The sequence below is a fragment of the Gossypium arboreum genome, chromosome 10 (genome assembly GCF_025698485.1).
Source record: "Gossypium arboreum isolate Shixiya-1 chromosome 10, ASM2569848v2, whole genome shotgun sequence".
Lineage (NCBI taxonomy): Eukaryota > Viridiplantae > Streptophyta > Magnoliopsida > Malvales > Malvaceae > Gossypium > Gossypium arboreum.
In genome coordinates this window covers 11,700,191-11,772,279 of record NC_069079.1, presented here as the reverse complement: position 1 = coordinate 11,772,279, position 72,089 = coordinate 11,700,191, and the positions used below count along the sequence as shown (strand labels likewise).

The 72,089-nt window shown below is 32.7% G+C and overlaps 5 protein-coding genes and 1 long non-coding RNA gene across 12 annotated transcripts; 4 read left to right on the top strand and 2 right to left on the bottom strand.

The window, feature by feature from the left end:
• Window positions 1–13,124: 13,124 nt before the first annotated feature.
• Window positions 13,125–19,630, bottom strand: LOC108489507 (uncharacterized). Of its 5 annotated transcripts, XM_053019999.1 has the most exons (11): window positions 19,366–19,615; window positions 19,117–19,213; window positions 18,029–18,434; window positions 17,800–17,936; window positions 17,407–17,520; window positions 17,217–17,300; window positions 16,755–16,931; window positions 15,779–15,935; window positions 15,141–15,301; window positions 14,935–15,061; window positions 13,125–14,769 (listed from the first exon to the last, which is right to left on the bottom strand). In XM_053019999.1, the coding sequence occupies exons 3-11, from the start codon at window positions 18,344–18,346 to the stop codon at window positions 13,402–13,404; spliced, it is 2,643 nt and encodes an 880-aa protein (XP_052875959.1). In that variant the 5' UTR covers window positions 18,347–18,434; window positions 19,117–19,213; window positions 19,366–19,615; the 3' UTR covers window positions 13,125–13,401. The 5 variants fall into 5 exon arrangements, with proteins under 5 accessions (XP_052875959.1, XP_017649593.1, XP_017649595.1 ...); XM_017794104.2 differs by lacking the exon at window positions 19,117–19,213 and having other exon boundaries at window positions 19,366–19,630; XM_017794106.2 differs by lacking the exons at window positions 19,117–19,213; window positions 19,366–19,615 and adding an exon at window positions 18,843–19,078.
• A 17,628-nt stretch (window positions 19,631–37,258) lies between these two features.
• On the top strand, window positions 37,259–42,507 carry LOC108489373 (uncharacterized). 3 transcript variants are annotated; one of them, XM_017793890.2, is made up of 9 exons: window positions 37,279–37,780; window positions 37,944–37,990; window positions 38,221–39,498; window positions 40,270–40,358; window positions 40,671–40,773; window positions 40,857–40,961; window positions 41,277–41,397; window positions 41,669–41,845; window positions 42,022–42,507. In XM_017793890.2, exons 1-9 carry the CDS (start codon window positions 37,618–37,620, stop codon window positions 42,174–42,176), a joined length of 2,238 nt encoding a protein of 745 aa, XP_017649379.1. In that variant the 5' UTR covers window positions 37,279–37,617; the 3' UTR covers window positions 42,177–42,507. The 3 variants fall into 3 exon arrangements, with proteins under 3 accessions (XP_052875968.1, XP_017649379.1, XP_017649378.1); XM_017793889.2 differs by having other exon boundaries at window positions 37,282–37,780; window positions 38,215–39,498; XM_053020008.1 differs by lacking the exon at window positions 41,669–41,845 and having other exon boundaries at window positions 37,259–37,780; window positions 38,215–39,498.
• A 3,834-nt stretch (window positions 42,508–46,341) lies between these two features.
• LOC108488570 (uncharacterized) lies at window positions 46,342–48,381 on the top strand. The gene is made up of 2 exons (XM_017792859.2): window positions 46,342–46,971; window positions 47,366–48,381. The coding sequence occupies exons 1-2, from the start codon at window positions 46,447–46,449 to the stop codon at window positions 48,032–48,034; spliced, it is 1,194 nt and encodes a 397-aa protein (XP_017648348.1). The 5' UTR covers window positions 46,342–46,446; the 3' UTR covers window positions 48,035–48,381.
• Window positions 48,382–52,049: 3,668 nt separating this feature from the next.
• On the top strand, window positions 52,050–54,066 carry LOC108487637 (omega-hydroxypalmitate O-feruloyl transferase-like). Its single transcript, XM_053019803.1, has 2 exons — window positions 52,050–52,806; window positions 52,894–54,066. Exons 1-2 carry the CDS (start codon window positions 52,366–52,368, stop codon window positions 53,749–53,751), a joined length of 1,299 nt encoding a protein of 432 aa, XP_052875763.1. The 5' UTR covers window positions 52,050–52,365; the 3' UTR covers window positions 53,752–54,066.
• A 3,523-nt stretch (window positions 54,067–57,589) lies between these two features.
• LOC108488375 (uncharacterized) lies at window positions 57,590–58,746 on the top strand. The gene is made up of 2 exons (XR_001871741.2): window positions 57,590–57,979; window positions 58,434–58,746. It is a non-coding gene; the product is annotated as an uncharacterized LOC108488375 (long non-coding RNA).
• A 2,680-nt stretch (window positions 58,747–61,426) lies between these two features.
• Window positions 61,427–64,065, bottom strand: LOC108487968 (exocyst complex component EXO70B1-like). Its single transcript, XM_053019861.1, has one exon. It carries the CDS (start codon window positions 63,879–63,881, stop codon window positions 61,647–61,649), a length of 2,235 nt encoding a protein of 744 aa, XP_052875821.1. The 5' UTR covers window positions 63,882–64,065; the 3' UTR covers window positions 61,427–61,646.
• Between the last annotated feature and the right edge of the window lie 8,024 nt (window positions 64,066–72,089).

Below are 72,089 nucleotides of genomic sequence, written 5' to 3'. Positions count from 1 at the left end.
AAATAGCTCAGCACATGAGCTAAAGCTCAACTCATTTCTCGCAATGTGAGTTGATCTTTTTGAAACTTAATTTGAAAAGTAGATTTTGAAAATACCTCGACATATGACCCGAGGCTCAACTCACCTCTCGCAATATGAGTTGATTTTTGAAAAACAGAAATTAAAAAGCTCAACTCACCTCTCGTAATATGAGTTGATTTTTGAAAAACAGGAATTAAAAGGTTCAACTCACCTCTCGCAATATGAGTTGATTTTTGAAAAATAGAAATTAAAAGGTTCAACTCACCTCTCGCAATATGAGTTGATTTTTGAAAAATAGAAATTGAAAGGTTCAACCCACCTCTCGCAATATGAGTTGATTTTTGAAAAGCGAAATTAAAAGGTTCAACTCACCTCTCGCAATATGAGTTGATTTTTTTAAACTTAATTTGAAAAGTTGATTTTGAAAATACCTCAACGTGTCTTGAGGCTCAACTCATTTCTCTAATATGAGTTGAATTTTGAAAAAGAAATTGAAATTACCTCAACGTATCTTGAGGCTCAACTCATTTCTCGCAATATGAGTTGAATTTTGAAAACAGAAATTGAAATTACCTCAACGTGTCATGAGGCTCATCTCACCTCTCGCAATATGAGTTGATTTTTTTGACAAACATAAATTGAAATTACCTCAGCGTGTCCTGAGGCTCAACTCACCTCTCGCAATATGAGTTGATTTTGAAAAAGTAGAAATTAAAAGGTTCAACCCACCTCTCGCAATATGAGTTGATTTTGACAAACAGAAATTGAAATTACCTCAGCGTGTCACGAGGCTCAACTCATCTCTCTAATATGAGTTGATTTTGATAAAGTAGAAATTAAAAGGTTCAACCCACCTCTCTAATCTGAGTTGATTCTTGACAAACAGAAATTGAAATTACCTCAGCGTGTCCTGAGGCTCAACTCACCTTTCGCAATATGAGTTGATTTTGAAACATAAACTAAAAAATACCTCAGCGTGCCCCGAGGCTCAACTCACTTCTCGCAATATGAGTTGATTTTAGGAAAGTAAAAATTAAAAATAGAATTTGAATAACAGAATTTGAAAATACCTCGACATGTGACCCGAGGCTCAACTCACCTCTCGCAATATGAGTTGATTCTTCCAAAAATAGAAATTGAAAATACCTCGGCGTGATCTGAGGCTCAACTCACCTCTCGCAATATGAGCTAATTTTGAAAAAGTAGAAATTAAAAGGTTCAACCCACCTCTCGCAATATGAGTTGATTCTTGACAAACAGAAATTGAAATTACCTCAGCGTGTCCTGGGGCTCAACTCACCTCTCGCAATATGAGTTGATTTTGACAAACAGAAATTGAAATTAAATCAGCGTGTCCTGAGGCTCAACTCACCTCTCGCAATATGAGTTGATTTTTGAAAAACAAAAATTAAAAGGCTTAACTCACCTCTCGCAATATGAGTCAATTTAAAACATAAACTAAAAATACCTCAGCGTGCCCCGAGGTTCAACTCACCTCTCGCAATATGAGTTGATTTTTTTTGACAAACATAAATTGAAATTACCTCAGCGTGTCCTGAGGCTCAACTCACCTCTCGCAATATGAGTTGATTTTTTTGAAAAGCAGAAGCAAAAATTGAAAATACCTCAGCGTGCCCTGAGGCTCAACTCACCTCTCGCAATATGAGCTGATTTTCGAAAAACATAAATTGAAGAAAACAGAAATTGAAATTACCTCAGCATGTCCTGAGGCTCAACTCACCTCTCGCAATATGAGTTGATTTTTGAAAAGCATAAATTGAAAAACGGAAATTGAAAATACCTCAGCGTGCCCTGAGGCTCAACTCACCTCTCGCAATATGAGTTGATTTTTTTGAAAAGCATAAACTGAAAATACCTCAACGTGTCTTGAGGCTCGACTCATTTCTCGCAATATAAGTTGAGTTTTGACAAACAAAAATTGAAATTACCTCAGCATGCCCTGAGGCTCAACTCACCTCTCGCAATATGAGTTGATTTTTGAAAAACAGAAATAAAACATCAACATACCAAAACACGTCAAATGCGGTGGAACTAGGTGTCTTTTCCTTCAATTCAATACAACTATCATCACATCTTCTTGTTCTCTTGGAGTACCTATATATGTCACGCATGATGTTATCATGATATGCACATGTTTGTCTTAAATGCCTTTATGCCTACATGATTATGCTATGCGCCTTAGGCATGTTTGTCATATGTCCTTTTCCGTCATGATTTTTGATGATCCGTGTTCATTGCTTCGACTCTTGACTTTCTATTCAAGACCGCACCCATCCTCAAGCTTCACGAGTAATCAGATTTCAGATATCACTCTTTTGCCCCTGGTTGAGCTTTGTCCTTGCTTTGAGGCTCTTGTACTTATCAAATTCTCATCCGGTAATACTCAACATTTGTTTTGTTTGGAGCATGAACTCTTCCACGTTTCTTAATCAAGAATCCTTTTGAGTATGTCTTCTTGCATAGAAATTTTTGAGCTGCTGAAAATGCTTCAAATGCTGTAGTCTTGCTGTTTGACTTGCTTCTTGAATCTTTTTACTCCTTGGGCCCAAACCTGCTTCATTAGGATGCCCTTTCAGGTTTTCATCCTAATTTTTGTTTATCAAGACGCCCTTTTCAAGTTTTCATCTCGATCTTCTTCTCTCTTTTTTTTTTAAGGCGTCATTACTCATTGCCCATCAGGGCTCTATTACTGACGTAGTACGCTGCCCTAATGCTCGGTTAGTATTTTGGCCCAAAATCCGAAGAAATAATCATGTTTTGCTCAACCAGTTTGCCCCACCGTAACTTTAGAGTCCATTCCACTGTAATTTGGGGATACAAGGTTGGCACTATCCTTAAACCATTCCACTGCAATTTCTGGCTATAGGATCTATATCCTACTGTAACTCAAGGGTATATGATCTGTAATTTGTTCCATCAACTGATATTTTTGACAGAAAATCTGAGGAGATAAACTCAATTTGAGCTCAAATATTTCCAACCCTTACACTTGGTAAGCTCTTGAACAACTGACTGGTTTCAGGTTCCTGTACTATTTAGAAGCTTTTAGAGTAATATGAAAAATTCCTTTTATAAAAGTATGATTAGTCCATTAATCATTATTTCAATGCGAAATGCTTGAAAAGGATCGAACTGATGGACAAGAAGAAAATCGGTTAAGAGCATAGCTCGAAACAAACAAGTTGAACAATGAGAGTAAATGCAAGTTTATTGGAAGTCCATTTTGAAAAGAATAAGATAATCAAAGATAAATTCAGAAATGGGTAAAATGGAAAGCTAAGTGCCCCAAATATCGCAGCCTGAGCTTCTCTGTACAAACTCCTTTGAGACCATGTTAAGTTCAACATGTGTTTAGGGGATTCAGAGTACTTTGTCGATGCCCCAAGACGTAGCATACTTCTTCACTGTCAGTTCAAGTATAGCAAGACTACCATATGCCCCACCTTTGAACAAGATTTGAGCTGCCTTTTTCAGGTTTTCAACTCAAAACCCCTTTGGTCTCAAGGTGCCCTTTGCGGGTTTTCACCTTGACCTCTCCATTTTTTTTTTTTTTTTTTTTTTGCTTTTGAATGAATGAAGGTCACAAGGTGCCCTTTGCGGGTTTTCACCTTGGCCGCTCCTTTTCAAGTATTTCTGGACTGAATCCGAATTTAGGATTGGATTAGTATTCTTTCGGGGAAAGCCTCCTTTACCTCATAAAGTTCTTAAGCATCCATTTCCCTTTGAAATCCTTTCGTATAGAAAGGATCTTCTGCAATACCAAGTTCCTACTATGAAATTCCTTTGGGTGAACCATTTTCGCCATAACTCAGCATCATACACGTTTGACCTTCAAACCCTTTTCTGCAGTCAAGTTTAATGAAGACATTTTACTTCATCCAATTCTTGATTCAATCAAAGCTTGGAGAAAAAGAATCTTAATTTCCATGGACAGAAACACCTCTAATGCCCCAGTGAAGGTCCTGGTCAACTTTAATAAGCACAAAGAGTAAAAGGTAGCTTCTTATGCCAATATTTACAAGTCTCGGTCACCTTCTATAACTTTTCTTGACTTTTCTTGATTTTTGTATTTTTCTTTTGGCAGCCTTTGTTGCATTGTGATATGACATTGTACAGTTACGCATTAAAACATGATTCTTTCTGGCATTTGATTTCTTTTTTGTTTTTTTCTTGTCTTTTTTTCTTTTTGTTTTTTTGTTTCTTTTTCTTTTTCTTTTCATGACTGTCGACTTTATAATATTGGCATATGAAGCTACATTCATCTTCTTAGTGAAGCAATTGACGGCCACGACGATGATGTCGATTGGAAGCTTTTGACGAGATCATCCTTAGAACATCTATGCCCCACGTATTGAAAAGTTTGTGAAGAGATGAAAGAAGCACGTGAGTCTTGACGTCATAACTGATGCTATTCCCTTCCCATGGTGGACCAACAATATCCGATCCTCATTGATTAGCTTGGCTATTGCAGAACCATTGTCATGTGTTCTCTAGACACCCTTATGGACCTCTTTCAAGATGTTCCTAAGTGCGTCTTAATATGATCGTGCGAAAACATCCTTGAATTCTTGAAAATAACTCAATAGTCTTGCCTTATTTCTGCGGTGGGCTAGGTTTCGATCTTCATCCCTTTCCTAAGCTCACAATGTCGGTGACCCTTTGTAAATTAGGGTCATCTTTTGTCTCATTCATCATCTTCACGAGTCGTAAGATAGACACAATCTCTGTCATCTTCGAAGTCCAGAGATCCTTCTAGACACATATCTTACTCCAAAGGGAGTTAGTAACAGCGTCGCTCGTGACATTGATATTTGGGGACCTGCTGTGGGTGCGAAGGCAAATTCTAGAGAATAAATGATTCTAAGGATGATTATTTGTATGAAAGAATAAATAATAAAAGAATCTATAAATAGAATAAAATTTACTCAAAAGGATGCATTTCATTGAAATAAAAACCTTGGACCGAAACCTATTTCTCAAAAGAAATCTTATCACCTCTAGGTCTTAAGGCAATAAGTATGTTTTGAATATTACTCTAGATTAGCTTTAAAAGTACACAGATCTCTTCCACTGTCCCATTATTCAAAACACTCCCAAGTACGTGAAATTTGGGTACGAATTAGAAGTATAGTGGCTTCCTATTCCCACCACATGGGTTTCGCTCTTTTTTCTTCATGGTGCTGCCTTTTGAGCTCTCAGGGCATTCCATCCTTCCATTTTTGATGGCATTCTCTATAAGTTCCCCGGATATCACAATGTTCCAAAGTCTTTCGTAGCACTTCCTACCAACTTGTCATAGAATGGTGCTCTCAGAGTATTGATGAAAAGGATCATTATCTCGGTCTTAGTCAATGGTGGTTCTACTTGAGCCGAGATATCTCTCCACCTTTGAGCATATTGCCTAAAGGTTTCGCTTGTTTCTTTTCCATCCTTTGTAGAGTCATTCGATTAGGGCACCATGTCGACACATACTTGTCTTGTTCACAAAATATCGATGCTAAGTCCTTCCAGGATCGAATCTTTCTCTACTAAGTTGATTGTACCACCGAAGAGCTGACCCTGTTAGACTATCTTGAAAGCAATGTATGAGTAGTTTATCCTCGTTCACATAACCAGTCATTTTTCGACAAAACATGACCAGATGCGCCTTTGAACATCTTGTCCCATCATACTTCTCAAAATCAGGCACTTTAAACTTCGGGGGCAAAATCAGATCAGGTACCAAACTGAGTTCTTTGGCACCTAGTGCGGAGAAGACTTCAGTGCCTTCTATCGCTTTGAGTCTTTCCTCTAGACCCCTATATTTTGCGTCATGGTTATCCGATTTCAACTTGGCTACCTCTGCTGGGTCATCCAGATCTGGGACTAGTGGATCAGCAGGACTAGCCCCTGGGTTTGACGCGAATATTCCTTGCCCCAAATTAGTAGGCGGAGCAGGTGGCATAGGTCGATGTTCCAATCTAGTGGGTTCCCCTTGAGTATACTCTCTCTGTGTTGTATATGCGAGCGGTGGAGTGAATCTTGGGGGATAGAGTGGATCCTGATCGTGATGAATTCTTGATCGAGACTCCTCAATGTCAGGGCTCCGCATAGTCCTTTTCCTTTAACTAGAGCTGACATCATCTCCATTATCTTGGCCATTTGATCTCTTTGCTCGAGTAATTCCTCTCGAGATCTCACCATTAGGTCTCTCGTCTCTTGTTATGATTTGGCCAGTTGCTCTTGTAATTCTTTTTGAGCCTTTTCCATCCTTTCAATTCTCTCATTGAATTCAGCTTCCATCACTCTAGCTTGTCGGCGCGTTTTATACTAATGACGTGGTTCCAGTCTTGTGGTATTACAACTGCGAATTATATATTTTGTCTTCAGCGACCGAGTATGAGATATGCAATGTATGGATGAATGCATGAATGAATGCACGAATGTCAAAATGAATGTCAGTCATGAACGAATATGCAAAAATTTTGTGTTAATTTCAAGATAGCCCCTATTTAGGCATTTCCTTAATCAAAGGAGTATAATACAACGTTTCAGTCACTCGTATAATTGACTCCTCCATTAGAAACCCGTTTTTGGCAACCAATCTCTAATCAACACCTTCCTAACAAGATGCCTTCGATGCATGATGAAAAATAAAAATACGGATAAACGACCTTGGTTAGCGCAACACATATAAACAGAGAGAAAACTGTGGAAAATCTAACAAATTAAGCTACTTGGTCCATGGACTCGATTCCTTGCTTAGAAAGCACAAATGTAAAAGAAATAGAAGGTAATATGTGCTTTTCCGTGTACTTATTTCGGTGACTACTAAACGAGCGGAGGTTCGGCATGGATCTAATTAGGTGGCTCGTATGGTTCACTATATGCGGTTTTGGTTCTAGACAGGTACTCGAATTGCTCGTACTATCATCTGCTAAGATTAGCACGAAGCCTCGGTCATAACCCATCACAGGCTCACGAGTTCAATTCGAGGGATTACATTTACTTATGCCTATGCGGAGGGACAAGTTAACTCACGAAAGCATAAGTCATATGTAACCGAAAGTATTCACTAGCTTTGTCATGGAGGGACGAGTTAACTCACGAAGGCATAGCGTTTACTTTCACTTAAACGGACAGAGCCCGGGTATAGAGCTCATGTTATGCAAAGATGTATGTGCACGGTGTGTGGGGAGAAACTCATAAACCTTTACGTTTTATTTAAAAACTAAACCAAAACTAAAATCACAAAAATTTAAAGTTGAAAAACAACCGAATAAAACAAGTTAGAATATATACAACACGATGCAAATGCATGATTTTTTGAAAACAAAAAAATTTGAGGATCATGACTAAATGTTAATTTGAACAAGGCACTTTGAAAAATTTGACAACGCGCGTTTAATTCAACTCGACTCTCAAAAATGGTCCCCAGCGGAGTCGCCAGCTGTAGCGACGTAAAAATTTTAGCTTAGCTTGGTCGCTAATTGTGGCGATTTATTAAAAAAGTTTGAAATCTGATGTTTAATTTTTTTGAAATAAACAGGGAGTCGCCACCGATCCTTTTTCCTAGGTGTGATCGGACACCTATTAGATCTCTTATTAAAACAAATAAAAGGCTGAGTTTAGGTCTACGTTAAAATCCAGAGAAAATTTAGGGTTCGGGAGTCAGTTACGCGCGAGGAAGGTATCAGCACCCTCGCGACGCCCAAAATTGGTATCTTATAAACAAGTGTTGTCTTAATTTTCAAAATTGCGAGTTCAAAGTAACATTGAATCGTGACCGAGTAAAACACGAGAAATTTCAAGCTTCCTTTTTTTTGAGAAGGATATACCGTTTTAACACGAGTCGATTGATATTCACCCAACATAGCGATGAAATCGATGACATAGTGTTTAAATCGGTACGTTGCCTTGCTTATGAAAATAAAAACACGAGTAAGTATGTTCGAAACAATGTAAAGCAAATTAATAAATACAAATAAATTAAAGACAAATCTAGAGGTACATTGAAGCGAATATAAATGTGACAATAATATTATAAACAATAAAGACATATATGATACTAGAATTAAATATGAAATGGAAATAATGAATGTAGATACATGATATTAAGAGTATGTATGTAAACTATACATAATGTTTGATAGTAAAAATATAACTAATAATGTTAAAATATATACATAATATATACCTATATACATATGAAAGATGTGTGCACATGACGTATATGAAGAATATATACATAGTAATATAAAATAATAAGTGATAATAGTGAAAATAATGGGTATAATAATTATAATGATATACTGAAAATAATACTATATATAAAATATGTACACAAATATAATAAAATATATGTCTTGATGTTAATAACAAACATAGTAGGAATAAAATAAATGTAATAATGATATATACACAATATGGTATTAAGAATATATATATATACACAATATAGTATTTAAAAATATATACATAGGATGGTATAAAAATATGTACATGGAATACAAGAAACTAGAATAACAATAATAATAATATTTTCAAAAAGAAAATAAAACAAATCATGTACTAATAATAAGAAGAAAGTGATATACTTGGTAATGATAATATAAAATAATATGTACATAAAAGATACTTCATATATATGCATATAATAATAATAATAATAATAATAATAATAATAATAAGAATAAGAATAAGAATATCTACAATAAAAGAAAATATTAGGAAATGTACAAAAATATATACATATAAAATATTTACAATAATGATGTAAATAAACAATATATAAAATATTTGAAATAACATATAAATGAAACATTTAAATAAGGTTAATAAATGAATTAAATAGATTTAGGACATGGTTAAAAACAAATGACAATTCAGGATATAAAAGTATAAATATTGGATAGTTAATTAGGGATCAAAACAAAAACCAAACAAGATCTGAGGGGCCAAATTTAAAAAAACAAAAGAAGATAGAAAATGGGGGTTAATTGAATGAGGTTGCGAGGGAGGAGGACTAAACACATAAATTTCCTTTTAGGAAAGTGCACAAACTCCACCCACCAAATGAAATAGTGCCGTTTAACTCCATTATTTAAGAACAAAGATTTTTTTGTTTCATTTTCAACCCCAATATAAAAAACAAAAAGCTTCCATGTTCTCTTCCTCCTTAAAATCCTCTCAAGCCTTTTCTTCTCCGGTGGAATCCCGGTCACTGGGCCACCGCCGTTGGTCACGCCGCCACCGTCGCCGGCCACCGGACATGGTGGCCAGAAGTTCAAAAGGTAATTTTTTTTTTTTTTTAATAATATATATGTATATGTATATAGAAAGAAGAAAAAAAACAAGGAAAAAAAAAATTCGAAAGAAGAGAGAAAAAAATGCAAACCTTTTTATTGATTTTTTCTTTGTATTCGAAGTTCGGAGGGATTTTTGTGTTCGTCTCTTTTTCAATCTTTCTAAAATCCCCCCCTTTTACAATGCTTTTGAATCAGGTTTTATAACCCGTTTACATGTTTTTTTATTATTTTTGCCATTCTTGCTTCTGCTTTGTTTGTCTGCTATTTCTTGAAGGGCATGGGCATGCGCGGGGCGTGGTGGCCGACAAGGTGGAGCAATGTCAGACGCTTGGGGGCGTGGTGGCCAAGGTTGGGGAGTGGCGGCTGAAAACTTGGTGGCTAGGGTTTTTTTTTACTGCTGAAAATGTTTAGTTTGTTGGGCTAGGTGGGCTTTAGGTTTTTTTGTTGTTTGGGTCATTTGATGTGGGAGTTGGGCCTGCTGAAATTGGGGTGGGTATTTGGTTGTATTTGGGCCAAAATTGGCCTACAACAACATGTTAATAGCAGCAAAAGATAAAGGAGAGATAAGAAAAGTCAAAGCTCAACTAAGTGAAGAATTTGAGATGAAAGATTTGGGACCAGCAAAAAAGATTCTTGGTATGAAGATTCTCAGAGAAGAAAAGCAAGTAAATTGTACCTAAGTCAGAAAGGGTACATTGAAAAAGTTCTTTGCAGGTTCAATATGCAGAGTGCTAAACCTGTTAGTACTCCTTTAGCAGCCCATTTCAGACTTTCATCGACTTTGTCTCCACAATCAGATGATTAGATTGAGTACATGTCACATGTTCCATACTCTAGTGCAGTGGGATCTCTCATATATGCTATGGTTTGTTTACGTCCAGATTTATCATATGCAGAGAGTGCAATTAGCAGATACATGACGAATCCCGGTAAAGAACATTGAAAGGCAGTTCAGTGGATTTTAAGATACTTACGAGGTACTACTGATGTTTTCTTACAGTTTGGAAGAACTAGAGTTGGAGTCATTGGGTATGTTGATGTTGATTTTGCTGAAGACCTTGATAAAAGAAGATCTCTCATAGGTTATGTCTTTACAATCGGAGGTTGTGCAATCAGTTGGAAAGCCACTTTGCAAACTACAGTCGTTTTTTCTACCACTGAATCTGAGTACATTGCGATTACTGAGGCTTGTAAAGAAGCTATTTGGTTGAAGGGACTCTTTAGTGAACTCAATGAAGACCTTCAAATCAGTACAGTATTTTGTGACAGTTAGAGTGTCATCTTCCTTACAAAAGATCGAATGTTTCATGAGAGAACAAAAGACATTGATGTTCCGTATCATTTTGTTCGTGATATTATTGTGAGCAAAATTAGTACTCATGAAAATCCTGCAGATGTAATGACTAAGTCACTTCCTATAATCAAGTTTGAGCATTGCTTAGACTTGGTGTTCATTGTTGAAGTTAAACCCTTAAGGGGTTTTATGGAAGACATGAAAAACTTGTTAGTAGAGAATTCGTGTCAATGTGGATATTGTCAGAGTTGTGTGACCCAAATTCTAAGAGATTGCTTGCAAGTCAAGTTAAACGAAACATATCTTCTTTCTAGCAGAAATAGTATTTATGAGTATAATATTTAGCATTTATTAGCATAATATATTTGACTTTGATTAGAATTAGGTTTTTTAACCTATAAATAGATTTAGTCGAAACTTTTCTTGTAATCATTCGAATTTGACATAGTAAATTTTCTTCTCATCTGCCCGTGGTTTTTTTTTCCTGAAAGGGTTTCCACGTAAAAATTTGTGTGTTCTTTATTTTTATTTCTCTTTTTCTTTACGATATATTATCATTACCGATGTTATATTTTTACATCATATGATGTCGTCAAGAAACTATTTTTTTATTTAGACTAAACTTTTGATTGAAACCACATTGTCTATATGGTCTTATTTTCTGAAAGATCAAGTCATGACATAATTCCATTTTTTTGAGATCTACAGTGCTAAGGAGCATAATATTTTTCGGTTAAAAAAAACATTTTAAGCTTATGTTTGGAAGAAATGTGACAATTTAAGCTTGTGCATAAGAGTGTTGCTTTACGTTAATCTTTTTGAAGTTTGAATAGAGTCCAACTATCTTTATTTTGATAATCTTGAAAAAGGCAATTACCCACATTCGATGGAGATCCTCCATTGTAATTATGCTTAAAGCCAAGATGATAAGATAAAATGAGCTAAATTTTAAGGTTCTATCCAACATATTAGATTGAGAAATTGTAGTGATTGATGTAAAGTTTAATAATTTTATTTTTTTTTCTTCAAACTTGATTTCCCCTTCTTTCTAGAGTTATATATTCTCGTCTTTCAAAACGAATCACTTCTTGAAAGAATGACTAATTAAGAGATTATATCTACAATAGTCAAGAGCATTTACTTAATCAACTTCTTTAGGTCATTTTATATTTTGCAATCGAATCAATTTTACTTTAAAAAGCTCTTCAAGCATACTTGGAACGTAAATATCAAGGAAATGATACTTCTTTCCTTGCCTATCTTTCAATGTGACTAGAAATAAGTTTCACATTTACAATCATAAGCTAATCAATATCATTATCAGTTAAAATTTTGCCCCCTTTGTGAATTTCTTGCTATGGAGGCTGTTGATTCACATTAGTTTCTATACTTAATTCTATGTTATGATTTTAACTAGCTAATTCTTTAAAGGGCTTTAGCTTAATGCCTTGGAGAACATAACGCAAGCCCTGCATATGTCAATAGCAAAGGACTAATTTTTTTCTTTGCAATTCCAACTTAGATTCCTTCATCAATGAATGTGATTGACTACTGACTCATCCTTCCATTGTCGTGAGCTTATGAGCTCAATCCTACTAATAATGCAACAAGTACTATAGAATCAGTTCCTTCCATTGTCCTGAGCTTATGAGCTCAACCCTATTAATAATGCAACAAGTACTATAGAATCAGTTGAAATTTTCTTAAGTTGTTCCTAGCTATTAATCATCCCAAATTCAAGATCAGTAAACTAATAGAAAATAATTTTTTTTTATAATCATATAACTGCTTCACCATGAGATTTCCATTAGTACCGACACTATTACAAGTTTCCATAAAATGCACATGTTAACATGGATTTCCATTTCCATCGAATTGGTGAAGCTTTGGAGGTTAATAATTTTCAAGCATCATCAAACATTCAATCCTTTAGTGCATGGCTTTACGTAAGTATACGAAGGCAGAACAATGCTTTCAACTTGATCCTTGATAAGCTCCTTGAGTGATGTTGAAACATTTTGAAGTCCTTCAATAGTATTTGTAGAAAATTTCACCACTTCCTTGATGACCTTGATATTGAGTTTTGCTAGTAGGAGTTTAGTTGTTCCCACTTAGACGTTCAATTTGAGCCATTATGAAAGCGATTTACTCACTCATTTGAGTGATTCCACGATTTTTGCAAAATAAGTCATTTGTTCCCTAAGGGAAGCAGTGCTACTTCTAAGTACGGCCACAATGTTCAGCTTTGATGTTAAGCTTTCACAAGTTGAATTTAATTGTTATTATTTTTTAAAATTTCAAAAAAATATAAAAATAAAGTTATCAAAATGCATAATAGAAAAAATAGAATTTGTAAGATTTTAAATCTAGTCGGCGACTGGCTCGCAATAACTCCAAGCTTTCTGCTCCAAAGAAAAGAGAAAAATATTATCAAGTAATTAATAGCCAAGCAATGAAGTGGAGCTAACAAACTATAAATAGAATAGCAAATTAATAGTTACTTCCCATCTAAATCAAAATTTATCATTGTTTAATGAAGTAGCAGTATATATATATATAGTACTAGGATCTCATAGGTATGTACAAAAGGAAAACAAAACCCTATCTTAATCATCTCAGAGTCCTTGTATTGTATACTCCGCTCCTGCAAATATGCAGAGTTGTAATAGCAAATAGTAACCTACAACTCTCTTCTACTTCCCAAATAAATATAATTTAAGAAGGAAGCATCACATGAAGTTTGCAATTCAGCAAGATGATATCGCATCAGCTCACCCACTATCTTTGTTGGTTCCATGACCTCAAATACGGTTTCCCCATTGCCAATTGATCATCATGCAAAGCAGCAACAGCATTCTGATGTGCCATGCTCATCCTTCCCATTTCATCACCCATCACCATCATACTGGCATCAGGAACCCCTAAATAATCCAGTGGATAGCCACCTGCTTGCTCCATACTATTTTCATTTATTCCATTGCTCCTCTGTTGAATTAAATGCTCGGTAGAGCCCATTGATCGATAAGGGTTTCTTGAACCAAGTTGGTTACATTGAGATACGACACTAAATAGACTCTGATCCGTATTGCTTTCCCTTGAAATCGCAATACTCTCACTAGGTCCACTAAATCCATCTGAACCAGCCCATCCTCCACCAGCTTCAGCTTGATGCTCTCCAGTAAACCAGCTCTGATTCAACAATTGTCCACCATTCAACTGATGTTGAAAGGGCGCTGACATGTGGGCAGGATTCATACCCCAATCCTGCATATTCCCAGAAGGCAAATGTTCTTGCCTTGGGGGCAAGTATCTACCCCGAGATCCATCAGAGTAAATGTTTCCGGACATGTTTTGTTGCACAAAAACCTCATCCTGCCTCTTTTGGCCCTCTTCTAGAGGTAGCGATGGTCGCAACTGCCCTTGAAATTGCCCATTAAAATCACCATCTTCCATCAACACATTCTTCGGGGCCTGGAAATCTAGCCCATCCTGTTTCTGCTCACTATGATAGGGCAAAACTACCTGATCCTTGAAGAAAGATGGAAGCAGCTCACTTTGGTCTTGATTTGTGTAAGAAAAGGAACCATCTTCAGAATGGCCATGTAACAAAACCTTCCCTGTACTTTCTTCATGCAAGCCTGATTCCAGATCAATCATATGGTTCTGCCGGTCTGCATTGGCTTGATGAGCAAGTGGCAATCCACTACAAGATGTGTAGTCATGGCCCTCAGATGAATCATGGTAAGATTGTGGCATGCTATATGCAGACCAGACATTCTCTGTAGAAGAGACATGAACTTCCTGATTAACAGTTGCATCAGCAGTTTTCAAATTCTTTGAGCGCTCAGATAGATCTGAAAAAGCAACATCTGATTTCAAGAGATTCTCTTTGTTTTCAGACTCAATCTCCTCACAATTGCGCATATTGCCACTATCAATAGAAGAAACCTGCTGTGGGGACTGATTCTGCGGTAAGGCCAGAACAGACTCCTCTTCCATGCTGGATTCCCTGTCTGCTGCTTCAGCATCCTTCTGACCCTCAAGCAACTTCTCAGGGATCTCTTTCTCTACATCTTGAACATCCAATTTTATACCAACATTATCTTCCTGATCATGGAACTTTTCAGTATCTTCCTCCACTTCATCCTGACACACCAACAAAAAAATCAAGATCATAGTAGCAACATAGAAGATATTCAACACCACATAACAATAGAAACACAGATCCAATGAATTTAGTGAATATCAAACAAACAACAGTTGTTCAAATGCATACACGGGGAAAAGGGAGCAAAGGACAGAGAATAAAACCTCAAATGCTCGATTTAGTTTTTCTTCTATATCCTGCTCCAGCAACTTGGCTATTTCCCGTTTCTGTAATTGTATTTCTCTCCGGCTTGCATATGCTTCCGGGAGATCTTCCTTCACCAATCTCAACCTATTTAAACAATTAGTTTGAGAAAAGGTATGATGAAGACTATCAGAGTTCAAGAAAGGATTGTTTGCTTCAAACTCACCAATGTTCATGCAAATTCCTCATTTCTTCTTCCACAAATGTATCATATGGTAGCACATGCAAGCTATCAATGTCACCTAAGACACGGTTGAGAGACCGAGACTGAATGCTTCTACCAGACTGCCTCATATTCTTAATCAGTTCATGTTGCTTCTTGCTAATCTGAAAATATCAAAGGCAGTTAGTTGGTAATTACCATAGAAAAAACTTGAGAGTGTGAGAGAGAAGGCTGGGTAGTAATAAATTCTGAAGAAATGCTTCTTTAAAGAATATAGTAAGGGCAAGACAAATATGCAAGCCATCACTAGTACATTTCAGTAACTGTTCTAGCCCCATGGTATAATCCAAGATCTGAGAGTTAATTTAACGTAAAGGATCCAAAGTGACAACATACTAGAGCAGTAATCCCACAACCATATTAGTATAAACAATCAGCTAGGTATCTGGCCAATGGTTCAGCTCATGAAAACCCATAAAAGAAGCTTCACAAGTTATATGCTTGTGTTTTCTAATCAAGAGTCCAAAAAATGACTAATCCAATACCAGAAAGGATAAAATCTCATCCAAGGAGATAACATATCAAGATAAAAGCACCCCATCAATATCTTACAATTTATCCTAACTGAAGTAGTCGCTAACCTTAACATATGACATGTATTTGGCACCATCACTCTGCTGGATATTGCACTTGCGTATCTTGTCACCCTTTCTGGGTTTTGCTTCCACGGTCTGTGTATGATCCGGAGCAGTCAAGAGACCTCTACCTTTGTCCTTGATGAAACCTTTCTTGCACATTCTGATATACATCACAAATAATAAAATTCATGCACCATGGAGTTAAAATAAACTGAGTAAAACTAAATGAAATTCGTGCAGCCACCATAACAAATTTCCACCAGGAGACCTAAGCACAGCAGAAAGTTTCTCAAACATAGTTACAGTTCACAAAATTTCTATTTCAGGAAAAATGACAAGATTGAGAACCACCTAAACCACAAATAAAGAAACAAATGAAGCAAAAAGTGATCCTAGGAGCTGAAAATAGCACTACAATCAAAGAAATTTCAACAAGGATATCAGCAACATAATTTCCCTCAAAACCTAACCAGCATGGTGTTTAAAAATACCCACACAGAAGTTTATACTTCAAACTTCTTAGACAGCAAGGTATTTTTTTTCTTTGTTAGGCACACAATTTATAGATAAAAGCAATAGTAATGAGGAAAAACTATTAGCCGCAAAAGAAGCCAACAAAGAAAAACAAGATATAATTTCTTAGGCTCAGAATTCAAGGATATTCCACCAAAGATGGGGATGGAGAAAAAAGATCCAAGGTGAACTTTGCTGATCTGCTCTATAGAATCACACCATTTACATTTGTAAAACCCACTACGAAGAATATGAGAGCTACGATATTTCATATATTGTCTAAATAAATGAATCCCTTTTGTCGGTAACAGAGAACCTATGAAGGAACTACAAAAGGCAAAGTACTAAACTCAGGCAAAGCATACTTTAAGAAAGCAATTTTCAAACTCTCACCCTTGTGAACTTCAACAAGATGGGCAAAATGACAATACATGCAGAAAGGTGGTTTACCAGGGAAGGACATTACCTTCTCTGTAGTTCTCCTCCCTTCACAACAGAAGAATTTTGGTTATCACTACTGCATGCTCTCTCATCCGCAGCCCATGAACAAGATTCAGAAGTACCTGTAGCATCCTGCTCAAGATTGACAAGCTTAGATTCATTCGAATGTGAGAAAATCCCTTTCTCACTAGCCCTTCTTGACCTACCAAAGAAATTGCAACCCAAAAATGAGATTTGATCTAAACACAAAAAAGGGAATTAAATTTTCAATAAAAAGTGAATAAAGAAAATTAATCCTTCATTTTTATTGTTTTGAACAACCAATTAGAAGAGGAAATGTCCAAATTGAACAACCTATGGCACTGTTATAACAATGACACCAAATAACAAGTTCCCGAAGTAACATCCTTGACAATGTGTCACACAGAAGAATCTTTCTCTGCTAAAGCCTATCACTTATACATTGAAATATGTAGCAAATTCTAACCTCCAAAACTTATGCACAATTTCTTGTTCTGGGTCTTTGCAGCTTTCCCATTTAACCTTCAATTTCTGCAAATAATCTATAATACTGCCACAAGAAGCAAAACAATGTTGCAATCACATAATCAGCATCAAATAAACCTGGAACAAGAATAGCTTCTATTCATAGGTAAATTTAGCTATATGTTACATACTCATTGTGGTAGTCCTGTAACTCGGAGTAATACGCTTTCTTCTCGTCCTTTAAATGTTGTTCCTCCTGAATAACAGCATCAGGGTGAAGATAACCCGAGCAAAGTAATGAACCCCTGCAAACACAAATTCCAGTCAAATCTAGCAGAATCAAACCCTACATTAGAACCCTCAAATACCATATCTCCTGAAAATAGAACAAGAAAAATAACACATTACCCCAAGAGCTGAAACTTCTCCGTATACAAGTAGAAAAAATGCAAAACACATGCAAGCATTTATGCAGAATTGTATTTGTGATGCATGTAATGCATGGCCAATAGAAACTACAAGTAGAAAGGATTCATTCTCCACGGTAGGAAAAAGTGTCAAAAGCAATACACATATATACTTGCCATTTAAGAAAAGGATTTCCAAAGTGAAAGTTATCCCCAGCAAGCAATGCTTGCAGAACATGCTCTTTGTCAGTTCCTGTAGGAAGAAACTGCATCAGATGATTTCTCTCGTTTTCAGACAGAAGAGTCTGCCAAACCTGTAAAAATTTCATGTAAATTCCATAAATTATGAGCTCAGAATACAGAGGATACTGGAAACAACTGTGATAAAGAATAATAAGGATATTACCTCATAAGAAAGCACCTCTGTCAGGTTCTCTAAGTCAAAAATTTCATGCGGAAGAGTCAAAACATCCGCCAAAACTCTGTGGTAATGTATTGTGGAATCTGTAAATGGCCTCAAGTGCCTCCAACTTAAGCCAATTTGATCCCTTTTAGCAACAACTTTTTTTTGGTTCCCATCCCATTCAAGCGAAATACAAGATTTTGTGTTTAAATCATTTTGCAGTGAGTCAAGTTTTTTCCTTTTTGTTCTGTATTGGTCTTTAAAATTGCAGCCAGCAATGCTGGCTCCATTCAGCCGCTTTCTCTGTTGATCAGCAGCCATTAGCACCAAATGTCAAAAGAATGGAAAGAAAAATATTTTAGCAATGTACAAGGAGTTACGCTCTTGATCATACACACCGAACATCTTCCTGCATGAAAAGAAAGAAAACAATTACTGAATTAAAAGCCACCAAGGAAAGCCCTTGAATCATCAAAATGATAGCAACACATAATTAGTTCACCTTTGAACCAGAATAATTCAGAAAATTGTCTAATAATTCGAAGCACAACACAACACATCCAGCGCTTCTAAATTCATATACAAAGTTCAAAATAAACCAGGAAACAGAACTAAGCATGTGAGAAAATTATAAATTGAAGTGATATTGTAACAAAAACCACAAAACCCAAACCAAACCCAAAATAAACAGTAACAATAACAAATTTTTCCAAACTTCTAATTTGGTTTCTTGCACAACATCATATGAGGGAATAGTGCACTCGGGAAAGAAACATAAGATGACGCCAACGGAAGCAAGTACAGCAACAAAACTAACCCAGTTAAAAATATCCCATTTACACACCAATTATTCAGTCAAACATAGTATATCAGTTATTGTAATCGATTTAACTCAGCATTCAGTAAGCAGCACATAGCAAATAATACAAGTTATAGAAACTCTATCCACAATTAAAAAATAAAATACACAACTCAAATTCAATACATACAAACAAACAGAAAAAAAATTAAAAAAAATTCATAAAACAAATTCACTAATTAAAATAGCAGGCAGTAATCAAAAGGAGACAAATTGGATAAACGTAACTTACTATTCTCAAATAAAAAACAAGGAAACCCTAAAAATAACAAAACCCAAAAAATTCATCTGGGGTAACAAAAAAAGGAGTAGGAAAAAGGAAGCCGGCACTGAGGCAAAAGAAGAAGAAAAACAAGTTAGGGAATGGGCAGAAAAAGGTGGCGCCTGGTAAAAAAAGAATCGGCAAGAGAGAAAAAGGCTTAGGAATTATCCAAAAGAGAGACAGAGAGGAAAATAGAGAAATAGTGCAAGTAATACATACAAACAAACAAGGAGGAGAGAAGGAGTTAGGAACTGGGGCAATCAGACGGGTGCGGTTTCTCGGAACCGTTATGTGATGAGAGCATTGAATCGTTCATTCGCGCGCGGGGGGGCTCGGCTCTTGGCTTCTCTGGCTCTAGCCGCTTCCTACTCTCCTCTTCTCTCCTCTCCTGCATACTATACTTGTCTTGTGGCCTCGGTCGCTCGCTGCACTTCATTTTTCCCCTCTACATATTCCTTTTTATTTTAGGGTTAATTTACTACATGTCCTCAAACTAGAGTCCAATTTTTAATTGATCTTTATATTTTATAAATATTTTAATTAAATTCTCAAAATATCATTATTGTATCAATTAAGTCCTTTAATGCTTAGCAGTTACAATTTAATTCAAATATTAAGCGAAACATAGTTAAAATACATGTATCAAATTATAAATGTGTGTACTTACTACATGGATAGTTTGGACTAGCAAACAATTCTGGTAATTTTCATGTATATTTTATAACTCATATTCAGAGTTCAAGATTGTCCTCCCAACAATGTTATCTCCAAAGTCAAACCCTATTTGAGTTAATTGAGTACTAAGTCAGTTAGAAAATTATAAAAATATTATTTCATAATTAAAATAAGTCATATTATTCAAGATGTTCTTGTCTTTCTATTTTAACAAAAATAAGAAAAATATACATATATTGGTATTTGAACCCACATTAATTGGATGAGTAAAAACTTAAATTTATCACTCAACCAAAGTTTTATTTTAATATTTTTATACATTTTTTAATATGCACAATTTACTATCTCTACCAATTTGTATATATTAAAAATGTTGTTAATTGAGATGGTGTCACAACTCAACTTGACATTAACTCACAATTGATAACAAAACCGTAATAAATAATCGAGTGTATTTAGTATTGTTTATCGATGAATTTATGTGTTTAAATATTATTTTACTTATAATTTGATCTAATTTTTATTTTAATATTATACATATTTCAATATGTGTTATTATAATTAATTTATTTTAAACCATACATTTTATTTTTTATTGTATGATATTTTTAAATAAACACGAATACTCTGAATTTATAATTTTCGCATACCATAGAATTTCTATTTTAATAATTTTTATATATATATATATATGTGGATGCTACAATGTTGCCACTTACGAGGCTTGGATTGGATATTTCATTTTCCAAGTACCTGTAAAAGTCTCTTTCTTTATAGAATATAAAAAGTTGGCAATAGCTTACGGAAATGGTTATTATAATTTTTTTAATTAGACTTTTTTTCTAATTTATAAATATATATATAAACAGTTAGATAAAAAATTGAACAATCTATTTTAAAATTAATTTTGAAGTTAACTTTTTAACTTAATAATATAAAAATATTATTTTATTCATCATTAATAATATGTTTTAAAATTAAATCGATAATCAAACCCATCATAATGTGATTAAAATAAAATATTAATTCAACTGTTAATTCAATCTATTTAATTGATTTATATTAATTCTTGATCTAATCAATTTCATACTATTCTCTAAATTGATACCCAATTCACGGCCTCATCTAAGAGAAGTTAGATGTATTCTATTTTAGACACCCCAATCTTTATTTTCTTTTCTCTTTTTTTTTTTTTTGTTTAAATGAAATAGATGGTTTGATATTTAATGAAATTTAACAGTGCACGTTAGAAATGTGCAAAAAGTTGTGATTATAAATATGTTTATTTATTAATTAAAAGTATTCATTTCCTAGTTGATGTTTCGGCTTGGCTTTTAGCCTAGTAGTCTAGTCTGCTTGAGCTTGATTATTGGATACGGGGACTTTTTGGCCCCATACTGAACGTTTTATCCTTTTGCTCTAACCATCATTTATTATACACAAATTAAACTCATTTAATTTTTTTCCAATGTATTAAATATTCACAAAATAATTTAATTATAATTATTAGAATAGTAATTTCATTTTCTTGTAATTAAAAATAAATTTATTTTTTATATGTGCTTCGTTATATATTTTCGCCATTTGGACACGTGTTAGCATCAAAAGTATTATTGACTTTCCTGTTGTCTCTATTTGAAATTATACGTTGTTTAACCATTGCCTTTAGTATCTTTAGATGAGACCATTTGTCCCTTCCTCGAAGGATTTAGCAACCTATTTTTTAAATATGAACACTCTTCAGGTGTAAACACTCCTTTAAGGTTATGAAGGGCCCAACTGGGCATAACAACATTGTACTGATTGAATGAATAATGAAATTGGCCCCATGGTGTATGTCTTTTATGCATTAGATAAGGATAATCTTCTTCATTGCAATCTTCCACGTCATACTAATGGACAAGGGGATCTCTCCTATAAATATATTGATCAACGATGAATAAAGAATCGATTCCCAACACTCTAAAGTTACTTTGAGCAGATTACCCTCTTAATTAGCCTATCCTCTCGTCCTAGTTCTGGATCTCAACCATTTAGATGAATTGACCTCCATAACGCCACATTGATCTCCTTCTTATTCCTCATTGTCTTCCTCATTTATTATACATTGTGCCAACAATTGGTGTGGTAAACGTGACTTGCACAGAAATTGGGGCTCGAAAGCTTCATATTCACATTGCTTCCTAGTTGATGGCAAAACAGATCCAATGAGAGTATGATGTTAAAGACCTTATTTTAACTAAATACTACCCCATAGTAATGAAACTATTGCAGAACTTTCTAGAAGTCCAAGTTGACAAGGTTCTTTGATTCGTGTATACAAAAGCTAACCCTTTGTCTAAAGTTGCATCAACAGTAAGAATTCGAGAAAGGGGTAAGATCTTACTAGAGCACAATGAGGCCCCCAACTATGAGTCAGTGAGAAAAGTCTTAAACATAAACTTTAGAAGTACATGGATGACGTCATTGATAAAATTCTTATCTGGTGAAACAACACCCTCCAACCCTAAATAACTTGATCACATTTCACGTCTAGCTTCTTGATACACATTTATTAATGAGATCTATACAAGAAAGTTTTTTGCAGCCACTCTTAAGATGCCTAGATCTATTCGAAGCCAAGTACGTGATGCGAGAGGTTCATGAGGCTATTTATGGCCACCATTTGGGGGCAAAAGCCCTGACCTAAAAAAAAAATTACGGTAGAGGTATTATTGGCCTACCATGCAAAAAGACACAACAACCTTTTTCCAGAAATTTTTACTTATCCCCATGCACCCACTGAACCCCTATATATCATTTCGAGTTAATAGCCTTTTGTAGCGTGAAGCTTTGATAGTGCTAGGTCATTTTCGCAGGCCATAACACAAAAAAAGTATATTGTGGTTACCATAAAATATTTAACAAATTATATGGAACTGAAAGCATTAGCCACCATCATAGAAAAGCAAGTGGAGAAATTTATCTAGAAAACCATCATATGCAAATATGGAATCCCACACCTCATCATTGTTGATAATGGGATGCAATTCCAAAGAAAGTTCAAAGAATTTTGTGATAACCTTCATATAGCTCTAGTGCACAACTCGATCAAAACTCCCTAAACAAATAGGCAAGCGAAAGCTACTAATAAGAAGATCATATAAGGCCTAAAAAAAGGTAAAAGATGCAAAAAGCAAATGGTTAGATGAATTGCTTGATTTTTTTAATCTCTGCGGAGTATATCACATTCAGGGATAAGAAAAATCCCTTTCAACCTTATGTTTGGCATCAAGGTTGTGATACCAGTCGAGATTATCTTTAACACACACTGAGTGGTTCACTATACTGAGTAGGCCAATGAAGTCAAGCTTCAGGAGAACCTAGATTTATTGGATGAAGTGAAAGATCAAACATTAATCTGATTGGTCATCCAAGCTCAGCAAGTGGCATAGTAATATAATTTGAGGGTCTATAGTAGATACCACCAAATGGAGGACCTAGTCATGTGAAATGCAAAAGCTAGCTAACCAGTAGTGATGCGAAATGTAAAATCTAGCCAACCAGCCAGTCAGATAGGAAAATTGTTAGTTACTTGGAAGGAACCTTACCGAGTCGTGACAGCATTGGGATCTGGAACATATAGACTTGAATGAATGGATGGCATCCATGTCCTGCAAACATAGAATGTTTGCAACCTTCGCAAACTTTACACGTAATATTTATAAGTTCCTACATTTTAAAATTCATTTACAACAAAGTAATTTTTATGAACATCTATACAAACGGGTAGTAGAACTAAATATATCTTGCCATAAATGTTACATCTTGTTATATATGCATGCTTCTCATTAGCACAATTTCACATGTTACACATGTTAGCATAAAGATTACTTATTTTACATATCGTGTAAGTCTACACTCTATAGAAACTACGATTATTTTATTTTGTCATCCCAAGTTGTTCTGCAACAATTATTTTTAGTATTCGTTTATTCTACCATCACTGGTTACTCGACAATGATAGTTTTCAATATTTTTCTGCACTATTTATTCAGTTATCCCAGATTGCCCGGGAACGGTAGCTAGTAAATCACTATATTGGTGACCCTATGGCCAACTATACCCAGACTATGTCTAACATCATTTAATGGGGCATTAGCATTATAATCACTATTGTAACATATATTATTGTAATGTCAATGTCCAAATCTTCATATTCACATCCAAAACAATTTCAAACATTTACCACATAATTCAAATATCACCAATAGAATCCATTAGTAAGTTTTTAAGGGGAAAATACCATTACCTTAATACATAGTCACACTAATTATAACGAGTAATTAGTCTACAAAAGTAAATTGAAATTGAATTATAAAAGCACAAACTACAAAAGCTAAATGATGTTTGTCTTTTCTTTTCCTTTCCTTTCCTTTCCTTTCGCCTTTGACATTCTAGTGTCGTCTTTGGCTACATTCGATATTACGGAAACGTCATTAATCACACAATTCAATGAAATCAAACATGAATGCATTTAAGTCAATTAGTTCTTTACTACTTTAATATTCAAAACATTCATATTGCACAATCTATTCAATTAAATCTTTATCCGACTTAATAAACATAATACAAAAACTTTCTAATTTTATTATTTATTAACAAGCCATAAAAATTCACCTTTTACAAAATAGGTCATTAATAAAACATAACTAAATCAACTCATTAAAACTAATTCAAGCTTAATTCTACATTTCTTATTATATTCTATACATATTCTTTCCTTAAACTACCTAGCATCACTCATGCATGGCTTTAAGCTACTATCACCAAAATTTCCATGTTTTTCCAACAATGAAAAACTAAACAAAAACTCATTAATTCAAAAATTTATCACTTGTCTATTCATTATCTATCGTTCCTTATCTAATTCACATCTAAAAATTAAAGAAAAACTGTTATCAAGTCCTTTATGCGAGGCACAACAAAGGAAAAAACCCAAAGCTTTGCCCTTTCCTTTCTACACTTGGACAGTGAGAATAAGCCAATTTGATGTCTTGATTTTTGTTTTATTCTCTCCCTCTCTCCACTAAGCCATGTACATATTATAATTAATTTCTCTTAATTTTTAATTTGATAAATTTTTAATCAATTATTATAATTTCTTCATATTAAAACTAGTGGAGATTAACGCCATTGACCAACATATGCCACTAACAAATTTTGATCATGTAGTAATTGCTTAGAAAGAAATGTTTAATAGTTAAACAAGGGCTTGATCTAAGATCCTAATCAAATTTCTTCTTTTAATGTACCTTGCAATTTAGTCGTTGTACTAATTATACTAATTTAATTAATTTAATTACTAGATAATTCCATTTCCTATTCTTATGTTCAATTTATAACTTCATCATTTCAACTTCCAAGACATTTCAACTCAAAATTTTTAGTCCAAAGTCAACTTTTTTTTACACCACAAGAATTGGGTCGTTACAATTAACAAATAAAAGACATAAAACTTCTCACTCTAATAAGACATACATTTAGTATTTAAGACTTGATCATATTAACCAAGAAAGAATCATTAGACTTGTGAAATATGACATCTTAAGTTTGCTTAAGGAAGTTAACCTTTCACAATGTGAATATTGCTTAGAAGGTAAGATGACTAAGCAATCTTTTAATGCAAAAAGAACGAAGGTCGTTAAACCTTTAAAAATTTGTATACACCGATGTATGCTGCACCATGAACATTAGTGCTTGAGATGGTTATGGTTATTATGTAGCCTTTATAAATAATTATTCCAAATAGGAGTATCTATACCTAATGCACCACAAAAGTGAAACCTTTGGTAAATTCAAATAATTTTGTGTGGAAGTGGAGAAACAACTAGGTTTACCCATAAAGACACTTCGGTCTAATCGAGGTGGGAAATATTTATCGAATAAGTTCTTAAGTTATCTTATAAAGATTACGATATTATCCCAACTAACTACATTTGACACTCGACAAAAAAATGACGTGGCAAAGAGAGGGATCGAACTTTGTTAGACATGGTGTAATAGATGTTAAGTTATTCACAGTTTCTAATTTTCTTTTGGGAACATGCTTTAGAAATGATTTGCTGTATTCTAAATGATATGTTAATTAAGGTCGTACCTAAAAATCCATACAAATTGTGGCATGATAGGAAGTTAAGCCTAAAATATTTTAGGATTTTGGGATGCCCAGCCCACGTATTGGAAAAAAAACATTAGAAAATTGGATTCACAGATAGAATTATGCATGTTTGTCGGTATCCTAAAGGAATAAAGGGTGGTTTGTTTTATATCTTGAAAGAGTAAACAATTATAGTATCGAATCATGCTAACTTCCTTAAAGAGAGTTACATGAATGATTTTAAACCTCAAAGTAAAGAAGTACTTAATGAACTTTCGAAAATACACAAAGCCTTACAATAACAATTCTAGAACCAACTTTTAATAGTAAACGTGTAAACAATCAACAACATAGGGAGCTTCGTCGTAGTGGAAGAGTCTCTATTAGGCTTGAGTTCTTCCAGTCTGGCAGAAGTGCCTTAAACACTAAGTCTACCTAACAAGAAGATGATGACCTACTTATATTTGACGAAGCAGTGCAAAGTGTTTATCCTAAGCTCTAGGAAATATCTATGAAAGCTAAGATTGATTCTATGAAATCCAATTCAGTGTGAGAACTTGTAAACTTACTGAAAGGGATAAAACTCATAGGGTGTAAGTAGATCCACAAGAAGAAAAGAAATGTTAATGGAAAAATGGAAACTTATAAGGCCAGACTTGTAGCAAAAAGGTATACTTAGAAATAAGATATCGTTTATAAAGAAACCTTATCTCCGGTTGCCATGCTTAAGTCAATCTGCATATTATTATTATGGTGGCTTTCGCTTACGAGATCTAACAAATAAATATCAAGACAACATTCTTGAATGAATATCTTGAAGAATGTATCTGTATGATGTAACCCACCAAATATATAGCTAAAAGAGATGAGTAAAAAGTTGGCAAACTAATTAGATCCATATATCGACTTAAGCAAGCATCCGACTTACAGAATTAAAAATTTGATATGCGATTAAAACTTTTGGATTTGAGTAAAATGTAAATGAACCTTATGTTTATAAACATATTGAGGATAGAAAGATGATATTTCTTGTTCTATATGTTAATGACATTTTACTCATTGGAACTGACCTAGGGATATTGCCATCGATTAAACTATGGTTAACTCAATAATTTAGAATGAAGGACTTGAGAGGAGTTAACTTTGTTTTAGGTATTCAAATTCTAAGGGATTGAAAGAACAAAGTGATAACATTATCACAAGCTTTATACATAGATAAGATATTGGGATGTTATGTAATGACTGACTTAGATAAGGGAACTCGATCTTCTATATCGGGCTTTTATCTTTCTTTAGAGAATTGTCCTAAGATAGCGGAAGAAAAGAGAATACATGAGAAATGTTTTTTATGCCTCGATAGTAGGAAATCTCATGTATTCTATGTTATGTACATGTCCAGACATTTGTTTCGTAGTACGGTTGGTGCGTCAATATCAAACAAACCATAGTCCAATATACTTGTAAGTAATTAAGTATATACTCAAGTATTTATGGATAACGAAAGACTATATGCTTATGTATACAGAGGAGATCTTACTCTTATCAACTATACCTGTAATGACCCAAAATTTACGGGTATCGAAAAAGTGCATTATCAGGCTTCCGTCTTAGTAAATCGAGTTCATAAATAATTATTAGAAATATTTATGAGTCTAATGGTGTGTCTAATTAGATTTTTATTAAGCGGATTTAGCTTAATTAAGAGTAATTAGCAAAAGAACTAAAGTGAAAAATGGTAAAAGTTTAATTATAGATTAAAAAATAAAAGGGACTAAAATGATAATTAAGCCATTAACAAAGAATGAGTAGGCAAATGCATAAAAATCTTTGATTTTTATGCATAAGTAATATATTAGATTATTATTATCATTATTTATTATTATGGTTTTGTATTAGATATTTATTAATATTAATATTAATAATATTATTAAATTGATATTATATTATGAAATAAATTAAAATAAAGATAAATGTATGGTGATTAAATTATATAAGTATAATGCATATATTTATACATTAGTAATAAATTTATTTAATTATTTTTACTTAAGTAAATAGATTTTATTATATTAAAATATTAAATTATATAAAATAAATAAATTAAATTAAGTCAAGACAAGTGTAGGGTGATGATAATGTATATTTGTAATACATATATTGTTTATTAAATAGGTATTTACTATAATATTATATAATTATTATTAAACTAATAAATAAATAGAACATAAATGAAATAAGGAAGGAAAGAAGAATGAAACAGAAGCTAATTCGAAACAAAGTGGGAAAAAGAAAGAAAGAAAAGAAAAAGGAGAAACTAAGGTTTTAAAGCTTGGAGTTTAATTTGGTAAGTCAATTAAGTCCTTTTTATTTAATTTTGATGTTTTAGAAGTTTTAGAACAAAGTTTTGTTGAAATTAAGTTGAAGTTTTGGAAGTTCTTAGGTTTTTTAACATAATTCATGTTGAACAAAATAATGAATTAGGGGTTTAATTGATATAATTTCTAGTTAGAATTGATAAAGGGATTAAATTATAAAAGAAGCTATAAGTTTTGTGTTAGAGGGAGTAAATTGAAATAAATTTTAATTTAGGGTTTTAATATGAACATTGGATAGTCAAGTTGAATATGGCAAGAGATTTAGTAGAAATGAAGTGTGAATTGAGTTAGAAAAAGTAAATGAGTTTAGTTAGGATCAAATTGAAATTAAGATAGAACTTGAATAGAAATTCAATTATTTAATATAAATTGGTGTTATATTAATAGTGAAAAATTATCTTAATTTTTCGTAGCTAATAAAGAACCTGAGGCATCAACACAGAAAGGAAAAGAGAAGATCATCGAGGAGTAATCGCGAATTTCGGGTTTGTATTACTATAATTCAAACTACTATTTAGTTAATGTTATATTTAAATTCTTATGTATGGTTAGTAAATTATAAGGTAAGTATTACTATTGACATGAATGAAATTGAGATAAAGTATGAATATGTTTGAGTATTTAAATTGTTTATTGATTAGAAAGTGGAAATTGTATTAACTTGAATTGTGATTAAATTGAAAGGTGTGTTTTGAATTGAAATGAGATTGAATTGAGAAATGATTTGAATACCCTATTGACTAGTTGGGCTGAGTCGGATATAGTTGGCATGCCATAGGATTTAGAAGAGTTCAGGGGACTTTTCGGCTTGACCGAGGAGATATTAATGTTACTTTATTTCTTCGGATTATCTGAAAAGGCATTTAATGTCTTTCTGGTGTGTTTGGGAGGATTATTTTATTCTGGTGTGTTTGGGAGGATTATTTATTCTGGTGTGTTTGGTTGAAATCCGTGTATCCGTCAAAGTTCGAGTGTTGTTAATAGGGGTATTTTAATGAAATAAAAAAATAAATAAATCTTGATTTGAATGAGTTGATGGAAGAAATGAGATAGTGAAATTATGAATTGATATGTGAAGTGAAAATGAGATATGAGATTTGAAAACATGAACTTAATGTTCATGAATTGATCAAAAATACAAATTGTTGATATATGATAACTTTTGATAGACTATTATAAATGAAATATTAAATTGATTGTAAAATTTGTTCTTATGATTTTCTATATTACAAGTTTATGTTATAATTTATTAATGTTATATAATTTGAATTATGGTAATACCACTGAGTATAGACATACTCAGCGTACGATTGTTCCCGTGCGCAGGTCAATAGAAGTCAAAGGTCCCAGTTCAGCATCTAAATCAATCCCGACTTCAGCACAACTTTGGTGATGTACTTTTCTTTTTTGGTAAATGTGACATGTACCTAGGTTATATACATGGGTCATATGATTTTGGTTATAAAGTATGGATAGCTTGTAATGTTTTGAACTTAGTCTAAGTGAAATCGTAAAGAGTATACTATAAAATTTGGTATTAAGTTTGAATGGAAAATGAATGAAGTTATTAGTAAACTTTGAATTATTTTATGAATGTTTAATTATTAAATTATTGTGTTAATGAATTGGTTATGATTTAGGTGTACTTAAGTATAAATTGTTTTGGTTGTGCCATTGGTTTTAGATTGGTTGTGGTTTGAAATTGCAGGGAAGGTTAGATGTTTATAAAGGGGTTATATTGAGTTCACACAAAAAAAAATTTAGGAAAAATTTTCGGAGTACTCGAACAAGTCTTGTTCCACTTCTAATACGTGTTTTGGACCTTGAGGGTCCATTACAGGGATTTAATGATTAAATTATACTATGTATGTTAATTTGTTTATGAATTATTCGTAAATTGTCCGATATATTTGGTAATGTTTTGTAACCCTGTTCCGGCGACAGTTTAAGGTTAGGGGGTGTTACAATACCGATTCTAACTTCTAAATGTGTCAAGATTCAAGGAAATTAACATTGGGTTGTGTCTTTGCCTTAAACAATGGGTCCATAGTATGCAGACGTGTCAAACAAATTAGTATTGCTAACTCCATCATGAAAGTCGAATATGTAACTACTTCTGAGGCAACAAAAGAAGTAATATAGCTTTGAAAGTTCCTTACAGATCATGAAGTCCTTTTTGGTATAGGAAAAGCTATCACTTGGTATTATGATAACAATGCAGCAATAGCTAACACCAAGGAAACCAAAAACCACAAAAGGACAAAACACATTGATAGAAAGTATCACATCATAAGGGCAACAATAATAGACGAAATAGTGAATACAATCAAAGTCGCATTAGAGGAAAATTTAGCAGACCTATTTATTAAGACTCCGATAGCTAGGAGTTTTAAGAAATATGTAGAGTGTATGAGAATGCGAAATATGATTCATTTGCTTCACAAAGCCAAGTGGAAGACTGTTGGATCTAGTGCCCTAGGTGTAGTATATTCGTTTGTATACTTGTATTTTTCGAACAAATTGGTTAATAAAATAATCTATTATTTACATTAATATTCTTTATATAATGTCCTCAACAATTTGCATGCAAAGCAAAATGGAAGAAAATATTGGCTCACCAATTATCTAACGTTTAACTAATACTAAGCGATATTATGTAATAAGATCATAATATAGAAAAACATCTTATATTAGTAAATAATCAAAACACGTCCTTAGTCCAATCAGAAATAAGCAAGCCAATTGAAAGACTAATATGTCATCTGTAAAGTCTAATTGGGGAGACGTTTTTTTCTTGAGCATCAAAGTAAATGATTTCTAGAAGATAAAGACTTAGATGTACTAACTGGACTGACAATATATTATACAATACCCAAGTAGAATAAATCCTAAATTCGTTTATCGATTTATTCACTTGTGATGTTCATTGTGTGGCATACCTAAATCCTGAGTGGATGATGGGTTATATATGTATGACTTGTAGCCTTTGATATAAGTAAAAGCTTGAGTTCAAATAGATAAATAACCAAAAGCTGGTGAGTTGGGTATACGTCTTTTGTTGTTTGTAGCATGATTCAAAATAATAAAATTTATAGCCCGACTAAAGGGCAAATGATATCTTTTCATCGGCATTACATGATAGATGAAAAGAAAATGTGGCTACGGGTAATTTGTTTTTGTGATAAATGGTTTGATTACTATTGGATAGTTATTGCCTTTTCATTAAGATATAATTATTACCATGAGATAGAATAGAATCATATTGGGAGAACAAATTTATTCCAAAGAGATTAAGAATGTCTTATGAGGTTAACGCATTTATTAGAAGGTCACTAGATAAGTACTGATTAGTAGCTTTCATAATGGTATGTAATTAGGGAGAGCTCAGTCACGATACTATAGTGAAATGGGTTTGTGACTAAAAAAGTTTATAATTACTAGGTGAAATGTTAAAACTTAATTATAAATTATTTGAGCACTAATTATATATGTCTCATTGGTCCCTCTGTTAGCTCGTTAAAACCATAAATGAATTGAGTATAGAACTAAATGAACATAAATAAATGAAAATGATGAAGTTAGAGAAATGGGGTGCAATCACAAATGATTGTGTTTTCTCACTACGTATAGAAATGACTTGAGAATTAATTTAAAGTTTTCTAATTATTATTTAATTAATTATAATTAAATAATTGAAGTTTGGAATCAATTAAATTAATTAGTCATCGTGAATCCATTGAATATATAAATTAAATATATTTTCTCATAGATTCTTCTATAGTAAAATTGTTATGACTTTAATGGAATTAGAATTGTGTTGAGAAAATTATTTAATTGGGAAATTAATTTAGCTAATTTAAATAAATAAAATTTATTTTGGGAAATAGAAAACAAATATTAGGTTGGATTAAATTATAAAGTATTTGATTAAAAGTTTAGGAAGCACATATAATTTGACCTAATACAAGAAAGACCTAAATCCCCTTATCATAAGAGAGGGGTGACAACCTTAGTAATATTTACAAGGGTGTGCCACCCATTACTCCCCTAGTTAAACTAATGGAATATTTTCTATTAAATAAATATTATCAATGCATCACTTATTGAGCTAGGATTCTCTTATTTCTCCCTATAAATAGATGACACTAATAGAGTTATTTACAAACAAATTTCATATATTGTTACTCTGCCAGAAAGTAGTGAGAATTTATTTTTCTACGAATAAATTCTATTTTTTGCGAATTACAATTTCTACCAGATTCTATTTGAGACAATTACTTTCCTACTGAAAGTAATTAAATCGTTTCTTGTTTTGTGTTTGGTTCGTATTGCTTGAGCCCACACTCGATGCAATTCAATGTACAATGATAGTAAAGAAGGTCGTTTGATTGAAAGTACAAGTACTTTTCGAGAAAAAAATTATTATTATAAATATCATAAAACGACTCGATTTTAAAAAATTTTAAACTTTCGCTGTGACTGAAAATCGTTTTCTAAATTGGAATTTTCAACAGGTAACACACTAATGGCAAGGTTATTGGACAATCAAAATTATAAGTTGCTTTCTTAAAGTTATATAATAAGAGAGAGTTCAATTATGATACTTTGTGGATTGTCTCCATGACTAAAGAATGTTGTAATTAGCAAACAGAGAGTCGTAACTTAATTACAAATTATTTGAACCATAATTATATATGCCTTATTAGTCTCTTTGCTAGCTCAACACAACCTTATATAAATTGCATTAGAATTGATGCATTAAATGAATGAAAATGAAAAATAGATAAATAAATTGCATCTATTTATAATGAATGATTTTCTCACAAGGAACAAGTGATGACTTAGTGATTAATTTAATTTCTTTGAATTATTATTGAATTTATTATAGTTAAATAATTGAAGTTCAAAGCAAAAATTAAATTAAGTGGACATTGTAGCTTTATGAAACGAGACAATTAAATTTTATTTATGCATAGATTCTAGTTTAGTAAGGTCATATGACTTCAACGAAATTAGAATTGGATTGAAAACATAATTTAATTGAGTGAATTGATAACATTTTGAGAATAAAAATTGATTATTAGATTGAATAAATTATATGAGTTGATTTAAAGATTATAAAATATATATAATTGTATCCAATATATGAATGAACCCAATAAACCCATTTAAAATGGGATAGGTGGCAGCACCCAAGGTTCTTAGAAGGGGTGTGCCATTGCCTACCATGTAGTCCCAATGGCATTGTATATGTTTTCTATTTAAATATTTTTGATGTTTCTCCTCTTGTTCAAGTAGAACTCTTGTGAATTTGTCATATAAAAAGGGGCTATGGGCTAAGCCAAAATATATCATATTGAGTGTAGTTACTCTGTCAAAAAATAGTGAGATTTATAGCTCTCAAATAAATTCCATTTTCGTGATAACCCGAGTTAGATTTCTTACCCATAAAGAGAATTAATTTTCTCCATTGGAAGATTAAAAGGTTTTCATCGTGTGATAGGTTTGTGAATTAGAGCCCACTTTAGGCAAACTAAGGGTTTGAGAATAGCGAATAATATCGTATCGATTGAAATTCAAGAGACGACCAAAACCACTAAGCTGAAAACATATATAATAATTTGGTAAAATTTATTATTATAAATAACACAAAGGCTCAATTTTAGAAAAAGAATTAATTTTTTACTGTGTAAACAAACACATTTTCTAAATCAATTTTTTCAACACATATACATCTTTATGTGAGATTTCATTTGAGTATCCAATTCTCCTAAAGGAGTGAAGTTCTCAAGGTTTTCATTTGTTTCAATTTTAGACAATGAAAAATTCTTCAATCCAGTTCTTTTGCATTTAGAAGCAATTGGAAACAATTGCTCATTTCTTTCACCATATTTTTTCTAAAGCATATTTTGAAAAAATTGGTATGAAAAGAACAAACTACTAACATTAAGCTTGTGCTCAGTAATCGAGGAATCATAAAAAAAATTATATAAATATATTTTGAAAAGATTTCTTACTTGTGTATGACAAGCTTATATATAAAAAAATTGCGCATGACATTTTTAAGAACTTTAATTAACATGACATTGTTGGTTGGAAGAATTTTTTTTTGTCAAAAAAGGAGCAAGCTTTTATGAATCTACTAACTTAAAGTTCGATACATAATTTCCCTTTGGGCATCATCTAAAAGTACAAGATTTAAACAACCAGGTGTTTTAGAGAAAATACAAAACAAATCATTAAAATAAACAACATTCGAGGGAGAAGAAGGTTGAAAATTATTCCGCAATTATGGTAACGTATGCTCACATTTGTTCCTTTCATGAAAGACATGCTTCAAGGAACTAGAACTTATAGGATGGAAGAGTATTCTCCACTCATCAATCAAGGGAGATAAAAAAAAAATTATAATTAGAAATATTTTTCATAAAATGATCCTAGTAGTAAAACTAACTCCAATCTCAAAGTTCAAAATATTTAACTATTAAGCTAAGGTAAGACCATCTCTAAGAGCCCATAGTTACGCTTCTACACTAGTTGTTCTAGGGATGTGAAGGAAAGCCCCAACAACCTAATTACCATTATGGTTTCAAATAAGTGCACCTGCACCTGTTTTACCAAGATTTCTCAAAGTTGAACAAGTTATGTGATATGGATACTTTAATTGCAATAGGAGTTTTTAGTTTTATTTATTTATTTATTATATCAAGTTTTACTAAGAGTTTTAGTTTTACTATATTAGGTTTTTGTTTCCTTCATAAACTCTAAGTTAGGAATTCTATTTTATGTCAATTAGGACTCTTTTATTTGTTATTAACAGTTTATAAAAGGTCGCCAATATGAAATAAAGAGGTAAGCAATTATTCTATCAAAAGAAACGTTATTTTGAGAGGGGTTCATCAAGGACGAATCGCCTTTTTGAGTAACCATAGGTCGAAGCAAGAATTCTTTCTCGTCAGACTGTGACTAGATCCTACGCCAAGCGCATAACAACTTGGTATCGAGCCATTTGTCATGGGTGACGAAAAAACTTTGATGACCAAGTTGGAGGCATTCATGGAACAAATGGCTACAAGGCAACAAGCATTAGAGGAGCAGGTGGCGATGTTATCTCTTTTGGTCCAAAAGACAACGAAAGGGGATTCAGAAAAAATTAATAAAGAACAAGGCAGCAATGGAGGAATTCAGATTCGCAACACGGTGGGGTCATAGTGCCACGGTACTCTAAGATGGAATTTCCCACTTATGATGGGGTTGGAGATCCTTTAGGATGGTTAAAAAGATGCAAAAAATTTTTTGGCAATCAACGGACCAACGAAGAAGACAAAGTCGGCCTAGCTTCATTCCATCTTTTAGGAGAGGCACAATTATGGTTTGATCAAATTGAAGAAGAGGAGGCAAATTTGGATTGGGAACGCTTCAGAGAGTGCTGTCATATCAGGTTTGGGCCACCTATGAGTAATAACTCCTTGGGGGAACTTGCAAACTTGAGACAAACTAGGACGGTAGAAGAATATCAACGCCAATTTCAATCACTACTTGCTAGGACTACTGATCTTAAACCTCAACAACAAGTAAACCTTTTTACTGCTAGATTGGCAGAGGAACTTAGAATTGGTATTGAGATGCAACAACCGGGAAACCTTGGAGTTGCAATGAATATGGCTCGAGCTTTAGAACGTAAACAAAAAGTCTCTTCCAAGATGTTATCTCAAACCAATCTAAATGGTCAACTTCCCAAAACACGACAACAATTCAATCATTCCAACAACTCGAACATTGCAAAGGGAGGGGACAAACAATAGAACCAACAGGAACAACGGCAAAATAGGTTCTTTCGCACCATTTATTAAGAGATTGACACAGATAGAAATGGCGTAAAGAAGGGCTAAAGGGTCGTGTTATAATTGTGACGAGTCTTATTCCATGGGACACAAATGTAAAAGGTTATTTTGGATAGAAGTACCGGATGTTGAAGGCAAGCAAGATGATGATGAGATAGATGATTTTGGATAAATCAAGTTTATTTTGAATTTGAGCTTGAGGACAAGCTCAATTAGAAAGGAGTAATGATATGGACACTTTAATTGCAATAGGAGTTTTAGTTTTATTTATTTATTTATTATATCGTGTTTTACTAAGAGTTTTAGTTTTACTATATTAGGTTTTTGTTTCCTTCGTAAACTCTAAGTTAGGAATTCTATTTTATGTCAATTAAGACTCTTTCATTTGTTATTAACAGTCTATAAAAGGCTGCCAATATGAAATAAAGAGGTAAGCAATTATTCTATCAAAAGAAATGCTATTTTGAGAGGGGGTTTCAGTCAAGGATGAATCTGTCTTTTTGAGTAACCATAGGTCGAAGCAAGAATTCTTTCTCGTCTAGACCTGTGACTAGATCTTACGCCAAGGCGCATAACATTATGTTAGTTTAAATCATCCACACTGAAGAGGTTTTTAAGAGACAGATGAAATTAGGGAAGCTTTTCCTTTAAAAGAAGGGAAAAAAAGTCACAAATTTACTGACACTCAAAAAGACTCTTTGTACGAAACTCCCTATTATCTTATTGTGACCAAAAATCAATATATTCTGATACAAGCATATTTCAAAGTAAATAAGGTAGGCCAAGGGATCCGTAGGGACTTTTGACCCAAGCTTTAGATGAGATATTAACCTCATGCTGGTCGTACCAATTTTCCTAATGCAAAGGCATGTGTTTGAAGTAATTATAGATAGAATCCCACAATTGTTTAGAAGATTGGTAGTTCCGAAGTAAATGTTGAATACTCTCTTGGTTATTAGAGCAAAGGGGGCAGAGATCCAATATATCCATACCTCGGCAGACCATAAATTATTTAGTAGGGAGGGCTTGTAACCCATACTACTAGAGAAAAAGTTTAATTTTTGAGGTAATTTGGCTTTCCATATCAAATTCCACAAACTTCTATCCCAAAGCCAAAGAATATGCAGTCCCCAATAGAGGAAATCGCCACTCAGGTTGTGTTTGGACTAGTCGGGGTGAAGAAGTGAATAAGGGGGGCTTATTAATCCATTCCGTCTTTGTAACTACACACATCCCCCGGGGGTTTGGAGGAATAAACAAAGATAACAAGGGTGTTAGAGTAATTGCAGAGTCTATAAATCTAAATTCGGTCAGTATGCGGTAGATTCTCTCCCTACCTTTCCTCAATAATAAGCCCCGTAGGCTGAAAACGCAAACGCAATCACCGAACACCACACTCCCCATTCCCCAATCCCCAAACCCAGCTTTGAAGATTTTCATGTCCATCTTGCCCTCACAAGTTCAAGGTTCCACAGCGTCGTCTTCCCAATCTCTCTCTCTAAACCCTAATCCCAATCATGGCAACCTCCAATCCTCTCCTCCCATCTCCTTTGGATCTCTCCACGTCTCTGATCCTCTCCCTCTCTCCGCTTCTCCTCCAGGTATTCCCCCTTCCATATTTATCCCTTCTTGGTTTCTTTGACTTCTTCCTCGAATCCTAATCTGGATTTCTTGTTTTCTGTCATTTTAGTGCTGTCCTAAGTCGTAATAAAAGTTTCTTTTCCCTTTTTATTAAAACCTAAAAATTACATTTTTTTATGGCAGGCCCCTTGGCTTCCGATGCACACGGTTCAGGTGGATCCTCCAAACAGGTAAGTTTCATACTATTGCTCGTGGATCCCATTTTGTTTACCCCTCCTGAATTCTGTTATTTTAACGAAAAGGTAGGGTTAAATGGTAAAACTTTACAACTGTTATGCGTCCTTGTCAACTATTAGGGAACTCAAACATTGGAATGGAAGATTCATGATGTTTAAGGAGTAAAAGTTTATCCATTCATTGCTAATAAGTTCAAATTATCCTTCTTATCTGTTAGGATCAGTTGAGTGAAGTTGACACGCCAAATGTTAAGACAACTTCACTACACGGAAACAGGGGGAAAAAATCCCATTCTAGAAGGAAAATATCCGAAGATGTGGTTTCTACTCGAAATCATCAAGGTACGGTGGCTCATGGAAGTGCTATACATTCAGCAGGGAGAAGAACTCAGATGATGAATGGTAACCACTTGCTGAATTTTCATTATGACCCTATTGCTCGCTCTCGTCCACAGCCACGGGGACATCCTCCAAGAAGGCAGCGGAAGATAAAGCCTTATAACAAAGATTTGTTCCTTCAGGCAAATTTCAAGTTTGTTGTGTTGGATACTGGAAATTACATGCCTGAATCGATGGATCCGGATAAGATGTTATTATGGGAGGATATTATTTGTGTGAGGTATTCTACCCCATTTCCAGTGCAGTGTCCAATTTGTTTGGAAGATCCTCAATGCCCGCAAATAACCTCATGTGGTCATATTTTTTGCTTCCCGTGTATTCTGCAATACTTGTTAATGGGTGAGGAGGATCAGAAACGTGAGTGCTTCAAAAGATGCCCCTTATGTTTTGTAATGGTATCCCAGAAGGATCTGTACACCATCTATATTGAGGATGTTAGACAACATTGTCTAGGTGATACTATAGAGTTTATGCTTCTAACGCGACAAAAAGATTCATTTGTTCCATCTTGGAAAAATAAAATAGAGATGAGCTCCATGCAGTCTAGTGAGGACATATATGACCCCTTTTCAAAGTTCACATTTACTTCAGATGTTGATCTGTCTGTCAGACAAGCCATGTCAGATTTAGATAGCTGGTTGGCTAGGGCAGATTCAGGGCTTGTTGATGATTTAGAAAAGCTTCCATATGTTTGTGCTGCAATGGAACAATTAGAACAGAGGAAGAAGTATTGGAATGAGCACCGAGCTACTGATAGCTATAAAGCTTGTATAAACACTGTTTCTAAGGTGGAGTCTGATAGACAGACTTCAAGTGCTTCCAAAGGTAATGGTGATACATATAGTTTTGGAGGGAGGGCACTACCTTCTGGGGCTGATGAGCACAATAAGCGTCTCCATAGCTTAAGAGCAGACATTTCAAATGGAGGGAATGGTTTGGATCAAAGTGCTGTTGTAGTTGAATCTCTAGATGCTGAAGGCACTTTTTTATATTCATCATGTGAAGAAAGCAAGAATTTGCAAGAGTGCTTAGGTGGCTCTAAAGATGCAAAGGACAATGGCTCTAAAGATGCAAAGGACAATGACTCTTACAGTTTCTATCAGGTGACTATAATTTAAGATGGTAGTTTGATTTCTATATTTCTCCATTCTTATTGCAATTTCATATATTTTGGGAAAGGAAAGAGCTGTTTTAATCGTGAATCAGTTTATAGGTAAACATTCTCAGTACTTGTTGCCTCTGTGTTTGCTGATATTGGTTATCATGAATGATGGTATAACTTGTCAGCAGGGGCTAAGTTAGAAACATTGGTACATTTTTTAAAATACCACAATTTATGTTGCATGTGTAAGTTTTAATACAAATTAAAGTTTAAATGTTAAAAATCTGTAATATTTCTTTCAAAAAAAAGGAAGAAAAACTGTAATATTTGGAAGTAATTAAAATACACATAGAACAATTTCATATTATAAAAGAAAAATATAATGCTTTATACATTAAAAAAGTAAAAAGTAAAATTTGTTTAAGATATTGTTCTTATTTAATTTTTTTTTCATATGTTTTTCCTATTGAAAATATAACGAAAAATATCAACACAATATGTAAATGTATCAATTTGATTGATTTAAAAGGCACTAAAGAAAATTAAGCTAATAAAATAAATTATAAATTCTATTGAAGGAATTCAAAATAAAAATTGAGGGTGCTAGACATAATTTTACCCTGCCTTTTGGTAATAAAATAAGAAGATATAAGGGATAGAAAGAAATTAATAAGAATTTAGTCGGTGGCCAATGAACCTTACCTGTTAGCCCGTCTCTAGATTCGCCACTGGTCTTATGTGTTAAATATTTACGCTTTGTAGTTTCTTTCAGGCAGTGGACGGGCAGCACATCATTCTCCATCCTTTAAATGTGAAGTGTCTCCTCCACCATTACGGAAGCTATGGTTCACTTCCGCACAGGTTTGAGGAAACCTTGATTTATCAACCACCATGTGTATTAAGACATTGGATAATGAAATTTAAATAGTAGGAATCTTTGACTGGGAAAATTGAAAGAAAAAGAAGAGCATTTGAAAAAAATACTAAACCTTGGTGTCATTTTTTCTTGTGTGTTGCATGCTAATTAAGGTTGTATAACTGTTGGAATTTCCTTTGTCTCTCATGTATATATTTCTTTCCAAATGATTAAAAAGAAGTGCATTATGACATTTTCTTTTTGATTGCCAGTGTGTTTCAGTTTTGTCTTTTTAACTAGAACTTCTGAATTTTCAGAGTAAGTGGTAGGATTTTAGAGTTGGAAACTATCACTCAATCTGAGGCAGTTCGGAGGCGTTATCGTTACTTAAGTCATTTTTCCTTAACAACAACTTTTCAGGTATGATTTTATATCAGCATGATAGGTTATCGCTTCCAGATCTTGCTTTGTTTATCATTTTTAAAAGTAGCCTTCTATTTCAGCTTTGTGAAATTGATTTGAGTGGTGTTCTTCCTCCTGATGCTCTGCATCCATTTATGGATGAGATCAAGAAGCGTGAAAAACAGAGGAAGCAGCTGGCTAGAAAGGTACCATTTTATATATGCTTCATTTAATACATTTGCAACGTGCAAGGTTTAATTTTATTGGCTGGAATCAAAGTCTTCTATTATGTGACTGAGTTTAAATCTGCAACATTAATTCACTTCATTACGGTGTTCAAAGTTGTTTAAGTTTGGAGTCAAAAGGGAGCTTCTTAATTGTCAAAGGGATATAACTATATTTGTCGCAAATTGTAGTTCAAAGTTTTTCTTTTAATTGTATTAATAATTAATAATTTTTTAGAAGGTGTAACTTGAATTTGTACGTGCTTTTAGATTCAGATTTTTTATTCTTATTTATAGGAGCAAAAGGAGAAAATCAAGGCTGAAGTTGCTGCTGCAGTACAGTTTACACCTATGATATCTAATTTCGGGCACTGCTCTTACAATGATTCCCCCACATTCTCTATGGATGACTTCGAAGGTAATACTGTGTTTATTTAAGTACAATATGTTGCAGTTGGTCCTATTAGCATCCGTTGCATTTTATTGTGGGATCTTTGGTCATGTTTGGTCCATCTGGACTCAATAACATTATGAGGAACTTGTACCATGTTGCAATGGTTTTCTGATTGGTGGGATCTAAATTTGCTATGTAAAGGTTGTTGTAGCCAAGTTCATTCTTTGCTACTTAAAACTTTTCAACGCATGAATATATCATTACTGTATATAATGATTTTGGTCTCCTTTGTCAGCCCTTGGAAGTTCTACTGTCATATCATCAAGTCCCCCAGTTACTGGGGAGAGGAAACTGTTTTCAAATGTCACGAGGCTTGGTTTTGCTGCTGCACATGATTCTCCTTCCTTGAAAATTGAGGAAGGAAATGGTATGCATAACAATGAGGGGGCAACCGATTCCACTGGTTCAGCTTGTAATTCTCTGATGCTGATATTTAATATCATTTGTGCTGCTTGATATTCTAGACAAGGATATGATCAAAGTGTCCTGTTTCTCCAGTTGTGCATATGACGTGTTTGTTTTAGTAATCGGTTTCTTAAATACCTAAGCCCTCCCTGGACTAACCTGCTCGCATTTGTGTTTTTTCAGGCTCTAGAAGTTCAGCCACACCATCATTTGCCAATGTGATATCTAGAGCAAAGGCTGCTGAAAATTTGCAGACGCCTAAGATGAATGAGATAGGAAAGAAAGGAAAGAAAGGAGGGCGGGTCCTTTTGTCCACAGCTGGTGGTCGACGCTATTGACATTTGGGCCTGTACTCTACTCCCAACTCTGTTTAGCCATCATAACCAAAGAAACTGAGTAACTTTTGTGTGTAGCCTTTAATATCTCATCTTTGTGAATTAACCTGACTGGCTTTAGGAGCATGGGAAGAATAATATGTTAACTAGCATCACACCATTTCCTGTTATGTAAATCCATGATGCACTGGGTTTCTTCCATTTCACGGAACTAGAGGGTACTGTAATTGGAGACTTCAATTACATGTTCTAATTCTTCCATTTTCTCAGAATTTAAAGGTCAGGTAAATCCATGGTACACCTGTGAATTATTTACTGGTGTAGACTGTCAAAAGACTTGCATTGCTGAAGTCCTTGTTTGATGTCATGTTCCAAGTTTAAACCTGTCATGGGCATTTAAATGAGAGAGATCCAAGGACACACAATCTATGAGAATTCAAACTGATTTATAGAGCCGTTTGAATGGTGGAAATGATAATAAAATCGAAAATATATGGGAAAAAGAGAGTAAAGTTTCTACAGCATGACGACAGAACAATTGTATTACAGTGCTGCAATAAACAATACACGTCTTGAAGCCGGTGGCATTGCAGACAGGAAAACTAGTTGTAGAAGCTGAGGAGTTATTGACAGCTCGCGTGGTTGATGCTTGGTTTAGTGAACATAGTTGTATACAGAAATTGTTTGTTAGGCCCCACATGGTTGCATATTAGCTTAATCTTTCCTCTCTCTCATCCACCTCAGCACGATCTTCATGTGCCCTCTTGCTTTTAAGTCCTCTCAATTCAACCTCCTGAACTCATAAACACATTTCTACTCCATTATGTCGAGCACAGGCAAGCAAAGCATGAAGAAGACAATAATGCATGGGATTCAGGACCCCGAAATTATGCAACAATAAAACTGCACTGCCCTTACTTCACTCTTGGGCTTGGCTTAATTAGACTTGGAAACAGCAAGTATAGATACACAATGAATACACATTATAATCTACTAGTTCCCAACTATCAACGACAGTGAGGGACCCATGCTCCTTGAGAATGTCAAAGATGACTCTGGTTATGGTCTGCGTTGGCTCTGGCGGCGTTTTCAATTCGATTGGCTTCATTTTCGGCTTGGGTTTCATTGAAAAGTACCTAATCATACTCCCAAACATCTTGTCTCCCTAAATTTGCAGTAAAAGGGTAGATGAAAATGAACTATAACAAGTTTAGTAATAGAGAGGACAAAAAGGAAAAAAAGGCTTACCTCCTATCACCCTAATATTGATCGCCGATAATTAAAATGACAAGAACCGGGAAATGAAAAAAAAAAAAAAATAGATGGGTTGAGCAACTAAAATTTAAAAAGATATTCATATCTATTCTTAAATTAAATGTGGACAACTAAAATTATAATTTACATAACGAAAAAATCATAAAAATTTAATATTTAAGTGAAAACTGAAAACATCCTTATTACATAAATTTTATATATATATAAAAGGTAGCAAATACTTAATTTTCAACTTTAAGTTTATTGGATGTTTTGTTTTGCCCAACAGTGATGCTAATCTCCGGACTGGTTATTAACTATCTTTTTCTCCTATTTTTCTTTTTTTTTTTCTTTTCATTCATTTTACATGTTCTCTCACGTTTTAATTTACAGATCTATTTTGTGGGTATCTCTGTTGTCTTCACAAGTTGAGATAAGTAGATGAGTTGTGATAGGCAGATGATGGCGCCCGTCATTCACTAAAACTTCACCCGTCACCAATAATTTTTCTTGAAAAGTGGGTGGCTCTTCGTCAATTTCTTAATATGTTTTATATGTTTTTTTTATTATTTAATAAGTTTTCAATTTTAAACGTTATTGTTTGCTCTTATAGCACGTTTTTTAGTCATGCTTATGCATATAACCTTACTTTTACAAGTGATTTTAGAGATGATTTTGTTGTCGTCCTTTCTAGTTTGGTAAATGCTCAATTCTTTTATCGATTTTTGCTCACCGTTTGGACTATTCAGAGTTGATTTTCTTATCGTATTAAGTGCTTGCAATCACTATAGATATGTTGTGCTTGGTTGTGATAAAGCCAATTGTCAACATGTCATGATGTTCTATTGATGCTAATGTTAAAGCCTTTATTGTGTTGATGGAGTTTATCTTTCACCATCTACGACGACTATTTATTATTATTTTTTCTTCAATTGTATACTTTCATTCATGAAATAAATTAATGAATTTACTTTAAAAAATAAATTTATTAACATCACTGAATTAATAAACTTACAAAATCCCATATTTAAAAAAAAAAAAATCTTCCGGAAATTCAAGCTTCAGAGCAAAATAGTACAATACAAGAAAAACCAGTATAGGATGTTATAAATAATCTTCAGATTAAGTTCAGAGAGGAGAAAGAGTTTGAATGAAGTGAGCAGGCCAAGAATAGGTGAGTAATGTCGAATTTATACTGCCCTTTTCATCCGCATCGAAATCACAAATTTTCTTGAAGCCTTCTCAGGAATATGCAATACCATGTATGACTCTCAACCTCATAAACAATAAATCCAGTTGTTGGAGGTCGATATATTCCCCAAAGTATCGACAGTACCTTCCAAGATGACCTCCCCATTCATCGGGCATCGGCCAATCTCCATCATCGACGTTGAAATACGGAGAAGTATTGCCCCATACATTAAGCCAGTGAATGGCGCCATTGCAGAACACCCCACCATCAAATTCCGTATGGATTTGGGCAATGAAAGACTTACCGGAGAATCTCCAATTAGGAGTCTGATACGAGTCTATTTCGATCTGTTAAGTCCTATAGCTTGAGTCTGGTTCATCCCAAATGTCGAGACATGCAACTTTATAGTTAAGTGACTTGGGATCAAACGCAATATCCTGATTACCAGGTACAGGAATCATAACAAATTGTTTGGTTGTAGTCACAATTGTACTTTATAAAAAGATAGAAAACTACTGCATAATAGTAATCCATTGCATGATTGCACAACTTTCAAACCTCAAGGCCGGTTAAACCAAATCTAGGAACTTGAAGGGAGCATCAGTTAATGATTTGTTTCCAAGAGCGATGAAAACCTTGGTTTCTGAGGCCCAATACGGAAAGAAAATTTGGGATCAGAAATGAGAATATCAAATTCGAAATGAATATTAATTTCATCATATCTGATTTTTTTGATAGAATGTCTAAAATTACTTATGGCTCATCTCCAACCCTTAAATAGGAAGATGATATACTTTAATACATTCGAACTCACGTCCTTCTACACTGACAATAATATTAATGCTAATCAAGCAGAGACTTAAACGACAAAAATTATTTTTATTTATATTTTTAGGATCAATATTGAAGTTGATTCGTTAATTGATTATTTTCTTGAAATTTTTATATTTATATTAATATAAATAAATTGTTGTTAATCAACTTAATTAATTTAAAGTGTTTTAGTTATTGTTATATAGTATATATCCTCACAAGTCACACTCCATAAATAAACTATAATATATGTTTTATTAAAATAAAATAATACCTATTATTTATTTTATTATGGTCAATCGTGAATTTTACTAATTATGATTATTTTTATTAAATTAATTATAAACTAATATTATTTTAAGTAATTATTTATATAATAACCTTTTTCCTCCTCTAAAACTAAACCATCTCCAAATTCTCTTAATGATATATACATGTCTAAAATAAGGAGGAATAGATGACATTTTAGTAAAAATTTCAAATGAAAACTGAAATGATAAATAATTCCAAAATTAATATGTTTGCCTACTTTTTTTTTTTTTTTTTAATTTAGTTCACTTCAAATCTTGATATATGGATAGTTTTTTCTCTATTCGAGTTGTTTGAATTAGATTAAATCGACCAATTGAACCAAAAATCTAGGGTACTAGCTTGGGGAAAGGCATTAAATCAATTGATTTGAAAATTAATATAAATCGATTGAACTAAATTTTTTGTATTATAATTTTTTAACAATTTATTTAATTAAACCGAATGAATCAACTAGACTAATAAACTGATGACTTAACCAGTTTGATCACGGTTGTAAAAATATTACTTTCACTTTATAAAAAAAGAAAATATTAATTGTAATAATCACTTTAAAAAAAAAAGAAAAAGTAAAAATCAAATTAAAAAACAGTCACCCGACCCATCCAACAATAACTCCTGCTCCATGTATTTGTTTCAAATCCACGACCCCCTCCATTTCATCTTCTCTTCCTGTTTCAGATCATTACAACAACCTACTCGAAAATGGGCTCCACCGAATCCCAACATGTAGCCGGACAAGAAGAAGACGAAGCCGAGGAGGAAGAACAAGACAAAAATGAAGCAAGATCCAAGATAAGGGTACCCCAAAACAATGGCTTGCTCAAGGAAGTGGTCGAACAAGAACCCGAAATGTCACCTCGCCATGCATCCACATCCCCCCTTTCTCCCCAGCTTTCTTCATTTGGTACTCCTCGGATGGGTCCCTCACCCAAAGCGTGGGACCCTTTCAATGCGTTTGGTCCACCTCCTCCGGTTTTCTCCCGCAATTTTCCTTCGGATGACGATCGCATGCTGGTCGAGGTTTATTTGATCAACCATGGAGAGAGTGAGCTGGATTTGAGGCCTGATATTGTGGGTGGAAGATATGACGCTGCCGCTATGACCTCTAATGGGAAACGCCAAGCCAGGGAATTGGCTGTGTTCCTACATTCTCAAGGGATCAGGTTTGATGCCATCTATTGCTCTCCCTTGGATCGGGCTAGATCGATGGCTCTTTATGTTTGTCAGGTAAATGCCTCTTTTTTAAATTCAAGTAAGTGAGGGTTATAGAATCGTTTAATTAGAAGGAAATTTTCAGGATTTAATTGTTATTTTCTTCGATATAAGAATATTCCCTGAGCAAACTGAGAAAGAAGAGAATCAAATCTATCTACTGATATACAACTTCTTAATCGGGGTCGATATAGTATATATGATGCCTGTTTGAAGTAGTGATCAAACAACAGAGTGAGGTTATGTGCTAGGAAGGGATTGGTTCTCTGATGTGTGCAAAGTTAATAAAGATTAATGACTGCGAATACACAGGTTCCTCATGCATGATTTATGATTATATAAGGTGAGATTCATGCATTCCCATTTTGATAAACTTAACTACTTTTCCACATCTTTTAAAATCATGCAGGAGATGAATGTTGCAGAAGCAAAGATACAATCCTCTGATGCACTTATGGATCTGAATATGGGGCACTGGGAAGGGTGCATCAGATCAGAAATATATACACCTGAAGTTTTGAGTCTAAGGGAAAGATACCAACATGATTTTTCTGCACCTGCTGGAGAATCTCTCAGACAACTGGAATTTCGAATGATTCAGTTCTTGAATGGGAAAGTCCTTGGTCTTCCTGAAAAGTTCAGAACTGAATTCTTCTTACACCAAAATGAGAGTCGACGATCTACAAACCACAGCACCCGTGCTCAAAACAACTCAGTTCATGGACAACCAAAGAAGAAATCTGGTAAGAGCAGGCTAAAAACTGTGTCGGATATGATCGAACATGATGCTGACGATGAAATGTCTCCTCGGGTAGCCAATAATCAGCCTGGCCTTCCTAACTTAACTGTCAGGACTTCCTCTCTTCCCTGCACCAACACCTCCTCAGCCTCTTGTGTTGGCATTTTTACACATTCCCTGCCGATTAAATGCCTCATCACGGCCCTCCTTGGGTGCAGCTCCATAATGTCACATAAGATCTGCATAGAAGACTCTTCCGTGACTGTTCTGCAGCATTCTTGGAAAACTGGGTGGCAGATAAAACAGTTGAATGATACTACACATCTTAGGCTACTTTAATTGGAGTTTGGGACTTGATCTAATCCTACAGCAGCAGCAGCCTAACCGCAATCTGCAACTCATGCTCTAACTTGTTATGCTTCTACAATCTACACTACATGTGTGTTGTAGCATCCAAATTTTGATATTATTTAATTCAAAATTCATGCTATCCAAATCGTAATAGAAAGAGTTGTTTTGGAAGTTGATGTTGGTATTGGAAAGATTCTTTTGATTGGTAGTGTTTATGACAGATGATTTTATATACCTCAACTGCATTAGGTTAACATGATTGTTGTCTATATGTAGAAACATGTTTGTGATCAAAGACTAAGTAACATCTCTATTGGTTCAACTCGGTAATAAAATTTCGAATTCAGTGTTTAGTTTAGGTATGTTGGTGGAGGATGGATGGCAACATCTCAACCAACTTGGTGTCTAAAAACAATACTTATTTGCTTAGTTCACCAGTTCCGATTCTTAATTAATGCTATCAAACAATACCCTACTAGAAAAATATTATAGCCATCACTCCTTGGAAGTAGTTAGACTACAACTAATCCTTGAAGATAATGTTTATTTTAAGATTTTTTTTTTTTGAATTACAATAACAGGGTATAGCCCGAGCAACCAACGCGACTAGAACCCAGGTTATATCTAGGGCGGTGAAAACTCTTGACCATTAGGCCATCACATGGGGTTCTACTTTAGGAAATTTTTAAGGCCCAAGATTTTAGATGATTAAATATATTATTACTTACCTATTTAAATTATTAATAAAACTCTAGATACCAACTCAGTTAGGAAATTAAACAAATATTCTCTCGTAATTATAAAAAAAATCATATTATTCGATGATATTTTAGTCTTTTCATTTTAACAAAAACCAAAACAAATATGCTTATAAGGGATTTGAATCCGCAAAAATTAGGTCAGTAAAATATTAAATTTACTACTCAACCAAAGCTTACAGCTTTTAATGTTTTATTATTTATTAGATGTTGTTTTTAAACACATATATGTGTTCTAAATATGTGGTTTTCAAAATCTCTAGTTTATTTTAAGAACGTAAGCCGCCATAACAATATTCACACTAAGGCCAAAGATTTTATTACTATTAATTTTATCTTTTAAAGTGTTGATTTAATATATTAACTTTGATTCGAATAAAAGAATATGATATGATCATTTCAAATATGATTTCATTTAATTTTATCATAAAAAGGCAACAGACTTAAAATCATTTAACCGAACATAAAAATGATTTAAATCTAAAATGATGAAAGAATTACTTGAATTTAAATAAAATATTATTTTAAAAAAATAATTTAGTAAATAATACCTATAACATAAATATAGATTTGGTGTAACTTATAACTAGTAAAATATAATTACCATTTAGAATTATGATAGAGTAAGCAATTACAATTTAGTACTTATAAGTGATCATATTTTATATTTGTCCTCTTATTATATGTTCCTAAATTTTATTTAAAATTACGTTTTAGTTATATAAATTTTAGATTGTTACACTTTGGTCACCTGTCCAAAACTTCTATCAAGAGATGACATGGCCTATTAATTTAAAGGATTAATAGTTATTTTGTTACTTTTGAAAATTTTTCTTATAACTAAAATTTATAAAAATTCTTAAAACTTAAAAAAAAATTAAATATATAAATTATTAAAATTAAATAAAAATATAAAAACATTTAAAAGATCATAAAAATAAAAAGAATTAGTATATAAATTATAAAAAATAAACTTCAAAATATATATGTAAAAATTTTAAAAATAATTATAAAATTAACTGATATTTTGTTTCTACCTTCTTGCAACAATGGAACCCAAACTTAATCAAAGAAAAAGAATCCCATATCTTCATTGTTCTCTCTCTCTTCCGTAAATATAAAAATTATAACAATTTAATGACTATTACGTTATTTTTGAAAATTTAATGATTGAAATATAATTTTAAATAAAATTAATATAATTTATTCATAAAAATATTACCATGAAAAGAAATATATTATTATAACAAAAATTTTAGTATGAGAGTAGTTTGAATTATCATTAAAATTTTTAAATATATTATAAATACATTAAAGTAACTTAATTCAATATGATGGTCTACGTGGCCAGTTTTACTTAAATTATTTGTTTAAGGAAAATAACTCAGTATGAATAAACAATTTGTTCAACTGATCTCACCTATCTCAAAAATTTTCCCCTCTCTAGAAGCTGACAAGTTCGGGTTTAGTTTAAAAAATAAGTTTTTTTTCTTAAATTTTACTCGATTTAAGAAAAGTAAATTGAGCTTGGCATTGACTTGTCCATATTTAATTTTTTAGATGAATTTTTATTTAAAATTAAAATTTTATAAATATATATATACTACACTAAATCCACTAAAAAAGACTAAGATAAAAATTTTCAACACATTAAAAAGTATTTATATTAAAAATCCTACCATAAATACAATAAGTATTTTATTATATTAAAAAATAAATAAGTATAATAAGTATTTTATTGTATTAAATATAAATATTAAAATTTTATATTTTGGGTTGAATTATTTAGTTGAGTAAATTTTTTAAGTTTTGGTCGTCGATTTAATTGTTATTGCATTAGTGATTTAGTATATATATATATATATATAATTAATATATTATTATTTTATAACATAATATTCAGGTCAAGTTGGGTTAGACTTGAGCCAAATTTTTACCCTAGGTCTAATTTATATAAAAAATAGACCTTAAGTTTGACTCAAGTCAAATTTTCATGCTTCATATTTTATCTAAACTCTCCTATTTTTCTTATGCTTCAAAAACAATTTTTCTTAAGGTAAAATATGTTAATTATCAAATTAATATTTGAGTTTCAACAAGCTGAAAAATTAGAGATAGGTTTAAACAAGTTTAAATGTATTTTTTCACAAACTCTCGAAGTGACAATCCTTTTAATTTAAACTTGTTGAGAGTTGGTCAAACTCTTGTAGAAAAAATCTTTGAAGTATCATTAGTCTGTAACTAATGGACCTCTTAATGGGTCAATATTGTTTCTGGATCATACCAAAGTTTTGTCTCTCACCTCCAATAATTATTGAAAGGTTCACAAAGACGAAGTATCTTGAGGCATTAAGACTCCTTAATGCTATATATGGGGCAAAAGTTCAAATCCTCACTGTGAGTTATTTGCATTCCCATGGTAGATAGACCCAATGCCTTGGTATGCTCCTCATCATAAACCTTTCAAGACTTGAAAGACTTTTATCGAAGATAAAAGACAAGTCTTGACACAATTCGAAAATAATACTAATACATTAAAAAGGTCTATTAACCAACAAAAAAATACTTCAAAAATTTCTACCCATCACAAAAACTCATAAAAAAAATTTTATAAGTTAAATTTAAATAAAAAAATTAATTAAAAAGGTCGAAGGGACTGCGTATTTACAAAGGTTTTTTTTATAAGATTAAGGACGAGCTTGCCACCAAGTGAGATCACCCAAATAATATTCTAAAGATCTCATCATTAATGGTGAGATTGTTTCTTTTTAAAAAATATTTTGATAAACGATTTTTGTATATTTTATATTTTAAAAATAAAAAGATAATATTAATATTTAAAAAAAAAAAAAGTGATGCAAAAGAACAAGAGGTACATGAGATGAAGAGTGAATAAAAATTGGGATGCCAACCCCACCAACCAAAGTCCAGTCGTAGTAGACAGACTCCTCCGTCTGGTGTGTTAGGTCCCTTAACCAGTGGCCTACCCCCAACCCATATGGACCAAAACCAATATCTTCAGTGCAAGAAACGTACCTTTATACACATATCTTACTAGTTTTCCTCACCATTTCCAGCCTGTGCCAACTCCAATCCCTTTTCATATCATTTTCATTTATTTTCAGCTGTGCCAACTCCAATGAACCGCAGCCACATGCATTTTCATGTCATTTTCATTTCCTTTAACAAGTAAAATTAAAATTGTGACTCCGGGTCTTAAAATTTCCCTTATATATATATCTAACAAATTCATTCATACCATTACAAAGTTGTGACTGACATCGAGCTACTACAATCCTCGTTCCAATATTTTTCTAGTTTTTGGTTACTGCAAGTTCCAGCTACGAGACCTGACAATTTTCTTCAGTTTACTCTGCAAACTTAATATCTCATTACTCTCCTCCAGCTTTTTCACATGGTTTGTTTCCTCAGAATACTACGTTTCTGCATTCATATCCATTAGATATGCTTAGTTTCGTTTCTCAGGTTAATAGATGTATCGTCTGATCATATTTCTTATTTATGATTTAGGGTGCAGAAACTATTGAAGGTTGTGCTATAATGGAGAAGTCCAATGGCAAAGTGTCCCTGCTTAGTGTGAAGCAAGGAGAGCCGACCCTGGTTTGTCCCGCTGAAGACACGGAAAAGGGTCTTTACTTTCTCTCCAACCTTGACCAAAACATTGCAGTGATTGTTCGCACCATATATTGCTTTAAGTCAGACGAGAAAGGGAATGGAAATGCTGCTCAAGTGATCAAGGATGCTTTAAGGAAGGTTCTTTCCCATTACTATCCCCTTGCTGGGCGGCTAACAATCAGCTCGGAAGGGAAACTGATTGTTGACTGCACCGGCGAAGGGGCTGTCTTTGTTGAAGCCGAAGCTAACTGTAAGATGGAGGAGATTGGTGACATAACAAAGCCTGATCCTGAGAGTCTTGGGAAGTTGGTTTATGACATTCCCGGTGCAAAAAGTATACTAGAGATGCCACTTCTAGTGGCTCAGGTATGTAGATTAATTACAAAGTCTAGTCTATTGTACTTGTACTCAACATTGAATTATTTCCAATACTCATGTGAAATTTTAATTCAGGTGACCAAGTTCCAATGCGGGGGATTTGTGCTTGGACTGTGCATGAACCATTGCATGTTTGATGGCATTGGTGCTATGGAGTTTGTCAATTCATGGGGTGAAACCGCACGAGGTTTGCCGCTAAGTATCCCTCCATTCTCCGACAGAGCCATTCTGAAAGCTAGAAGCCAACCTAAGATAGAGCACCTGCATCAGGAATTTGCTGAAATAGAGGACAAGTCCAACACTAATGAGCTTTACAAAGATGAAATGCTTTATAGATCTTTCTGTTTCGAGCCTGAGAAGCTCGAGAAACTAAAGAAAGACGCTATGGGAAACGGGGATCTTGAAAAATGCACGACTTTCGAAGCTCTTTCGGCATTCGTGTGGAGGGCTCGCACCAAGGCACTTAACATGCTGCCTGACCAACAAACCAAGCTTCTCTTTGCCGTTGATGGCAGGCCTAAGTTCAATCCACCTCTACCAAAAGGCTACTTCGGCAATGGCATAGTATTGACAAATTCCATAAGCCAAGCAGGCGAGTTATTAGAGAAACCACTCTCACATGCTGTGGGGCTGATTCAGGACGCAATTAAGATGGTTACAGATGATTATATGAGGTCGGCCATAGATTACTTCGAGGTGACAAGAGCTAGACCATCTTTGTCATCAACCCTCCTCATCACCACATGGTCTAGGCTATCTTTCCACACAACAGATTTCGGATGGGGAGAGCCTGTTCTATCCGGACCAGTTGCACTGCCGGAGAAGGAAGTAATCTTGTTCTTATCTCACGGTAAAGAGAGGAAAAGCATAAATGTTCTTTTAGGATTGCCAGCTTCTGCTATGAAGGTCTTCCAAGAACAGATGAAGATTTAGATGACAAGAATATTAAATTAATGTCGTTATACCCTCTCTTCTATTTCATTACTTTTTTCTGGTACTCAAATGTCTTTGTGGTATATTACTATATATGTTCGTCCTTGGACATGCAGCTGATGAGCAAATGAGGCCTGATCAAATACCAAGTAAAGCTGGTATGGGGTCAATGGGACATCAAAGCTGAAAATCCATGGCTAAATTTAGGGTGGTTTTAGAGGAGGCACATGATCAATTTGAATTTGTCTTCCACACAAGTTATGTATCTTTGTTTTTTTTTTTTAATTAAAATCTTATGCCATATGTTGTATTTAATTCTTTATTCGGAAGTGCACACATAAACATATACGTGTTACACAAAAGAAAGGCAAATGGAGAGAAACAAACACATACATGTGAGAAACACAGATGTTAGTTCACCTAAAAAAGAGAAACATGTTTCATTGTGGTTGTTCTTTTATGCAATAAAGTAAACCAAATTTTTGCATCAGATAGCAAAACAACTCCAAAGAGTAACAATATTGGGTTCAAGAGAGTCGGTACATTAATAAAATATCAATTCCATTCTGGAAACTTTAATAAAATATATTATTTAAAACTAATTAATTAATAATAGGACATAAATTATGTATGTCAATAAAATGTATATAATAAATTTAAAATGTTTTTCTATTGCAATTAATTTAGTTCAAATCCCATGTAGATATATTTTTGAGTTTTTTATCTAAATAATCTAAAAATAATAATTAATTACGAAAAATGTATTGAAAACAGATTAATTACAAAAAGAGACATTTGTTACAGTGTTCTGACCGAGTCGTTTAAAAATTTGGGGACCTGATATACAATTTCCTGTTTTGTTTGGCAGCTGAAAAAAACCCTTAATGTGACTGCACCAAACTTTAAATGGATAAATTTCTTCATAAGCTCCACTTATTTATTATTTTTTTTATGAACCCCTTTTTTATTATTTGCTTCGTATATAATTCAGAGTTTCATACTCCATGCAATTCAACCTACTTTCATGATTTGTGCCTGGCACTACGTGTTTTGGCATAACTCTTGTTTCGCCACTTTGAGCCTAAGAACTAGGAAGGTGTCTTGCCCTTATGACTTATAGTGTTCCCTATGCAAGCATCAATGTTGTTTTCGCATATCATGTCATAACAACAATGATGTAAGTCCATTGCAGTCACTGTTTTCGTGTTTTATTTTTTTGCTGAGATGAGTGGATCAATTATATATGCCTTTGGTAGGGGGATAATTAACCTTGAATGCATCTATTCATTTTTAAAATATACATCAGTTACCCTATAGGGAAGTTACATACTTACATTTATTTTGCAGTTCTAGGGGGTAGCACTTTCCTGAGGTATTCTGTAAAACAAGGCTGGTTATTACATAAAGAAACTATACTTGTTATGGCCCCTAATCAAAATGGCTCTCCATTGTCAAGTTATGTTTTTGTTTGTAATTCAAGGCTTGAAGCTGGGGTTTGAGAACAAAAGAAATAATGACCCAAAAAAGTGCAGTGTTTTTGTGTGGTTGAATTGCATGGAGTATGAAACTGTGAATTATATATAAAGCAAATAATAAAAAAGAGGTTTATGAAGGAAATAAAAGAAATAATAAATAAGGGGCTTATGAAGCAATTTATCCATTTAAAATTTGGTGCCGCCACAGTTAAGGCTCTTTTTCCAGTGTCGAAACCCTTTTTTTTATTTTGAAAACAATGGGAATCGACTTTTGAAAACAAAAATGCGGAGTCGACACCAATCTCTTGATTTAGGTGTGATTGGACCACCTATTAAAACGTTTTATTCAATGAAAAATGAATTTGGTTTAGGTAAAATAAAAAACGGGTTCGGGAATCGGTTACGCATGAGGAAGAGTTAGCACCCTCATTACGCCCAAAAACTGGTACCAAATTGATTTGCTGCTGTCCGTATATCAAAAGTTTTAAAGGAAAAATTTTTCGGAGTATGATTTTTTTAAAAATGTTTGAATAGCTCAAATTAGCGGTAAAAAATCTCTCGTTTCAAAGACATGCTGTTTCATATCCAGTACGATTGAATATGATTCCTTATACCTTTAAGATGCGATCGATTTTCGACTTTTGAAAAACTTATACATTAAAATTATAAAAGGTTATCTAAATATTTAGTTCACCGGAAAAGGTTATACCCAGTACGATTGAGCATGATTTTTCGAATTCCCCAAACATTAGATATTGCCTTATTTCATAATTTTTAAATAACAGAAAATTGGAAATTTGCTCAAAAACATGTTTATTTGCATAAAAACTCGAGATACATGTTTATTGAAATAGTTATTATAAAATACAAAATTCAAATCAAATTATATATGAAATATTTAAAATACAAATTCATTCAAAATTGGTAATCCACAAAATAACTTAAATAATGTACTAAATATGAAGGAATGACAATACATGATATAAAATAATATACATAATAAATTTATGAAACATGTATATACAAGTAAAATTAAGTATAATACAAAGTAAATATATAAGTTATATAGTAACAAAAATTTCTAAAAAACAAGGTCATCTTCAAAAGGCAAAACTATATTTTCACATAAATTTAGTGATATGTATTTATAAAATTATGTTTATAAAGAGAATTTGGAAAGAAATAATATAATTTTACATGAAAAAATTGATTTAGAGTGACGGAACATATAAATAATACGTATAAGGATAATGAAATATGAGAGCGTATACAATAAATGTGATTTAAAATTGGTTCTTAAAAGGAATATATTATACACATAAATAACTTTGAAATAGGATATATGCATAGAAAAATGTTTACATAAGGTTATCTGAAAATATTAACATGTACTATAGTAAAAATAATTTAATATGGGTTATATACATGTGAAGAAATGTTAGAAATAATTGTATGTCAAAATATTATTTAATTAAAATATGAATTATAAGATTAACTTAATTTTATCATAAATTATATACGTAATAAATTTTAAAAACACAATTAATTACAAGTTTATTAAAATCTATATATATGTATAAGAATATCTTGGCTTTAATAATAGATGCAAATTAAATATAAGTTCTAAATATATGTTTAATAATAACTTAAATAATACACAAAATATGAAGAAATAATAATTCATGGTAAGGTATTACACATATGATATATTTTTATTTAAAACTTATGTATAAAAATAAATACATGTGAAATTATATTATCATACATACCATTTTACTTAAAAATATTTAGAAGAAATATTGAACAACATACTTGGATAACATAATATGGAGACATATTTTAAAATAACAATTTTATGAATACAAAGATGGATTTCCAAAACAGTATCATATATGTACATAAGGACATGCAAATTAAGCATAAGTTAAAAAACATTTTAAATAATTTATGTATATAAATATATTAACAACACTTATTAATAAGGTATTAAAACAATGTAATATAAAAGAATTTTACAATATACAAAACAATAGTTATTATAAAAGCTAAAAAAATTATTAGTATACAACATATATAAAATATTTAAAGAAATAGGATACATGAGGCGAAAAAAATAATCTAAAAATAATTATACAAATGTAACAAACAAAATTATTAACTTGGATTAAGGCATACACATATTAAATGTATTTAAAAATTAACCAATCGTACAATTCAAGGCCAAATTAAACTTACAGTAAAAATAAGGAAGATAATTTGCAAATAAAGCAATTACAAAATGAATTAATGCTCAATGCACATAAATGTAGGAGGACTGGATTTGTAAATATCTCGCATCCACAATGCATTAATGAACCACGGATCAAAATGAAATGATGCACAAATTAGCAGGCCAAATTTTAAAATACAAGGTAAGCCAAATGGGCACAAATTGAAGACTCGCGCAAGAGGGGGATCTAACGTGCAAATCTTCCATTTAATAAAATGGTGCAAATCCATTCCACCTTTTGGGCCAATGCGCAGACCTTTATGCTGTAAACAGCGCCACTTGGCTTTGTGAATGATTTTAAACCCCCTTTCCTTCAAACATAACCTAATTTCAACCATTTTTTAGAAGTAGCAGCAGCCATTAACTCCCAAATGATAGCGTTTCATTTGGCTAACAGACGACGAGCCAATATTGGACTAATGGCCGACGACATGCGATTAACAACCCAACCTTTGCCCGTGAAGATTGCAATCATGGAGATCTGGTAAACCAATCCACCTCATTTCCTTTTTTTTTTTCTTGAAAAAAAAAAACTTTAAATTGTGCTCTGCTTCTTTGAAAATCAAACAAAAATAGAGAAGAAAAAGGTTGAGGACAACATTCGACCCTCGCCCAAATCTCTTCATTTCAGAGATCGTTGGGTTTTCCTTGGTGTCGATCCATAAATTAAAAGAAATCTAGCAAACCAAAAATAGATCAGAAAAGAAAGAGGGAAAAAAAAAAAAAAACTAGAGATCACCTTTATACTTGATTTCTTTTTCGATTATGTATGTATGCGTAAACGTATATTGTGCCCAGTGAGCGTAAACATTTGTGGATTACATCACCGGCTTTTATAGCCATATTTTCAAAATAAATAAAATCTAAAAAATCCAATTTTTCTATTGTCATTTGCTGTGAAATCTGTTGTTGGCTCCTTCTGGTGTCTTCTTTTGCAGGCTCAATTGTACGGAGAAGATGACCCGGGGATCTCGCGTGGACAACCATCCCTCTGGTATTCTTCCAGTATATTCCAGGAGCTGCTGCTGAAACTCTCCTTCTTTTGTGTTCCTTTGGGTTTGGGCTAGGATATGGATTCATTAAAGTTGGGTTTTAGGACCTTATGGGTTAAGTGTTTATTGGGCTAAGTGTTTATTTATGTAATTTAAAAAAATTGTAAATGGACTTTTGGACTATTTAATCCTGGACTGTATTTATTTATTTGGGTTTATTTAAATAAATTAAATGGGCCCGGGTAAAATTGGTAGACTACATCCAGCTGCCAACCAAAACGGAAAATTTCATGTTATGTCCCTCAATATTTTAGATCATCACATTATAATCTAGTGTCGCCAATTTGTTAGGCGACACCGTCATAACACTGTAGCAAATTCCTGTTTTCTATAACTTTTTGGTAATTAATTATTATTTTTATATTATTTAAGTAAAACCATATATTTTATTTTTTAATAAAAGATTAAAGTACTTTAAAAATTATAATTTTTTTAAAATTATGAAATGACATTTCTGTAATTTTTCTAACTGAGTTGGTGACCAATTGAGGGTGACACCAACTCAATCGGAGATTAAATAATGGTATAGGATACAAAAATTTGGTGAGAGAAAAGATTTTATGTTAAAAGTTAATTTTTTAATCTACTAAAAATTATTATTGGTGTGGTGATAAAGAATTTGTTTATAATTTCATTAAATACATGTTCAATCTTTAAACATGTTAATTTTTAATTTTTTCTTTAAAAACTATATAAAATATGAAAAGATAAAATATCATGTAAATAATAATCGTACCCATTTAATAAAAGGGTATATTAATTATTTTTAACCGAATTGGTCCACGATGATAATGAAAATAATAATGTTTATTTAAAAAATGGTTATATTAATCATTTCTTAACTAAATTAGTACCCGATTAGTTTATTACACCAACTAAATTAAATCTTTTTTTAATGGTGTAAAAAATCTACAAACTTTTTCGAAAAAAGTAATTAAGTCATTGCTTTTTTCTTTTTTGCACTTAATTGGGTATTTAGATTTTTAAAATGCATAAAAAAGACCTTCAAACTTTTTAAAAAAAAAAAGTAATTAAGTCTCTGCTTTTTTTTCCCACTCAATTGGGTACTTGATCTGTCAAAATACATCAAAAAGGACTTTTGACTGTTAACTTTAACAATTGATCGTTAAAGTTAACCGCCCCTAATTTTTTTCAATTAAAGCCATCATATGGCGCAACCAAGCTGTGTCATGTGACAAAAATAATTAAAAAATATTAAATTTTAATAAAAAATATTAGTAATTAGAAAAATAGTAAAAAAATAAAAATATAGAAAAATTATAAAATTTTATAAAGTCGTAAGAAAATTATAAAGAAATATAAAATTAAGTAAAAAGAATTATAAAATTATGGTATCAAAAGAAGTATTTTATATTTTTCTATAACTTTTATTGATTTTTATTTTGTATCGTTTTTCGCCACATATCAAGTTATGTTGCGACACGTGATGATTTTAACTAAAAAAATTGAGACTATTAATTTTAACGGTCAACGATTGAAGTTAATGGTTAAAGGGCCTTATTAATGCATTTTTATAATTTTTAAATTTTTTTATTAAAATTTATTATTTTCTATTATTTTTTTGACACATGTCACGTCAGGATTGTGGCACGGGGTGGCTTTAATAGGAAAAATATTAGAGACAATTAACTTTATCAGTTAAATGTCAAAGAGCATTTTTAATGCATTTTAACAATTCAAGTATCCAATTAAGTGAAAAAAAAAAAAAGCAAATAGGGCTCTTTAATATTTATTTAAAACATATATTATGATGTGGTTGGGGTGAGTTAAAACTAGTATAAATAAAAGCACATCCATAATAATTAAAACTGAAATAAAAAAAATAAAAATCACTTTTCTCCTTTGAGAGTTTAAAATAAATTAATAAGTGTCCCGTGTAACAGAATTTGAGTTGTGGGTATAAAATTAGGAGAACTTGAATTCTATAGTTGTTGAAATGGATTAGGCAAAACCAAAATAAATGGACCATTTGTGAATCATCGAACAAATTTGTATATTCCTAACACCCAAGCCAATAGTTCCTTTTTTTTTCTTCGCTACAAAACAAAATCACATAACTAAACAAAGTAAGTCGGTTATGTGGACAAGTAACTGCTGTTGCTCTTCCTTTATGGCCAGTGGTTGACGTCGTATGTCCTATACCAAGGAGATATATTTGGCAATGTATCTAATGTCAGCCATTATCAGGGCTAATTTCCATTGAACCTGTATTTTCTCGATGAAATTCTTTTCCCATTTCTTGGTTGGGTAATACACCCGACAGCATTGGATGCGTAGTCTTCTGAGTTGCCATAAAAGATATCGAGCAAGGAGCAGTTTGACATGGTGTTTGCTTGATCGTTGGTAAGTGGTAGCAAATTAATTTTACAGGATTAGGGTTGATGCCATGGATTGCAGGTGCTACACCATAGTTTGATGTGTTTATGTTGTACCGAAGAGAAAGGATACCATAGTACGGTTGTAGTTGGATTCTTTGGTCGATGTCAGGGGTTGAGTAGCACCAATGATTTTGATTAGATTGCGTCATTGTTGTGCTGATAAGCTCTGTTGTCTGTTGTGTTTGAAAAGCCAAGTTGAATTCACCATGATTTTGTATTAGAGAAATATACTGCATTCCTATGTTTCCATAATTGCCATACGGTGGATATCCAGCCTTAGATTGTTGATTTGCCAACAGTTAAACTTTTAGGAGGATAAAAAAGAAAATAGAACTAGGAAGAAGCTAGGTCATAATTAATAAAGAGTTGAAAGTATATTCTGTGTTAGCCAATCACTAACCACAAATCATAGAGTTCATCATTGAACATGATGCTCTTCACATATATTTGTGTGAGATACTAATTATGAAAAATAATACATGCAAGAACAAACGAAATTGAATTACAAAAAAAATTAAAAAAAAATGCATGTTTCTTCTCTATGATGGCACATTTAATTCATACCATCCAACCCAAGCAGCTTAAGTTGCTGTCTAAATCAATAAAAAAACACTAACCAATTGTTTTCTTGGTACAAAAACATTTTTAAGGCTAAATAAGTTGAATTTCTTTTTTTTCTTAATTATAAATGTTGAATTAATTATGTTTTCTTGCCCCCTGGGTTTCCATCAAACAGATCATCAATATAAGTCTCTATATCCTCAGCCTGGAACTTGATGTACTTCTCCGTTTGTCGTCCAGGATCCAAGTATTGAGAGTATCTACCCAAGAATGACCTGTAGGCTGGTATCACCACTGATGCTATGGACACCCTCAGCTCTGATTGCAGTTGCTTGTCGTACACCACCCAAGTGCTTTGAGTCCTATGTATTTCATCGAACATGGCGTTGAAGCTTTTGAATTTCTCTTTCAGCACCGGTTTCACCACCTTTCCCCGCACATTCAGTCCGTCATTGCTTATGCAACCCAGCAGCTTGGTCCACGTCTCTCTTTGGTAGCTCTTATGGTAGTTTCTAACATCAGACGATCTTTTGCGGCACCAATTATCCCCTACCACTTTGTGGAGCTCTACTGTTCCTTTTATCTTTTGCAACATGTAACGTCCGTTGTTCATCATGAAGATGCAGCTCAATGAAATATCCTTGTAAAGCTTTGACTTCGCCTCGATAGCTGAATCTAACAAATCCATGATTCTCATCAACTGCTCTTGAAATGGGGGTCGATCTTCTCCGGCATCATTCTTCTTGTACTTTAATGAGCGGCTCTCGTAATCCCGAGGCCTGCTTGTTGAATCAGCTCTTTCAATCTTGGAATGATCTTTGAAGACTTGCTCTATTGTATCCTTGTACTCGCATGCATACTTGAGATAATTCATTACGTAGCGGGTTAACGGATGAACCGCTCCGCCAGCAACTGGGGTTTTGCCTGTATCCGATTTGATTGAATTCTCAAGATCACAGAATATGCAAATCGCAGATTCACCGATCCTACAACGGCATGTCGTTGTTTCCGTCCTGAGTTCATTAGCGCATTCCTGGGGAAACACGCTATCAATGGCAAAAAGATTATCGCGCAAGGCCTCGTACATATCGAGAAATTTAAAGAGCTTCTCCGTGGTAAGCTTGCAAAAGGCAGCTGCTTCAGGGAAATTGAGAAATTGGATGAACAAGCCACGTGCAAGGTTAGTGATGATTGTTTCATATAAAGAAGGATGACCGGAGAAGATTGTTTCAGCCAACTTGCGCTCGGCAGGGAAGTGGACATTGGCACATTGTTTAAAGATGGTGATCCATGGAGGTATTTCCCTTTCCAATAATTCCCATGGCATCTTTTGAGCATCATCTATACTAATCTTCTCGAACCCAAGATTCTTCAAGGTCTCCCCAATTATATGCATCCTACAGGTCATGTAAATCTCACGACATTCAAACTCATGTCCTCCCGAGATCATCTCCATTGCTATTTTATTCATGTAGGCCAAAACTTGGTCAGAGTACTCTTGTAACTTGGATTCCTCAGCAGGTTTATCTTCGCCTTCACCAGCTTCAGTGCCTTGATCTGCAGCTGTTGCTGCTGCAACCTCTTGTTTAGGAACAGGTTCCACGTTTCTTAACTCTTCCAGGAGATACTTGAATTCGTCCTCCAGATAACACAAAGCACGAAAATGGATCCCACAAATGCGGTTGATTAAAGGGCCCTGCTTGGACTCTGGTTTGATGGGTGCCGATAGATCCTTATACAGCCTTAATATCTGCCTAACAACTTTGAAAAACAATGGATCATCCTCGGGAGGTTGTTGCCCCTTCACTTTTGTCTCAGCAGCAGTGGATTCAAGCTTAGATATTTTCTCTTCAAGAAGATCCAAATACTTTTCAATGAACTCCGGGATCTCTAAACCTTCATCTTCAACTCCCTCCTTTTCCTTCTCCTCCTTTTCCTCCTCTTTCTTCTCCTCCTTTCCTTCCTCCTCCTTCTCCTTCCCCTCCTCCTCCTCTTTCTCCTCCTCCTCCTTCTCCTCCTCCTCCTCCTCTTTCTTCTTCTTCTCCTTCTCCTCCTCCTCTTCCTTCTTCTTCTTCTCCTTCTCTATCTTCTCCTCCTCCTTCTCCTTCAACATGGTGGAGAGATTTGACAAGAAATGTTCAATATCTTCAAAGGCTGTTTCAAGGGTATATGGTGGAGGAGTAGGTTCTTCAGGTTCGCCTCCTTCATTTTCTGCCTCTTGAGGCTTTTCTTCAGTTTCAGTTCTATCAGTCTCAGTTCCCTCTGGTTCCTCTTTCTCATCTGCAGCTGCCTTTTCTTCTTCATTGTCAACTTCGGACTTGTTTTCGTCGCCATCTGCCATTTTAAAACTTGATGACTTTTCATCCTTTTCCATGGCTAAGTTTTTACAAGAAGAAAAAAGTAGTAGGAAAGGCCACAAAAAAACGAAGATACGAAGGAGGAAACTATTGTTGCATTCTATATTCTTTTTTTACAAAAGAAAGGAATTAATTTGGTGTAGTTTTTAATTTTTAATTTCTATGAATTGAAATAGAAATGGTCATGGTGGTGGGGGAAATGTAGGGACAGGAAATTGTTGTGGAACATGATAAGGAAAGAGTTGATTGATCCGTTTTTAGGAGGGTTGACCAATGCAATGTGCCCCATTACCCCTATTTTGGCATCTTTTTTCCCCTGCTTCTTCGCTTCTTCTAACGGGATTTTTTAAGTATTTATTTCTTATATATATATATAACCCCATCTATTACTTGATTCACACTTGATTTAAGTTGATTGAGTTAATGTCTCATATATAAATATGTATATATATATGCATAAAATACTTGATTTAAGTTGATTAAGTTGATGTTCTATGCAACTTCTATTACTTAATTCACACATGATAAATACTTATAAGATAATTAAAAACTCAAAACTTTAGTTTTTTATGTAGAAATATTAAACAGCTAAGTGTTGGTAAGTTAAGGTTTTATCTTGACATATGAAGGTGAGACAATGAGTTTCCAAGACGACATTGATGATACCAATACTTGGGTGGCATATAGAGTTTAATTGGGCCATCATCTAGTAGCTTATATTTTGCAGTGCCAATGTTTCGTCAAGCTTTTACTTCTCTCTCTTTTTTTATTAATCCTCCTTTTTGCTGCCTAACAAGTATTTCTACATGGATTCAAAGCTTTTTATATGTCCACAATGTAAAATCTCTATGTAAATATTACACAAATCTATATATTTATATTATACTATTTTTTGTTTTTCATTTTATAAAAATAATTTATTTTAATTTTAATTTTTAATATGCTTAAATCGAGACTTATCTTTATATTTTAATTTTAATATAATTTGATATCTATATTTTTACAATATTATTAATTAATCAAAATAGTTAATACTAACTTTTCAATTAACTCCCTAAATTTCGTCAAATTCTAATTCCAGACTCCCAACTTTCCAGACACTTATAAAACAAAGCATGGAACTCAACATTTGTACGGAGACTACCAAAATGTGAAGGAGCATTCTTAGAAATATGCTATAAACATAATGTGTCATGAATCATGAAAGACTTATTCGATTGTTTTGTTAATTACATGATCCTAATCAGTCATTATAGTCTTTGGTGACTGATTACCCGTTGATTGCAAGAAAGACTTCAACAACCATGCAAAAGAAGCAGTAGTCTCATTTAACAAAAACGCACACCCAAGCATTACAATTTGTCGATGATGATTAATCCCTACAAAGGAAGCACATACCAAATTATATTTGTTTATATGATAAGTTGTGTCAAAAACCAACATCTCCAAACTGATCATAATCAATTCTTGATCTACCATCTATCTAAAAGAAGTTTGTTATTTAATTTTCTTGATCCACTTGAACTATGTAAAAAAACATTGGATCTTCACTTGCTTTGACTTTGACCATTCTCGACTTCAATCATCATCGTCATCTGTTTGTTAATGTAATTATAACAATATCTTTTTGTAAACACAATATTTTCCATTCCACCTACTTCATTTGACATGTAAAAGTAAACATATGTAGGACATATACCAACACTAACCATCGAATTAATAACGTTATCTTTACTTACTAAAACTGATCAAGCTGACTTTTGTAGATATCTTTTGTTGAAACATTTTTTTTGAAAAATCGACTTTTTATTTTAAAATGAAAATAGGAGTCGCCACCAATCACTTTTAAGAGGTGTGATCGGGTCACCTTGTAATTTGATCGTTTTAATAAGAGGTTCGATTTATTAAAACAACGGTTTGGGTCTACAAAATTCAAGAATGGGTTCGGGAGTTGGTTATATACGAGGAAGGATTAGCACCCTCGTAACGCCCAAAATTGGTGCCTAATTGATTAATTAATGTCTTAATGTCGAAAGTTGAAAACTCGAAAAGAATTTAAAATACTATCCCTCTTTGTATTAATGTATATATTTTTTAGTAAAATCCCTTAAATAGATCAAAACGTAAGTAAAAGGCTTTCTTATCTCTATGTAACAAAAGGTCGTATCTCGTAAGTTAGGACACGACGTCTCGAATTCTCAAAAATAAGCTTGCCTTTTATTATTATTTTTATATTAAATCTCATGTATTTTAATTTTAAAAGAATATTTGGTCATTTAAATTCAACAAGAAAATCGAAAACCTAGTAAATTAGGGCACGATTCCTCGAATCTCCAAATACGAAATATTGCCTATTTTTAAAATTTTCCCTTTTTTTATAATAACATATGTAAAATTTAAAACAATGGGTATTTATTTTATTTGGGGGTATAGTATAAAAACAACTATGGGTAAATATGTTTAAACGTGCTTCATGATGTGATTTTAATGAAATAAGATAAAATGGTAATGTAGAAAATGGAACAATGATGTATGAATAAAATTCGCTAATAAATAACAAGAATATGAATATACTAATAAAACAATTTATAATACATATAATGACGGCGATAATCACATAATATATACTACTTTAATACTAATATGAACAATCAAAGAAAAAATAAATAATAAAATAAATAATAACAATGATAATAACAATAATAATAGTGACAAAATATGCACATAAAAAGGAGAGAATACCAATTTTAATATAATAAGGATAAGGAAATAAATAAATAAATAAATATAGAGGAAAATAGTTTATAAAATATTGAAAATAAAGGACCAAATTAAAATGTAAATGAAATTAAGGGTGCAATTTATAATAAAATACATAAATAAATAATAAAAAATAAAATAATAATAATAGTGAGAAAAAAAAGGAAAAACACAAAAATAGATAAATGTATAAATATATAAATAAATAAATACAAAGGAAAATAAAATATAAAAGTTCGAAAGTAAGGGACCAAATTAGGGTCTAAACAAAATTTTAAAGTAAAAATCATAATAAAATAAACAAATTAAACAATAAAATAGGGTAAGGAATTAAAATCAAATGCGTGAAGGAAAGACAAGTATCAATTAGGCAATAATCCCCTTGTCCCTTAAACGCAGCGTTCCCTGGAGACTAAATAGTCAAAGGACGAAAATAAAAAAAAAAACAAAAATTAAATGGGTAAATTTAAAAAAGAAAAAAAAAACTAAAATAAGGACCAGATTAAAAAAGAGTCCAAAAGCGGAAGGACTGAAAGGGTAAATAAACCCTTAGTCTAAAAATATGCGAATCTTGGGGGGTCTTGGGTCCGATCTCGGGTCAAAGGACAAAACGACGCCGTTTTGGGACTATTGAAGCCAGCCCTAAACAACGTCATTTTACAATATCTATAAAAGTCAATTTTTTTAAAAAAAACCTCAATTCTGTTTAGTTTTTAAAAAAAATTTTGAGAAGCTCTCATTTCTCTCTGGCCTCTCCGATTTCCAGCCATCGTGACAGCCACCAGTCACCCTGAACGGCGCCGTCGTCCAAGATGGCCGGAGAGTACAAAAGTGGCCTATTTTTTTTTCTTTTTTGACTCCCCGAGCCCAAAAGGTGCCATCTTTCATCAGAGATGGCAGTCCTCGGCCACTCACGATGGCGGGATGCGAAAAACCCAATGAGTCTTTGACTTTCCCTTATTTTTGTGTTTTTTTTTCTAAAAAAATAATAAAATAGAAAAACAAAGAAATATAAAAAGACTACCTTTTCAGAAATCTTCTTACTGTTTTTCGATTACCTTTTTTTTTTATATCTTTCTGTGTCCAAAAAAAATACATTGATGTTTTCGTGGCTTTTTATAGCCAAATAGTTACAATATTCTGTTTGTTTTTTTACTTTTGTTTGCTACTGTTTCTTTACTATCTGTTGTTGCGTGTTTGTTCTTGTTTGCAGGTGACAGTGGCAGCGGAGTGGCTGATGGTGGTGGTGGCAAAGGGGTGTCAAATCGCACGCAGAGAGGCGGCGCAGCACAGACATGCGGCTAGGTTTTTTTGGTAAAAATAGTTTAGTTTTTGAGCTATTAGGGTTTTCTGATTATTGGGTCATTAGGGCCTATAAATATAACTGGACTTTGATATTAGACCATTAATATTATTATTTTTTATTTTAGTTTTATATTTTGCATTTGAGTTTTTAGTTTGGGCCCGAGCAAAATAGGCCCACTACAACTCTTTGAAGGAGTTGAAAAAAAATTAAAAATCATTGATTTTAATCACACAAAAATAAAAACACAATTCTATACTGAAGAATAAAGCGTAAAATTAGAAAATAAAAGTAATATATTGACCGTGAATCTTAATTATATATCTCATATAATTTGCTTTTATATACGCAATCATGATTGAAATTGAATTTTGTCCATACAAAATTTGGCAGAATTAAACTAAATTCAACAAATAATGCCACGTACAATCCAAATAGAGAAGATAATATAAAAGCAATATAATTTAATTATGTTTAAAATATAAAAAGAAAGCTAAAACTTGTGATTGAGAGGTGCTTTGAAGCTAAAGATTTTGCTTCTGATGAAGTGATATCTTGGAGGACAATGTTGAGTTTCCGGATTTGTTTTTATTGTAAAAATAAATAAATCTTAATTTTTATTTTTATTTTTTGATAAATATTTTTTAAGAAAAAAAAAGGAAAGTGGTTTGGAAGTTTAGTTCGACTGTACATATAATGTAGAAAAAAAAGATGATGTGTCTTATTTTTAATGGGAGAGATTATGGATGATGTGATGAGAAGAATTCATATTTGGAGTCACAATTTCAAAGGAACAACGTTTATGCTTTTCCCACCCTTGTAAAAATTTTTAGAAAGCCATCTTATATCATATTGCAACATATCACAAGAAACTCACTGATATTTTTGAATGAATTTTGTCCTTCAATTGGAAAACATGTGATAGGTGCTAAAAGTAACATGTTTTAATCTCATTCTTAATGCATTTTTAGATGCTTATTTGATGTTAATGGTGAATTTTATGCTCCTAATCTTTTAAATTCATGTTTTTATACTTAGAAGAGTATTTGGGAACAAAATGAGCGAAAAACGGGTGAAAATTGAAAAATTGGAGCAAGTCACAAAAGCCACACAGGCTGGACCATCCTACACAGTCGTGTAACCCACATGGGCTGCCATACAACCATGTGGCAGGCCGTGTTAAATTCACAAATTTGGACTTTGAAAACGCGATTTTTTAGGTTTTTCGTGCATTCTAAGACCTATATATGACAAAAATAAGAATATGAAAGTGAGTCGTCATAGAATATTCAAGAAAACAACTCGAAAAACACCATTGAAGCCGATTCTGAAGCATATTTCCATCAAGATTGAAAATTCTTTTTTGATTTCTTTGAAGATAATTATGAGTTTCTTTGTTTCTTGTGGTTATATTATATTTTGAATGTTTTTATTTGCTAGCATGAACTAGTTTTCTAAATACCTAAGGAGATGAACCCTATGATAAATTCTATTGTTTGATTTTTATTTTACGCAATAAAGACTTGGATCTTCTTCTAAATTATGTGTGCTTAATTCTTGATTTGATATTTCTAGATTACTGATCCATGTTTGATGTGCTTATATCAGATGAGGAATAAACTCTGTTTAAGAGTAGATATAGCATAATTGAGTGGAGTTACATGCAATCCTAGAAATAAGATGACATAAATCTACCGGATTAGAGCCAAATCTAATAGGGGAATCCATAAATCGAGTTAATATAATAATAGCGTTTTAATTAGAAAGAAATTTTAATTAATCAACCTAGAGTCAGTTGCTTTTATTCTTGAAGAGAGATATTAGCATAATTTAGGGACTTTTATGGATCAAAATACTAAGTGAAGAAATTAAGTAATTTAGATTGATAATGACAAATGAAATCTAGGTGAATTCTTTCCTGGGTATTGTTTTGCTTTTTGGTTGTTTACTCGGTTATTTTTCTAATTTGCTCATTGTCGCGTTTGTAGTTAATTAATTTAGTTAATTTTAGTTTTAATTAATCATTCGAATTTATCAATTAAATAATAGAAAGACGGTAATTACTAATACTTTTAGTCTTCATGGGAATGATATCTTTACTCACCATAGCTATACTATTAATTGATAAGTGCACTTGTCTTAATCAAATTTTTAGTTGGTTTACAACTGCACCAACATGCATGTCTCAAGACAACATGAAAATTAAGAAAATACGAATATGTTAGTATATATTAAGATATCATGAGATGTAAAATAATAGTTGTTTAGTGTTCCAATTTAGCCCACCTAATCTAAAGAGACAAGTCACCTCTTGGATAGCATACATATTAAGTTATATCTCTAATTAAACTTCCTCATTGGTCAGGCCACTTGCTTAAGTCTGAAGGTTCTTCTGAAAAGTAGGAGGGTTAGGACAAAATATGAGACCTAAGAAATTGACATGGTAAAATTTAAGGCTTGTTTTATTTATGGGTTGGGTCTTGGATAAAATATTTTGCTCGAGCTCAACCCAAATATATTATATTATAAAAATATATTAATTATACTTGTTGAATAATAATTATATATATTTATATTTATATTAAATCACTAATCCATTAACAATTAAATTCATTACTCAAAACCTAAAAAAGCTTATTCAACTAAATAACCCAACCAAGAATATAAAATTTTAAAATTTATATTTAAATACAATAAAATATTTATTATATTTATTTGTGTTTTTAATATAAATACTTTTTAATGTGTTAGAAATTTTTTAACATTTTAGTGCATTTAGTATATTATATTTTAAAAAATATATTTTAAATAAAAACTAATCTAAAAGAATCAAATATGAATGGGACGAGTTTACTTTTTTTTTAATTGGGCCTGGGTTGGGTAGAAAAGTAAGCCCATTTTTTGGGTCGGTTCAAACCCTAACTTAAAAAATTGACCTAGATGTTTTACATGGACCTGACTCAAACCCGATCCGACCCAACCCATGAATATCTCTATCATTGATCTAGTTAAGTATTAAATAATTTTCTAGAATCTTTTTATTAAATTTTCTTAGAATTAATTATAGTCAACTAAGTGAGGAATAGAATATGATGCTACTTTCTTTATTACAGATCACATGTAATAGTTAAATAATAAAAATAATCTAACAATTCATTAGGTTTAATATAACATTTGGTATTTGAACTTGACACTTTTTATTAATTTGGTACTTAAACTTGTCACTTTTTCTTAAGTTGGTACTTAAACTTTTTGAGGTCCAATTTGGTACTTGAACTTGACTCTTTTTCCTAATTTGAAACCTATTTTTTTTGTTCGACTTGGTACTTGTCAAACATTTTACAAATTACTCTAATACACTAACAATGTTAATTTTTTTATGAACTAGCAAAAAAAATCAATGTATGACCAACGTGTGACAAATGATATGATATTTTTGTATTTTCTATGCTCAATTACTTTCAGTTTTATTTATTTGTTAATTGAAAATAATGAATTTCTTTTAATTTGAGGTTTTAAAAAATTCTTATTTAATATGAATTCGTTAAGCATAACTCAATACCTATTTTTTTAAACATGAATTTTCTCTATCTTGTGATAATTTTGTAGCATAACCAAAAATAATAACATCGTTAGTGTTTTATATAATTTGTATAACATTTAATAAATTTAGGTACAAAATTAAACCTAAAAGAAAGCTTAGGTGCCAAACTAGGAAAAAAATGTCAAGTTCAGGTACCAAATTGGCCCAAAAAACATTTAGGTACCAAATTAGGAAAAAGTATCAAGTTCAGGTGCCAAATGTTATATTAATCCAATTCTTTAATAATTTTTTTATTGAAAGGCTGAATTTTATTAGAACGACATGGCAACATGCAATAACTAGAAATACAAAAAGAAAAACAATAAAGAAAACAAACAAGCCTTAAATAAAAAACCGATAAAATAAGAAACAAAAATCCAACCACAAATAAAGAGCTTTCCTCGACCAAAACTGAACATGCAAGACATGCAAGAAGAAGAAAAGCTCACAAAGTAACCATCTGATGCCTGTAAAAAGAGAAAAAGAAACTTCGGCATCTCTGACGGTCTCTAACAACTATCGTTCATTCCGCACCAGTTGATGAGAAAAGCCACACTAATAAATGAGGTTTGAGAAAAG

Bases quoted from the DNA above. Each gene is read 5' to 3' on its own strand.
- LOC108489507 (XM_017794104.2), bottom strand. From the start codon at position 18,346: ATGGCTGCTGATCAACAGAGAAAGCGGCTGAATGGAGCCAGCATTGCT. The intron at 17,937-18,028 runs GTAATATCCTTA...AAATTTTTACAG, and splicing joins CAGAGGTGCTTTCTTATGAG to GTTTGGCAGACTCTTCTGTC. The intron at 15,302-15,778 runs GTTAGCGACTAC...TGATATTTTCAG, and splicing joins AATACATGTCATATGTTAAG to ATTAGCAAGAAGCAACATGA.
- LOC108488570 (XM_017792859.2), top strand. From the start codon at position 46,447: ATGGGCTCCACCGAATCCCAACATGTAGCCGGACAAGAAGAAGACGAA. The intron at 46,972-47,365 runs GTAAATGCCTCT...AAAATCATGCAG, and splicing joins TGGCTCTTTATGTTTGTCAG to GAGATGAATGTTGCAGAAGC.
- LOC108487637 (XM_053019803.1), top strand. From the start codon at position 52,366: ATGGAGAAGTCCAATGGCAAAGTGTCCCTGCTTAGTGTGAAGCAAGGA. The intron at 52,807-52,893 runs GTATGTAGATTA...ATTTTAATTCAG, and splicing joins TGCCACTTCTAGTGGCTCAG to GTGACCAAGTTCCAATGCGG.
- LOC108489373 (XM_017793889.2), top strand. From the start codon at position 37,618: ATGTCCATCTTGCCCTCACAAGTTCAAGGTTCCACAGCGTCGTCTTCC. The intron at 37,991-38,214 runs GTAAGTTTCATA...CTTATCTGTTAG, and splicing joins CAGGTGGATCCTCCAAACAG to GATCAGTTGAGTGAAGTTGA. The intron at 40,962-41,276 runs GTACCATTTTAT...TCTTATTTATAG, and splicing joins GGAAGCAGCTGGCTAGAAAG to GAGCAAAAGGAGAAAATCAA.
- LOC108487968 (XM_053019861.1), bottom strand. From the start codon at position 63,881: ATGGAAAAGGATGAAAAGTCATCAAGTTTTAAAATGGCAGATGGCGAC.